This window comes from Pinus tabuliformis, chromosome 9 (assembly GCF_031772625.1).
Source record: "Pinus tabuliformis cultivar Carrire ecotype Pingquan chromosome 9, CPIR1, whole genome shotgun sequence".
NCBI classification, from domain to species: Eukaryota; Viridiplantae; Streptophyta; class Pinopsida; order Pinales; family Pinaceae; genus Pinus; species Pinus tabuliformis.
The window spans coordinates 1,724,198,359-1,724,270,447 of NC_142307.1; the positions used below are offsets into that span (position 1 = coordinate 1,724,198,359).

The following is a 72,089-nucleotide window of genomic DNA, read 5'->3' on the forward strand; positions in this document are numbered from 1 at the left end:
ATAGTTGTGAGGGGTACGCTTCCTGGTTTCCATAATTTTGCTTTGCACTATGTCACAAAGCCCTTTTACTCTTTTCAATTGTTGTGGTGTTGCTCTAAAGAAGGTGTTGCTCTTTGTATCCTCATAATGTGCTATCATTTCCTCTGTGAAAATTGACCACATAACAAGTTGTTTACGAGAACAAAGCCCTTCATACCATAAAAATTGATCTGGTTCTAAATATGAAGATGCAATACATACCTTTTGTAATAGTTGTACACCATGTAGATCAAAATATTGCTCCATCTAAAGTATCCAATTTACCGGATCCTTGCCATCAAACTTCCTCATCTTGTTTTTTCTTGATTTTAGGAGCTTGACCTTGAAACGACTGTAATTCTGTACTTTTGGATCTTTAAGTTCTGAAATTGTGAGCTATAGTATCCCTCTGTGTCCTCTTTCCAATGCCACTAGTCTGATCCAATTTGGATTCTCTAAGAAAAAGTTATGCACAATCTCCCAAGATGACCTGATTATAGACCTTTCCAAAAGAGTGAACTTGTATGAAGTGTCACGTGTCACTATTTCGACCTTTGGATCTAAAAGAGATATAAAAAAAACTACAGTCCGTCCTCTTTCTATACCTTCTTACGAAATTTCAATCTGATCCCCAGAGAGAAAGTTATGACGATTTTCCCCAGGTCACCTGTTTTAAATGTAATTCAGGAGTCTGCAAAAAGATCAACTTCCTCAGATCATATCTCCGCAAATATCGCGTGAAAAGATCTGAAATTCGGACCCAAGGTTTAGCGCGATTTCTTCTCAAATTGGTTTTTTTTGCGACTTCTGGAACGTCACAGAAAAAACGTTATAGCGAAAATACCACGATGACCTGTTTGGAGCAGCGGAACCCTAGAATCCAAAGCTCTGATATCAAATGTTATGAAACCAGCTCAAGAAGAGATAGAAAAGATAGATCAACGCCTTAGAATTCAGCCTCTTCGAGGGGGCAACCTCCTTTACATTACATAAATGAACAATTCTTGGATGATTCAAATGACAAAACCTCCTTTCTATATATAGGAGTGTAAGGAGTCACAATATAATCTAGCCGACCTAACAATAATAATATAAAGCCACAATAATAACAATAGTGGGCTTCTATGGGGCACAATAGTAACAATATGGGCACTACATGGGTACATCAATATAATAAGTGGGTTATACTAATAACAATAATGGGTTACACTAGTAGTATAGGGACCTAACAGGTTATTTGAGTACTAAAGGATGGGACCTATTTTATGAAGTATGGATGCTCAAGATCATTGTCACTAATATGCAGAAAGCACATCTTGATGGAGCAAGTTCACTTTTAACATGAAAAAATTACAGCAAAGAAGAAGTTGAGTATCCTTCAAGTTTGGATACCAAAATCCTCTCAAGAAAGATGAGTCATGTATATAACTTGACGTGCCTTTATTACTACTATGATGAAGTATAGGCTACTTGGGTTGAAAGGGTCAAAATAAATGTCTAGGTGAGAATACATGGTTGCTAGAATATCACTGCTAGTAATGCTAAATAAATATCCAAGTATGCTATGGGTCTGTCATATTTGTCTCTTGATAAAGACATCTCATTGGAAGATCCATAATCATGACATATTTACTTAGTCTGATGTCAAGATGAAATATCCTTAAGTGTTTACTAAGGCATTGGGACTCTATGGTTTTTGGAAATTTGGATATGGAAAGGAGAATTGGCACATTACAAAGTCTTTTGGACTTGTAAGAGGTGTAAAATGAAACTAGGGTTTATCTTAGAAGAATAAAAGCCTTGGATGTAAAAACCCTAGCATTTGTAGATAAAATCCTAGATCTAGATTAATGTTCCGCTAAAAGAAGAAACCCTAGCTCATGCTGTAGGAATTTACAGGGTAAGTTCCACAGAAAGAATACCAAAAGGACACCGCTCACAACCAGATCTCAAATCAATACACCAGTATTTTTGACGTGGTTAAAACCCTCAGAGTGCAAGGAGGGAAACAGTCCACGGCCTGTCCCAACGTGGGTACTACAGGCAATTTATTAATCAAAGAATGAAAATTTACATAAGCTTCTCTCATGCACGGATTACTCGAACAATGACCCTCCATGCGCTTTAAATAGAACTCATGGACCAATCGGGTGTCAAGCCACGGATCAAGTGTCGGTAATACCGAGGTGAGAGTGAACCGTCGGATCACTACATATCGTGACCGTCGGATTGTAAGTTACAAAATGTACAACGGTAAAGAAACACACTTTACCTAACTCTATACTAGACCAAGTTGAACTTAACTATATCCTATGTGTCGGAATATCCTAACATCCCCCCTTAAGAACAACTTGGGATAGGATTGAAGGATTTACAAATATGACACAATAGGAGAAGGAAGGAGGCACTAGAGCCTATCCCCCCTTAGTGACAACTTCCTGAACTCCAAGCATATATCGAAGTTTAGTGAACTTCGCCTCTGTGAGAGCCTTTGTGAAGATGTCTGCAACCTGATCATCTGTTGGACAATATTGCACTTCAAGAACATGGTCATGAATGAGCTTTCTGATGAAGTGCATGTGTAGTTCAATGTGTTTGCTGCGCTGATGCTGGACTGGATCTTTGCATAGCTGAATGGCACTTTGATTATCACACCAAAGTGTGGTTGGATGCTGCTGCTCAAAGCCAAACTCTGATAGGATCTGACGAAGCCACAAGGCTTCCTTACTAGCTTCCACGGCACCACGATACTCTGCTTCTGCTGACGAAAGAGAAATGGCAGCCTGTTTCTTACAAGCCCATGTAATAGGTCCTGAACCAAGAGTGAAGACATAACCGGCAGTAGACTTCCGATCATCAGGGTCACCAGCCCAATCAGAATCAGTGAAACCAACTAACAGAGGAGCTGCTTTGGCACTGTAATGAATCCCAAACTGTACTGTACCTCGAACATAACGAAGTATTCTTTTAGCTGCTTTCCAATGACTTTCACGGGGGTTTTGCATAAAACGAGCAACAAGGCCAACAGCAAAGGAAAGATCAGGACGAGTATGGGTTAAATACAAGAGTTTTCCGACAAGTTGACGGTATAAGGTAGCATCAACTTCAGGAGAAGTACAAGAGACTGAAAGTTTGACTCCAGACTGAAAGGGAGAAGGGGCTGGCTTACAGTCTTCCATGTGAAAATGACGAAGAATATCACAAGCATACTTGGACTGGGAAAGGAAAATACCCTCTTGGGATTGCAAGACTTGAAGACCGAGAAAATAGTGTAAGTGTCCTAAGTCTGTCATTTCAAATTTCTTTTTAAGGCTGGACTTCACATGGTTTATAAGGTTGGGATCACTACCAGTAAGAATAAGATCATCAACATAAAGAACAAGGATGATAAGAGAGTTGCCCACTTTCTTGGTGTAGACAGTATTGTCAGAATGACACCTAGAAAAGCCAGATTCTAAAAGAAAGCTATCCATTTTGGCATACCAAGCCCGAGGAGCTTGCTTGAGGCCATAAAGGGATTTCTTAAGTCGACAAACAAGGCTGGAGTCTGTTTGTATGAAGCCAATGGGTTGTTCCATATAGATTTCTTCCTGCAAGTCCCCATGCAAGAAGGCAGATTTAACATCCATCTGATGGACTTCCCATTTTAAAGAGGCAGCAAGGGAAAGAACAAGGCGGATAGAGTTCATTTTGGCAACAGGGGAGAAGGTTTCAGTGTAGTCAATGCCTTCAACCTGTGAAAAGCCCTTAGCAACGAGACGAGCTTTATGTTTATCAACTTTCCCATCTGGTCCATACTTGGTTCTGTAAACCCATTTACATCTAACAAGTTTGCGTCCCTTTGGTAGAGGAACAAGATCCCATGTATCATTTGTCATCAATGAATGATATTCTTCATTCATAGCTGCTTCCCAATGTGGATGGCCTGAAGCTTCTGCAAAAGTGTCAGGATCATGATTTACTGGAGCTTGAGCCAGTAAAGAAGAGGCTCTTTCAAACTGAGAACGTGTACGTCGCTGATCTGTAGGATCACCGGCAAGATCACCTGCTGCATCCCGAGTAGCACGGACCCATCTTGGAAGTTGAGGATCCTGAGAAGGTGGGGGAGGATTATCATCCTCGCTTTCATCATCTGAAGAAGAAATGTTTTCAAAAGTAGAAGAGATAGGAAGAGGTGGCACATCCGCCGGACTAGGCTCGCAGGCCGATTTATTTTCATCAAATTTTACATCTCTTCTAATGATAACATTTTTGGACTTAAATGGAATAAGTCTATAACCTTTTACATCTTCAGAATATCCAACAAAAGTACATTTCTCACTCTTAGGTTCTAAAGCTTTATGCTTTTCATCTGGAATATGGGCCCATGCTTCACTTCCAAACACACGAAAGTGACTTACATCTGGTTTAATGGAACTCCAAGCTTCTTCTGGAGTGATATTCTCTAGAACCTTAGTAGGAGTGCGATTGATTATATAATTTGCACAATTAATTGCTTCGGCCCAAAAACTAAGACTGAGTCCTTTAGATTGCAGCATACAATTAGCCATTTCCTTTAAGGTGCGATTTTTCCTTTCAGCTACACCATTTTGTTGTGGAGTGTATGGAACAGTATGTTGCATTTGAATTCCATTTTCGGTGCAAAAGTTGATGAATGTTTTTTTAACATATTCTCCACCATTATCAGTTCTTAGCTTAAGAATTTGATGTCCAGATTGTTTTTCAACAAAGGCTTTGAAGGCCAAAAAGGTGTTAAATACTTCGCTCTTGAGTTTTAAGAAGTATACCCAAGTGCGTCTGGAGAAATCATCAATGAAAGTTAAGAAGTACTTGCAGCCAGAGAATGAAGCAACAGGAAGAGGACCACATAAATCACTGTGCACAAGCTGTAAAGGGGCTGAGGCGTGCCAAGAGGCACGTTTGTCAAAACTGTCCCGATGATGTTTTCCGAGTACACATCCGGAACAAACACCATCTCTGCAAGATACCATAGGAAGACCTGTCACCATATTTTCTTTACATAGATGCTGAAGGGAGCGATAGTTTAAGTGACCAAATCGCTCATGCCAAAGTTTGCTCACTTCATCATTATGAGCAACAAATACTGAGGGAAGATTGGATGACCCAAAGTTGTGAAACTTATACAACCTTTTGGAATCATCAGCAAGACCAGTAGCTAGAATCTGTTTAGGATCTTTTAGATCCTTGATTACAACATCATGAGGTGAAAATTCAACAATTTTACCTTCACCTGAATGAGTTATCTGATAGACAGATAGAAGGTTGCAGGATAAGGTTGGAACACATAATACATCATTAAACTGACCATTGTCTAGATGAACAGTTCCAGTCCCTACAACATTAAGAGATCTATCATCACCAATATATATATTTTTGGTGTTACAATCATTTAAAGAAGAAAACATGGCTTGGTTTTTGGCCATGTGACAAGAGGCTCCAGAATCAATGAGCCACTCATGAGAATGAGAAGAAGAAGAAGATACATTTAATGCATAACCAGACTGAGATGATTGACAATGAGATGCAGAAAGTGCCATTCCGGAAGTTAAAGTAGGCTCCACATGGATGTTATGTTTCTTCATTGCGGCTTCTAAGGCTTCCATCTTCTTAAAGCATTTAGATTCTAAGTGGCCATCTCGATTACAAAAGTTACAATGTCTATCAGTCTTCTTCCATTTGTTTTTATTGGTCTTATCATTTTGCTGAAATGATCTTTCATTTTGAGGCTGAGATGGTTTAGGACCATTCTTTTGAGGATATGACTTCTTAGGATTCTTTGAATTTGGTTGCTGCTGGGCGGCTAACGCTTTCATGGAAGAGTTTCCAAGATTAAGAAGACCAAGGTGTAAGAGTTTTTCTTGTTCTCTTATTAAGGAATCACAAAAGGAGTCAAAGGAAGGGGCCTTGTAGTCTTGTCCTTGACAAATGAAAGCTTCCCTTGTAGAATGGAAAGTGGAAACAAATACAGAGTAGGCTGGTCCCAACTTAGTAAGGATGGAATAAATAAGGTTACCATCTTCTTTCTTAACTTTAACACCTTCCAAGAGATATCTAAGGGTCTTGAATTTGGACAAGAAATCTTCAATGCAAGAAAAATTATTAGGATCCAAAGTAAGCAGCTCATTTTCAAGTTGATGGGCTCTAATTTCATTTTTAATCCCAAAAACTTTAGCAAGTTTTTCTAATGCTTCATGAGGAGTCTCAAGTCCTGCAATGTGGAATCTAAGATCAGGAGAAATAGACATCCCTATCAAACCACGTGCTTGATCTTGTCTATTTTCCCATTTTGCCGCCTTGTCTTCATCTTTTGGTTTCTTCTCTTGGTTTGTGGCTATTCTGAAGAGACCTTTACTTCTAAGTAAATCTTCCATGTAGTCTACCCATTGGAAGTAGTTAGTGCTGTCAAGAATGACTTGGCATGGACTTTCCATTAAAAAAAAAACTGAAGCTGAAGATGATGAAAGTAAGTGTTCCAACGGATAGATCTCGAAAAAATAGGCGGTTTTAAAAAAAACGGCTCTGAAAAAGGCTTCCGGATGAAGAAGTTATGGCTTTTTGAAAAACAATTGTTGACGTTGCCGGCAAAGTGCGCGAATGTGCGGGAATGAAAAAATCCGCCCCCACAAAATGGAGACTTGAACCCAAGACCTCTACTCTCTTAAAATAGCTTTGAACCAATTGATTTATACAAAAAATTTGAGAGAGAGAGAGAGAGAGAGAGAGAGAGAGAGAGAGAGAGAGAGAGAGAGAGAGAGAGAGAGAGAGAGGGGGGGGGGCCTTGGTTTGCGTGCTTGCCTTGAGAAAGCTCTTTTTCCCTACAAAACACAAAACACAAAACCCAACACGAATATGCAAAGAAAAACGAACCTTGCGGCTCGAAGTTAGCTTTAGCCAAAAAACTAATTTTTTTTTTTTTTTTAAATCTCAAAGTTAGCTTTAGCCGAAAAACTAAATATTTTTCTCAATGTTTCTGATTTTCCGAGATCACACTAAGGTGCAGGGAAAAGAGCATACGCATGAGAAAAATCCTTCCTTTCTGTTTCTGATTTGCCCAGATCGCACAGAGTCGCAGGGCAAAAAGCATACGCAGAAATGAAAGGTATAGATCCGGTTAAAAAAAAGGCTAAATAAACTGAGACCGAAATAAGCAGAGAGAAAATAACAGTAAACTGCAAAAGAAACACTGTATACCTCCCGATCTGAAAAATGACGCAGCTAGGGCTACCGGAAACCTTTTCGCGTGAAACGAAAGGGGTTCCTCACTGGAACAGATGCTCCGAACGCAACAGAGCAGTCCTCTCGGCCCGAAAGCAGTCAGAAACAGCAGATCTAGGAAACGAAAGCTGCATGCAGTTCTACCGGCTTCAGATTTGGATCACCAACGGACGCGGCCCTCAAATAGCTCTGATACCATGTAGGAATTTACAGGGTAAGTTCCACAAAAAGAATACCAAAAGGACACCGCTCACAACCAGATCTCAAATCAATACACCAGTATTTTTGACGTGGTTAAAACCCTCAGAGTGCAAGGAGGGAAACAGTCCACGGCCTGTCCCAACGTGGGTACTACAGGCAATTTATTAATCAAAGAATGAAAATTTACATAAGCTTCTCTCATGCACGGATTACTCGAACAATGACCCTCCATGCGCTTTAAATAGAACTCATGGGCCAATCGGGTGTCAAGCCATGGATAAAGTGTCGGTAATACCGAGGTGAGAGTGAACCGTCGGATCACTACATATCGTGACCGTCGGATTGTAAGTTACAAAATGTACAACGGTAAAGAAACACACTTTACCTAACTCTATACTAGACCAAGTTGAACTTAACTATATCCTATGTGTCGGAATATCCTAACACATGCAAGGAAGGAATGTGATGAAAATGAGAATTTGGGGGTTGCCCAAAATCCCAATTCCATTAAAATCTCGATCCTGGACTGTGGGTTATGGCCCACTAAGTCCTGACAGAAGCATTCTAAATAACTTAAACTCTTCAATTTTTTTTAAACCGTGGGATTTATTTACTATCGAGCCATCCCTCTAATCTCTTGAAACAACATTGGCGCTTTTGAAACAACCGCATGCATATAGGATATGTGCACGCAATAAAACTCTGTTGCAAATTATAATACAACACACAGAAACATCGGTCTCCGATTCTATCAATGCATGCAGTTTCAAACACCACGGAGGGACGAATTCTGAACCGGATGTCAACCATAGCCATCGAATGAACCTGCGCCTTTGTCATACAGTAAAAGCATTTGAATGGAAATTCGATTAAGCGATATCGATTCTGCACTTAGTTCTTTTTGAGCGTCCTTTTTAACTCATATATGAATTAATATTCCAGCAACCTCAGACGCATGACAAAACAAGAATATGTATGTCAAGTTCCATCGATTTTACAAGCTGAAACTCAGGTTCATATTCCTACTCTCCATGTAGACTTATACAAACACTGTCAATTAATACTACTGGCACAATCAACAACTTTTAATACAAAACCGATGCAATTACGCAAGTTTCTCAATACAAAATTTAACTTCTTACAAAAGACACACACACGCACTAAATCAATTATAAAACGCACATAAACGTAAACACTAAACCCAAGTTTTATATATCACACAAAACTGTTACATACTAAGGTGTTTCAGCCTTAGAAACGAGCTCACGCTCAGCTACATCTTCATCACTCACAATTACTTCCCAGAAAAGATATCTCTCACCCCTATCACACTACACATATATATACAAGAGTGTTAGATTGTAAGCATCGATCCTATCCTTGTTTTTCTGCATGCATGACAAATAAGTATCCTTTATCCGCTTTAAAGCCGCTTTAAATCTGCTTTATCTGCTTTAAATCTAATTTTCTGCTTTAAGGCAGACTTTCCTCTGTTCTGATCCTTTGGTCCACGTTTGCTGCTGAGTGCTCCCGCATCAGACTCCCGAGGCACAAAAATTTATGACCTCCTGGTCATATGCTTCTCCTGGTCTTAGTAATATCTTTAACTTGTGAGCTGCAATCTACCTCTGCAACAGCAAGCCCTCCTTGCTGCCTCTTACCTCACCAAGCTCTCCTCTAGACTTGGTCTTTTGGTAAACGCTTTAGGCTATTGCAATCTTCTCACCTTCCTCTGCTGCTACCTACACAAAATATAAAGAACATATATGCTTTATCAAGAACTGTACCTCCTTTCACAGAATCTTTTTCTCGCTCTGATACCAACTGATGAAAATGAGAATTTGGGGGTTGCCCAAAATCCCAATTCCATTAAAATCTCGATCCTGGACCGTGGGTTATGGCCCACTAAGTCCTAACGGAAGCATTCTAAATAACTTAAACTCTTCAATTTTTTTTTAAACCGTGGGATTTCATTACTATCGAGCCATCCCTCTAATCTCTTGAAACAACATTGGCGCTTTTGAAACAACCGCATGCATATAGGATATGTGCACGCAATAAAACTCTGTTGCAAATTATAATACAACACACAGAAACATCGGTCTCCGATTCTGTCAACACATGCAGTTTCAAACACCACGGAGGGACGAATTCTGAACTGGATGTCAACCATAGCCATCGAATGAACCTGTGCCTTTGTCATACAGTAAAAGCATTTGAATGGAAATTCGATTAAGCGATATCGATTCTGCACTTAGTTCTTTTTTAGCGTCCTTTTTAACTCATATATGAATTAATATTCCAGCAACCTCAGACGCATGACAAAACAAGAATATGTATGTCAAGTTCCATCGATTTTACAAGCTGAAACACAGGTTCATATTCCTACTCTCCATGTAGACTTATACAAACACTGTCACTTAATACTACTGGCGCAGTCAACAACTTTTAATACAGAACCGATGCAATTACACAAGTTTCTCAATACAGAATTTAACTTCTTACAAAAGACACACACACGCACTAAATCAATTATAAAATGCACATAAACGTAAACACTAAACCCAGGTTTTATATATCACACAAAACGGTTACATACTAAGGCATTTCAGCCTTAGAAACGAGCTCACGCTCAGCTACATCTTCATCACTCACAATTACTTCCCAGAACAGATATATCACCCCTATCACACTACACATATATATACAAGAGTGTTATATTGTAAGCATCGATCCTATCCTTGTTTTTCTGCATGCATGACAAATAAGTATCCTTTATCCGCTTTAAATCCACTTTAAATCTGCTTTATCTGCTTTAAATCTAATTTTCTGCTTTAAGGCAGACTTTCCTCTGTTCTAATCCTCTGGTCCACGTTTGCTGCTGAGTGCTCCCGCATCAGAATGTCATGATGAGGACGAGGTTGATAAACTTGCAAGATGGATGCAAGAAGGCTAAGATAAAGAGGAAGCTAATAAATTCCCTCTATCCTAAAAAGATAAGCATCCTATATCTCTCTTCCTTTATTATTATTAATATTTTACTATTAGTTAGTCTCTTATCTTTTTACCCTTTGCTTGGCTATAATTGTTTGCCATGACCTCTTAGTGAGGATTGCAAGTACATAATGAAGGTTGCCAAAGATCTGGCAGTAGATGGAAGTGGTGGAAGAATAAAGCAAAGCTTGTGATAAGAGGACTTTCCTAGAATCAATGATGCGTGTTGAGAGATATTGTACTAGATGAGATTTCAACTTAGAGGGAGCAGGCATATCAACAAGTTTGGAGTATCCCTTGATTGTGTCGAAGAGAAATTAGTGGTGATTTCCAAATTGATCTACAAGATCTAGCGTGCAATAGATGGCAACATAGATAAGTATAGAACAATATTTGAAGGTTCTCCTAGAAAGAGGGAGAGGATCATGAAAAGACATTTGCTCCAGTTGACATGTACACTTCTATTAGAATTATTATTGCTTATATTATGAAATTACATCAGATGGATGTAAAGACGGTTCTTCTCAATAAAGAATTTGAGGAAAAAGTGTACATGAACCACCTCAAAGCTTTAAGGGACATGAAGGATTCTCTTGCTTAAAAAGTGTTGTACCTTAAACTTGGACCGATGGATCAAGGTTGATCCTATATGATTTGTTTTTGACAAAAGTAGAAGGACTCATGTGACAGAGGGAGCAATCAGGGAGCCTTGCTTTAGCTTAAAAGGGAGTTGACCTATGTGTTCAATATGATGGACTTTCATTGAGATTATTAGGCTAGATAGCGGATATGATAGAAAAAAACAGTGGTAGAGGGAGCAACCATATTGCCACAACAAAAATTGTTTCAGAAAGAACACCTAGTTAGGGTAATCAGAGAGTAATTGATCAACTTATGATTGAGCCAATACATATTTCTCAATATGTCTTGAAGTATCAACATGATACAATTGGTTATGAAGCAACCAGTTATGGTTTGAGATATGTCTCAAACAGTGAAGTACACCTACAAAGATTCACAAATTCAGGTTGGGCAAAGAGTGCAAAATATAGAAAGGCCTTATCAAAATATTGCTTCACTTTGGGCTTTGTTATGATTTTTAGATGAATAGGAAGCAAATATCTATTGCACTTAGTACTGTAGAAGACAAGTATATTGCAACTTTATGGGAAATTTGTGAAGCAACATGGCTTCATAAAGTACTTGCAGGATTGTTTGATCAAATGCAGGTGATGACTGTGATGAAAGGTCAAAGAACAATGAGATCTAGTACCAAGACATGGTACATAAGGAAGCACTATGGCTTTGGTACTATTATACATTCAAGTAGATTAATGACAAAACCTCTGTCCCAATATGAAGTTTGTATACTTCAAGGACAAGCTTGGAGTGACTGAGCATGTCTCTCTCAACAAGAGGGAGTGATGAAATTGCAATATCAAGGACAATGATTCTCCCTAGGTCAAGTTGACCAGGATTAGGTAGAATGGTCCATAGTATTAATGTGATTGCATCAAGGACAAACATTCTTCTTTTTTCAAGTGCGTTAATCAAAATTAGGGAGAATGGTCCAACAAAGGACAATCATTCTTTTTATGTCAAGTATGTCGACAAGAATTCAGAAGAATGGTCCTAGAGGCCCATAATCACTCAGTGGAGTGGGTGCCTTTCAACATCAAGCTCAAATTACTCTCCAGATAGGTTGAGTGAGTCCATTTAGCATTAGGCTTGGAATTACTCATAGATTGTGGGCTTTAGAGATTCACCATGTGTCAAAGATATCGATTGGAATGATGGTGAACTAAGACTAGTCTATATAACATGTGTCAGAAGGATCATAATTATGGTGACTAGTTGATGCTAATGATGTACCATGTACCAGGAGTACCGACCATGATTATTATGCACCATAGGTTAGAGGCATCAACCAAAATCATGGTAACTAGTTGATTTACCATGAGTCAAAGTTATTGACTAGGTAGTTAAATGATGTTGATGTTGATGATGAATTTTTATAACCTTTTCTTAGAGAAAATTTTCAACAAGAGAACACCTAGATAGTCATTATGAATACCTCCCTAACTAAGAGGGAGTGTTGAATTTCGTAGCTATGGTCGATCTTCATAATTCATATTTTGGTCCTTGATGTATATGTTATAATGTATATTGTACATGTTATTCTTGTCGATTTTTCAAGAGAAAAAATTAGAATTTAGAATTTCAACCCTAAAAAAGTTGATTTGACCCTCCAAGTCGACCTCCTCTTGGGCAATTTGGATCACCACATAACAAAATATCCTCTACGATGGAGACAAGGAATAGAAGGTTGAATTTAACTAGAAGAAGATCCAATTCTTTCTCTCTCTCTTTTGACCTCGCAAGTGTGGCATTATTTTCTGCAGCTGACTTTGCACGTGTGACAAAAAAGGTGGATTTTTAGGCATCTTTAAGGAACATATCCGAGTTTCTCTGGTGCAGAAGTAGGTTGAAATTCAACCCTAGTAGATCATAATAGACTTATTTTATTTGGTAGAAGTTTGACTTGACAAGTGGGAAGGTTGACCAATACTTTCTTGCTGGTTCATTTGATATTCATTTTGATTAGAAGGATTAGATGTATCTTTTTTGAATCAAATGATTTCTCTATGCAAAAGGTTGTTGGGTTTCCCCCCATGTGGCTTTTCCCAGGGTAAAATACTTATTTTCTTATTTGGTTGTCTCTTTATAATCCTACTGGCATTTTGTTTCTACTGTTGAGATCTTTTGTGTAATTGCTTTATGATGAATATGAATGCAAGAAAAGATTAACTCGGGAAATCATAATAAGTAATTATTAATTTAGAGGATCCTATGAAAAATCAACAATTTCTAGTGAAAATACTTTGTTTACTCAATCAATTTCAATTTAATCTTCTTCAGAGGGGCTAAACAATCTTCAATTCTTTCGAAAAAAAGAGAATTTAAAGAGATAAACTCTTTCTGAACTTGCATTAAGCAAAGTCTTCAACTTCTATAAAACATTTGGGCAGATCCCACATATATGAATTTGAATCTCCCAAGAGACATAGGTTGTTATGACTCCTATAGACTCATCCTTCTATCCATCGATGAAAATTTTTTGTTAGTCATCATTTAGATTTGGAATTGCAGTCATGGTCAACTACCACATTGCTTTACTCTTCAACATAATTTCCATTTCTTATGCCCAAATTTCATAATTGGGGCCATTTAAAACCACATACTTTGGCTTGGAACTCATAATGTTGACCTACTCATCTAAACCCATATTCAGGTTGAGTCGATATACTAGGAAAATACAACTCATCAGTGTTGGAAATACTAAGAGGGGGCGAGGGTGAATCAATATTTGACTTTAAGGGAAGCTACATTTTCCTTCCCTAACACTACCTTGTCACCCTTAATAATAAAAGATATAACAATAAGTTTGGGCTCTCGTACCAAGGGCAATGGCCCACTTACAACAATACTCAATCCTCTTCAACAAATCACTATCACGACACTTTCATTGGAACTATGTCATTGAAGATTCACTGCTTGCATTCATTCACAATTATCTTGTCACTGCAACTCTTATTCTTAAACTACTTCCACAAACACAAATCAATGTGCCATTGGTTTTACCTATGACCTGTTCCTACTAGTCTCAAATTTTCTCTTACAAAACATAGACTCATCACACTGTCACCCTAATATGCCCTTTTATTTTTCTCAAGGAATGTACTTTAACCACCCTTAGACATTCTTCCAATCTCCTCTTCAATGTCTACTTAAACAAGATGAAATTGGCTGGAAGAAGAAGACCGAATATGTGGTTAAGTATGAAGCTAACACATTGTCAAAAACTATTTGAGATAGAGCGCGAATTTTAGTCCAATCGTTAGAGAAATTTTGAGATCTAAAATGGGCCTCCAAAGGAATATTATAAAATAATAATGGAAATAATAAAATAAGATTAGATTACATCATCAAATTTTAGAGGGAAAAAAGAAAAAACTGTTTTTTCAACTCGTATTTTCAACTTATATCTCTATGATTTTACTCAAATTTCGCGTGAGAGCACTCATTGGATGCATAATTTAATTCCTCATCAAAGGAGTACATGTTGCATACTTTTGATGGACTTTGCTACACGAAAAATGAGAAATACATGAAAAACATGATTGCAATCACATTTTTCATTTATTTCTCATTTTTCGTGTAGTAGGGTCCATTGAAAGTATGCAACATGTATACTCCTTGGATGATGAATTAAATTACACATCCAATGCGTGCTCCCACTCGAAATTTGAGTAAAACTGTAGGGAGATAAGTTGAAAATACAAGCTGAAAAAAATTAGTTTTTTTTTTTAATCTTTTTTCTTTTGTACTCCAAAAATGGTGAATCATCCCCCATGATTGGCGTCATCATCTTGAATCCTATTGGTTCTCATAAAGTTGATTTTGGTTGTACATTTTTGTTTTGAGACCCATTTTAGACCTCAAAAATTTCTCTAATGATAGGGCTGAATTCGTCCTCAGACAGAGGTCAAGCCTATAGTCATAATATGTCTGAGTCTATAGTCATTACATGTACGAATTTCATGCTTCAAATGGTCATGCAACAACCTTCAATTTGTGTCAGATAAGGTTTCAGGACAAGCTTACATATATGCCATAGAAAATTAGTGAAAGCGGATTCATATTTGCCTTGAAACCCATAGGAATAGCCTTGAAGTAGACTTCGAATTTGCCCCAATTCACCCACAAATCAACCTTTTAAAATAGAGAATGAATGCCTCAAATTTAGCCAAATTTTGCTAAATAAAGTCCATAGAACATGCCTAAATCTTGCCTTAGTTATCACAAGACTTGTTGCCATACATGTGCGACCTCCATAGGGCTACTGTAGCCCTATCTTGGGTTCAAATTTGTCCTAAGACAAGCCTCAAACTCGGTTTTGTGCCTCATAAAAGACTTAAATTCCCCAACAATAGCCACATTAGATAGACCAAAAACATAGATAAATTTGACCCTAATCACTACTCTTCATATCACCTTTGCTCCTCCTTTTGAGCCTTGCCCTCCTTCTATCAATTTAGAGCTAATTGATGCTTGTATGGATGACTCTTTAGCTCCCATGACTAGGCTATATTTATAGTTTGGAAGAGGGTCAAATATAGGGTCAACTTTCCCTTTAAACATGGAGTTGATCTATCTTATGAGAAACAAAATAATTTCACAAATTCATTTTTATGGCCTACCATTAATTCCCTTTTTGACATCATTTTCAAAAATGAATTTTCCCCTTTTTGAAGGTTTATTAAGTCAATTATTTGTAACAACCACGACCCATATACTTCCATCAATCTTCAATATATTTTTCATTTAATTTTATGCCAAAAGAATTGGACCAAAGACATTGCTCATTCGGGGTATTTTGACCACAACTTTGGGGCTTCAAATTTGAAGGAGGATATCTCCTAAATCACAAGGAATCACATGATGCACCACCTCTCAAACGAAATGGTGTGATGAGGGCTACCACTATAAGGTGGTATTGCATCAAAATTTATTGATTTGTGCATACATTTCATCATACAAGTGTTGGTTCATTCACCCTTTGACATCAATGAAAATTTCTTCCAACACTTAGAAGCACCAACAACCTCCACGAGACTTAGACCACATGCTAGGTCTCAAACCACTAGATATAATGCCTTATTAAAGAATTAGAGGATTATGTAATCCAAAAAGATATTAGTCAAAGAGAGAGGTGATGTCTAAAGGGACTATTACAACATTTGATCATAATTGAGCATTAATCAACATACGAAGCAGTGTAACAAACCAAAAGCATTTCCATACATAATACATGATTCATTCCATACTTAGATCAACCCGTAGGGCCATCTTGTGTAGCACCAAGATGTAATAAACTTCTTTAAAGTGAGGAATTTGAGGCCCAAATAGGTTGGTTAGAGCACATAGTGACCCCCTTAATTTATGCCTTATTCTGCACCCCAATTGATTGCTCTATTTTACATTCAAAGGTTGAATTACTCTCATAGTCTACTCAGTTGACTTCCTAGTTGACCACTAATTCCAATGTTGACTATTGACTAAATGTCGCTAAAAAATCTAGATGTGTGATGGATTAGTAGGGCTTGTTGTTCCAACATAATGATGTGCTTATGTATAATAGATCAAGTAATCATAATGTTTTGTGACCCTATCAATCACATAAGTGAATACAAATTATAGTCTTGCATGTCCTCACATTTACTCATGATTGGTTATAACACATTGCTTGGTGATATCTCTATTGAAAGTAAATCAATCTAAACAAGCCTTTTCAAGTTTATATAAAGGACTAGTTGATCCTTATATCAAACTATACCCTCTCTATGTGAACAAGTTGCAAATATTTGATAGGATGTGGATCACTTATTTCTTTTGTGATGCTACCAAGCATCACAAAAATTGTAATTGACCATTACATAATATGAAACTTGCATTTGTTCATATGGTTTCTACATGATATAGAGCATTATGAATAACTAGCACACATATTTTATATATGATATCTTATTGTTTCAATAATCATAAAAGTTATTTTAGCAAGGAAGGATCAAACTGTTTGTGCCATCACATCATATGGATAATTTTTTTCTAGGTTATATGTTCTAGGGAAACCTCCTAAGAAGTCCCCCTCATTCAGAAGATGGTATCCAAGGTAAACCATAGATTCTTTATAGCACAATGCTAGGACAACAACTTATGAATATGTAATCCAAATCTCATTAGTAATTGTCTCATTAAGAGCAAACATGTCAAAAAGTGAGATTTGAACTCAAGTGAGGAGGGTAACAAATTTCCTCACAACCACTCAAGCTACACCCAATAGATACCATTATATGGATATGTTGTAGCGATGATATTGTTCATTTAATATTTAGGGGAAGGAATATTACATACTCAAATAAATTTTGCATTCAACTAACTAAATATTTGCAACTATTTATATTAATTACACTTGGTTGGCTTTTATTAGAACATGACACTACATTTGTAGGATTTCTTCGTACAAGGTTTCAAACTAATTTTTTAAAACATAACCACACATGCCTTTAACACTTTCATTTGTAGATATATGTGTATTATAAGACACAATTTGAAATGATTTTAGCCCACTTTACCATCCACTGTGTCTTCAATGAGATTTTCCTTCTTTATGAACAACAAAATAATTCATTCCTTGTATAAATCAACAAGGTCTCCAACCATCAACATCATAAATAAGAACTCAAGAAAAGTAGGTAGGAATAAAATAAATATTGTCATGGGCAATAACTTGGTGATTCATTATAACATCTGTGAGATTAGCATCAAATTCTAATTAAGATATTGTTAACAACAATGACAAATCTACTTGGAACAATCTCACATGTTGTTCCTTCTCCTTCTAACTGTAATAATTCAAATAAAAATTGATGCTTAGTAATCATTATACTTATGCACAAATCATTGATTGTATTGATTGTCATATCTTGACTGAATACATAATGTATCAACTATAACTTATTACCTTTTTCTTTGTGTGATGCATTAGAAATATAATACTTTACCTTCAAACCCATGTTGCATGTGACAAAGGTCTCTCATCATTGTATTCCTCACACAAAAGTTTGATTGCACTAAAAATCGATTAAGACATAATGTAACCAAGTTAAAAAGCCCAAAAATTCCATCTTCTAACCACTTCCACACATTAATTAAACTCTAAACCATTATTAACTCAAATAATTTCCAACAATTTCATATCACGTATTGCACTCTACCACACATCTTATTTTTCCTTGAAGTACTTCATAAATATAGAATGCAATAACATATCAAATTATAAGCTTTGAGGACCTTGCTTTTATACTTGATCATTTTATGGTATACTCCTTATTGTATTCGATCATGAAATAAACTATCAAGTATTTGACAACAACCTAGCCAATTGATATAACTAGAGGTAAGGGTATGTTTCAATTCACCTATAAAATTTATTATAAGATATATACGCACACATTAACACATACATGTATGTATGAATTTGTTTTTATATATGTTTTTCCATACACTTTATTCAATTATATTTATAACGATAATTCATAAGTAAGTTTTTAGGTCCATGAGGCTTCAACATCCCATAATATATAACAATTACAAGTTCCCAAGGGAATGCCACTTAAACTTACAATTTAACCATTCTATTCATACTATAAAGAAATTGGGCATGCATATCATAGCACTTACAACGTTGCATGATACGAGTGTTTACCTCTTTTGGCCAAATGAGTTTAAATGACATAATCGCTATTGACGTGTGAGGGGCAAGGAGCATTTCAAAATTTTGTAGACCCTACGAGATATATACAAAATATATAGAGATATACATGATATGTCTATTTTTTTTTTTTGAAGGAAAGGGTGGGGGATTTAGAGGAGTTAAAGAGTTTAATGGACATAATCACCACTACTAGAATGTTAGCCGTAAAAGAGTGTTCCAATGATTTTACCCCAAAGAGCATTTTAATGATTTTGTATATCCAATATAGGAGGAGATTATATAGGCTAAAATAAATTTCACATTTAAGAAGATACAAATCTCTTACAATTAAAGATCGACTTCTTTGGGCTTCTACTATTTATTTTCTTTTTGAGGAAGATGATTTTTGTTAGACTAAACAATGCGCAGTGGAAATAAAATAAACAAAACATACACAACACATTAACAAATCACAAAACCATAACACACTGATTTAACGTGGTTCACCCAACCAATCTGGGCTACGTCCACCAGAACAGAGGCATCGACAATTTTATTATTCAAAGGAGATTACAACACTTCTAATTCTTCACACATACTCTCAGCTCTCCCTATTTTCTCTACACACACACTCACAATCCTCTACGGGATTACATTGTTATATAGCTGGAGCATAAAACTGAATCATAAATTCCCTCACAACAAATATAGGATGCATTAACTCCTCCTCAAAAAATACTGGAGCTAATATAGCAACTAATCCCATTGTTGTCACATACATGAGATTTTCCCCAAATTTAATAAAACAGAAAATCTCAACAATCTCCACCTTGACAACAATTAGACTGATGCCCTGTTCATTTATTATATTTATCTTTTATGCAAGCCAAGAGAAGCGAGACACCAACGTAGCTTCTCTAACAAAAATGGTTTCGTGAACATGTTTGCACAGTTTTCCTTCGTATGCACCTTTTCAAGAGAAACACACCTTTCAGTGATAATCTGTCTTACAAAATGGTACTTGATAGGTATATGCTTTGATTTACTATGATAGGCTGGATTCTTCGCCAAATGAATTGCACTTTGACTATCACAAAATAACTTGATGTTGTCCTGTAACCTACCAAACTCACCAATCAAACCTTTCAACCAAACCTCTTCTTTGCAAGCATGCGAAGCAGCTATGTATTCTGCTTCAGTAGTGGATAAAGCAACAATATTTTGTAGCTTTGACATCCAGCTAATAGCTCCACCTGCAAGAGTAAAGACATACCCTGAAGTTGACCTTCTCTTATCCAAATCACCTGCAAAATCAGAATCAACATATCTGCAAACAAATTCACTACTTCTGTTATAAGTGATACAATAATGACTTGTGCCTCTCAAATACCGAAGCACCCATTTCACTGCTGACCACTGTTCTTTTCCTGGATTTGCCATATACCTGTTGACAACCCCAACGGCATGTGAAATATCTGGTCGAGTACAAACCATCGCATACATTAAACAACCTACTACATTGGCATATGGAATTCGAGAGATATATTCCTTTTCTTCATTTGTCCTAGGACATAAACTTGAAGAAAGCTTAAAATGGGAAGCTAAAGGGATTGAAATAGGCTTAACATTGTTCATACCAAACCTCAAGAGCATTTTCTCAATATACTTCTTATGTGATAGCCACAACTTACCATTGCTCCTGTCTCTGAAAATCTCCATGCCCAAAATTTGTCTTGCTGCTCCTAGATCTTTCATATCAAATGTCCTAACCATCTGAGCCTTTAACCTGTTGATCTCTGTTATGCTTTTGCTTGCTAAAAGCATATCGTCAACATACAACACTAAGATAATGAACATGCCATTACTTAATTTCTTAAAGTAAACACAATGATCATATTCACTTCTTATATAATTTTGACTCAGCATGAAAGAATCAAACTTCTTGTACCATTGTCGAGGCGACTGCTTCAGACCATACAATGATTTCTTGAGCCTGCAGACAAATTTCTTGTTGCGATCTTGAACAAACCCTTCAGGTTGTTCCATGTAAATTTTCTCATCTAAATCTCCATGTAAAAATGCAGTTTTAACATCTAATTGCTGTAATTTTAAATCAAGCAAAGCAACTAATGCTAATACAATTCGAATGGAAACAATTTTTACAACTGGTGAAAATATCTCATGAAAATCAATGCCTGCTTTCTGAGAAAACCCTTTCGCGACCAGCCTTGCCTTGTACCTGTCCTTTGAACCATCAACACTCCTTTTCAATTTGTACACCCATTTACATCCCACATTTTTTCTGTCTTTAGGAAGTTCTACCAGATCCCATGTGTCATTCTTGTGTAATGCCATCATCTCGTCCTTCATAGCTTCTTTCCACTTTTCACTTTTAGAACCTTCTACAGCTTCCTGATAGCACAAAGGTTCATCATCGTTAGCGGTTAAAGAAAATGAAGTAACATAATCATCATACCTTCTAGGAGGACGTTTAATTCTTATGGACCTCCTTAAAGATGTTTTTGGTACTTCCACAATTTGTTGATTATTGTTTGTAGGAACTTCTTCATGATCTGCATCTGAATCATGTTCATGATCTACATCTGAAACTTGTTCATGACATGCATCTGAAACCTGTTTATGACTTACATCTGAACCATGTTCATCTTGATCATCATCAATATTTGGACTGGTTTCAAATTGAATGTGTTGAAGTTTAGATACATTATCCTGTTTCACTTTATCATCTACATCTGAACTTTCAAGTGAGGATTCATTAAATTTAACATCTCTGTTAATGATGATCTTGTGAGTAGTAGGATCCCACAATCTGTATCCCTTAGTCCCATCACCATATCCAACAAAGATATATCTTTTTGATTTAGGATCTAATTTAGAACGCTGATGTTTTGGAACTAGAGAATATGCATCACAACCAAAAACTTTCAGTTTAGAATAATCACAAGGATGACCTTTCCGTACCTCTTGAGGAATTTTGCATCCTATTGCAGTTGATGGTGATCGATTTATCAAATAGCACGCTATAGCAACCGCTTCTGTCCACAATTCCTTCTGCAAATTGGCGTTACTCAGCATACTTCTTGCTCTCTCTAAAAGAGTCATGTTCATGCGTTCAACAACTCCATTTTGCTGAGGCGTATACACAGTGGTTTTATGTCTTTCCATCCCCGCCTTCTTGCAATAATTATCAAATTCCTTTGAAGTAAACTCACCACCATTGTCAACTAATGCTCTAAACTGTTTGAAAACTGTAAACACATCAGACTTCTTCTTTAACATGTAGACCCACACTTTTATAGAGAAATCGTCAATAAAAGATACAAAATATGACTAACCTCCATATGAGGTTATAGGAGATGGACCCCAAACATCAGAATGGATATAATCAAGGATTCCCTTACTAGTATGTTTTCCAATTTGAAACTTCTGCTTGCTTTGTTTCCCAAACAGACAATGTTTGCAGAAATCTAACTTAACAGACTTTAGACTAGGAAGTAACTTACGATCAGATAAAATCTTTAAACCTCTTTCGCTCATATGGCCCAACCTTTGATGCCACAAACGAATAGAATTACTGTCGTTTTCAGATACTATAGAAATATGATCTGACTCTATTCTTCCTTCTAACTGAAAAAGATTTCCAACCTTCTTTGCTTTCATTACTAGTAAAATTCCTTTATAAATTTTCATTACTCCACCTTGAATAAAGGTTTTATATCCATTTGTGTCTAGTACTCCTAATGAAATGAGATTTTTCCTTAGTTCAGGTACATGTCGTACATCAGTTAAAATTTTATTTGTCCCATCAAACATTTTAAGCTGAATGCTTCCAATTCCCACAATGTTACATGTGATATCATTTCCCATGTAAACTACTCCATCATCGATTGGTTTATAAGTTTTAAACCATTTCCTATGAATACACATGTGATTTGATGCACCAGAATCTAACAACCAATGTTGATCATGACTAGACAAATCAACTGATAACACTTCATCACTCGTACCTGTCTTGGATGCCGAAACTGTATTTGTCGTGTTTGCTTCTTGCTTCGCTATTGAAGAGTCTTCTTTGGATGATTGCTGTCTCTTCCAACAGTCCTTCTTCAAATGTCTCGATTTGCCACAAAACCAGAACTTTACCTTACTCTTCTTTCCTTTCGATTTTGAACGCGAGTCGCTGTGCTTACTGGAGCGTCTTTCTCTAGAATGACCTATAGCCATCATCACTTCTGATGTAGAGGTTTCTGAATTTGACCTCTTCCTTGTCTCTTTGGACAACAAAGCTCCAACAACATCATCAAATTCAAGGGTTTCTGATATACTTCGACTTATAGAAGTAACAAAATGATCCCATGACTTGGGAAACGAGCACAATAAAGTTATAGCTTTATCTTCTGATTCAAATTTTACTTCTATACTTTCTAATTGCACCATGAGAGTATTAAAGACATTCAAATGATCAGTAATAGCTGTACCTTCCTTCATGCGCAGACTGTACAATTGTCGCTTCAGAAGAATCCTGTTGGTCAAGGATTTTGTCATGTACAGCTTCTCAAGCTTTGTCCACAAACCAGCAACAGTTTTCTCTGACACGATGTTAAACAAAACATCATCCATCAAACACAGTCGAATACTGCTCAAAGCTCTTCCATCCAATTCATTCCATTCATCATCTGTCATGGGGTAAGGCTGTTTGGATTTTCGCAACAGCGCCTTCGCCACGCTTTGTTGCACAAGCAGATCATGCATCTTTACTTTCCAGATTTCGAAGTTATTTTTGCCATTGAACTTCTTGATCTCAAAACAAGCACTTCGAGTTTTTGCCATGTTGTATCAAACAAACAATCTCCAATTTCAATTTAAAAAATGCCTCTATCGTACCGTGTAACCACAATTTGAAAAGAAAAACAAAAAATTGCAGGTTTACCAGAGGGAAAATCTGTCGGGCGCTCCTTGACAATGAAAAAACCGCGCCTAAAACACAATCCACTATCTGGTGCTCCTTTGACAGCAGATGCTCCGCGCCAGAACAAAATCCGTGTAAGTGACGAAAAATTGGCGCGCTTAAACCCGTCGATTTCACGTCAATCGGGATAATGAGCTTTGGCGCGAGTATTAAACTCGGGTCCACGCCAATTGGCACGTCTGTTCCAAAATAAACCGCGCTAACCGCCGGAACTCCACCTTTAGAAGCTCTGTCACATGCACCAGCTCCACAACCAGAGTCCTGTAGGTTATGGGCCCTCCACGCTTCCGCTGCACCGCTCTGATACCACTTGTTAGACTAAACAATGCACAACAGAAATAAAATAAACAAAACATACACAACACATTAACAAATCACAAAACCATAACGCACTGATTTAACGTGGTTCACCCAACCAATCTGGGCTACGTCCACCAGAATAGAGGCATCGGCAATCTTATTATTCTAAGGAGATTACAACACTTCTAATTCTCACACATACTCTTAGCTCTCCCTATTTTCTCTACACACACACTCACAATCCTCTACGGGATTACATTTCTATATAGCTGAAGCATAAAACTGAATCATAAATTCCCTCAAAACAAATATAGGATGCATTAACTCCTCCTCAAAAAATACTGGAGCTAATATAGCAACTAATCCTATTGTTGTCACATACATGATATTTTCCCCAAATTTAATAAAACATAAAATCTCAACAATTTTGAGAGTACCCCTTGTCATTAAGATTTCTTTTTAACAAAAATCATGAGCCAATGGATTATAATATAGAATTTGTAGATAACCAATATAAAAGCTTAAGTTATACAAAATGCGTAGTACTATGAAAGTTGGTTAAACATACAAGAAACATTAATTTGTAACGGAATCTCAATAATGGACATTCAACTTTGGTTGTATGAGTTGTAATTGATATGGATATTAATATCATAACACATGAAGATGTTATCACATCAACTTAAATACTTGTTCACAAATAACTTTGAAATTGACAAGCCTTTTTGTGCAGGAAGTGCTTTATAAGAAACCTTTGTGTCACAATTATTATGCATATGAGATTATCACAACTCACTCAATTAGAAAAAGAATATTATATTGGAATACAATTCCAATCACGAAATATGCAATTGTAATAGTAAAACTAATAAGTAATAACAATTAGTATGAGCACCACATGGATAACAAAAACAATATGAAGATGACTAATAAAACAACATTAAAATAAGAAAGGATGTTATTGAAATAATATGCAACGATCTATTATGCCACTTAGCATTGTTTCAAAGACGTTTGCCTCTTTATAACTGGTGGGCTCCAGTATTGTAGCAATAATGCTACAACTCCTAGAGCTTCCTGTCTCTTAATTTTATCAACCCGGTAGTTCGTACAAACTTGGAAGCGACGGTGCTGTATGCACAAGTACTAGCTCTTGTCGCAGCTGTCACTTGGTCAGCTGGCACAAGTCCGCTAGCGCTCAAGCCAACTTCTATAGGCTCACAGAAGAAGCTTTATGAATGATGGACGAAAGCTAACTCAAAGGAGACTAGTCTATTTGCAAAAAGAAACTGAAAGCCAACAAAGCATGAAAACCCTAGTAAACCCTAATTTGACTAGCTAGACCCTAACTATGCAAAACTGTGAATGAAACAACTACCAATAATGCCACTACTTGCAGTGAACTAAAATACATGCATCTAAGCTACTTGCATCTGAAAAGACATGTTTTTGTATTTTTTCATTAAGTGGTTGGATTTATTGTGATGATGCTTTTGATTAGGGTTTGGTTGTGCAGGAGCGGTTGGAATGGAAGGAAAGCATGGGCAAGGTCAGGATGGCTAGGGGAGGTCCCAGAGGGTCTCTAGCATCAGTCCTCAGAAGTCTACCACGTTCGGATGCTCAGCAACCGAGTTTGCAGGCTTCTATAGGAAGTCTGCAGGGGATCCTACAGGAAACTCAGGGGTTTCTACAGGAAGTCTGTGCAATTCTACAGGATGTTTGGCCGTGGAAGTTTTGGGAGATGGCGAGGTGTTGGAGTGGTGTGGGAGGATAGGTGAGATGGAGATGGAGCTGGTGATGGCTCTGAAGCAGAGAAATCAAATGGAGGAAGAGTGCATATAGTGGTTGGTGGATAGAAGGATGGGATCAACGAAAGGTCAAGACAATGAAGCTACGTGGGCAATGAAAGAGTTGGAAAGTGAACGAACTGAACAGAGGTCGAGTAGATGGCTTTAGGAGAGGTTAAGAAGAAGAAAAAGGAAGTAGAAGGATATGGAGCAGTGTAAATGAAACAAATTGCTTATGAATGTCACCAAAAACGAGAACTCATTAACCTATGCTACCTATGATATAAAATCAATGAACAACAATGTAAATTGTGAAGGAAACTCGTGCATGGAAGTGAAATGAAGAAGTAATGCTTAAGATCAGAGTGCATGGATGGATCTATGATTAAGGTAACTATGTTGCAGCTTGCATGGAAGTAAGAAGACTGCGGTTTTTTTGTGTGGTTGGGACAAACTACACCCCAATCTCCAAACAGAGATGGCAGTGAGGTCCTTTCAACCTTTTCTTGTAATTCTGATGAATGCCAAACTTCCTATTCTAATCTAGACTACTGAAAGCACTTGATCCAATAAACTATCCTACTAAAACACAACGAGAAATTCGAATCAACAAACTGTATTTTTCAGTGCATGTAAAGAAAACGAAATGAAATGCTGAAAGGAAAGACAAGTAACAATACAAGGAAGAGGAGGTCTATTGCTCTCAGGTTGGGCCCTAACCTGAGAGCTATAGCTCCCTTAAAAGCTCAGAATTAGATCCAAATCTGCTTGCCTTTATTCATGATCAAAAAGTCTAACATCATGCCAAAACTGGCTTACAAAAAGACTAATTGGCTAACCGAATTGACTAACTAGCTACTATCTACTGGCTAACCCAAATGAGGCCCCAAGCCTTCTTATTTATACAATTTGAGGACCCAACAGTCCTCCTAAAAGTTAGGGACTTGGCTGCCCAAGACTTGGAGTTAACAGCAGTCCTACTTGACTTGCTTGGCTGCCCTTGTGCTGATTGATTCGGTGGCCATTAAACTCCGAGCTGATGGTGGAGAATTCGAGGTAAGGGCCCATAAATGAGGGGGACACCTTCCTACAAATCCTCTAGCTTGTTCTCCCACGAATTTGGCTGCCAAGTGCTCATTAAGACCTTCAAATTTGTCTCCAAGTTGACCAAAAAGGCTACACAAAGCACCCATTAGACTTGTTGGCATAATGACTAACCAAATTCACTCTATTAACATAAAAATAATCAAAAACATGCAATAAACAAATGAGAATGGTGGACTAAGCCAAATTAGGAGGTTGAATGAGCCCAAATAATTGTCCATTTTGGGGGCTCATCAATACCATACACACCAATTATTTCAGAGACATTTGCCTCTTTATAACATACACACCAATCATCAAAAAATAAGATAAAAATTATTCAAAACCAACCATTTTCTAATGAATAATTCATAAAATTTCAATAAGCTAATTATAATTTCTTCTGACCAGAAGTAAATATTCATAATTCTTCGATGCTTAAATGATTGTTAAAAACCTTAAGTTCAACCCAAAACCCAAAAAAATGTTAAACACACAAATTAAACAAATTTAAATTATTATGATATTTTAAAATCTGAATTATAATAAAGATTTTTCAAAAATGCATAATTCAAAAAAAATCTCTGAAATGAAAAACCCGCCTATTATCATAAGATATTAAAAAATTAAACAAAAATATTCTTTCAAAATAGTAAATTAAAAATAGAATTCAACCTAACATTATTAACAATAAGAGCTTTCGTCCTTAATACTTGAATATAAATAAAAAATAGAAATTACAAAAACATATTAAAAAATTCTTATAAAATGGCAAACCCACATTGTCAGGTTTAAAGAATGTGATCAAAACACAAAGTGAATCTATTTTGGATACATAACCATGAACACAATAGGCCTTTGGCTCACTTTCATTCCTCTACTAGTACATACTCTCCAAAACACACGTACAATAGCAATTTCGAAACCACAAATTTGCTCTGAGGACGATAAAACTTTGAACGAATTTGCAGCTCTGAGGGCATCGAACAATATCATGGCGGCCAAATGGGCACAGAAAACAATCGTTCTTCCTCCACACAAGCGAGGATGCCATCTTGTCACCTCCAAAGTAAGTGATTATATTTTGATCAAACCATCGTATTCTTCATTAGATAGACGTACCATAGCAGCATACCCTAATTTCAATGCTTCGACTGCTCAAAATTTATGGTCATCAAATTTATCTCTGATGCACATATTCTATAAGATGGTACAAAATTATGTTCTTCGGGCTGTGGGTGTTCCACTGGCAAACCGTGTGACCCGGGTTCAAATCCGTCGGCAAACTCCGGTAAAAATTGCATCCAAGAACGAGTGAAAGTCCCGTAGACCATAACGGCCACAGGGAGGGTTGGGAAAAATTAATTCATGAGCTTCTTTGGTGGGCTAAGCCCAAATGTTCCTGTTTAAACTAGCCTTGCCTGTGCCTACCGAAAATCTAGCTGTTAAACCTAAATTGGATTACGTGAATCCCTAGTTGCCAACGTAATTTTAATTCTAAATCCTAAGACGTGATCAAATGCTAATTTTATATTGTTATCCAAGTCAAGTGCCGATGATACAAATTCACTCTCATTTCAAACCTTAATTACGATTTCTACTTTCAAGTTTTCCTATAGAATGGTTTTTCATTCCTTTAACTAAGGTAAATGTATTTTTGGTTTATTTTATTACATATCTTTATAATTGGTATGGTCGGTTTTTGTTTTTTATTATTATTTTGGTTGAGTAGAATTTCAATTTGTATGAGTGTCAATTTTAATGTTATACCTGGGCTGTAGGTGCACTTCACTAGTTTATGTATGGTTTACTATTACATTTTATTGATTTCAATTATTTTTATCAATATTATAGACGCGGCACATCTACCTGGTTTGTACATGCACCTGGCCACTATTGATGCATTTAATACATAAAATTATGCAAATGAACATTTTATTATAAGAAAGTCCCGGAGAACAGGGATACACACTAGCTTTGAGGGCGGAATTTGAAAAAAATACTTGGGGTCGGAATTATAATAATAGGTTGCTTTGTCTTTAAATATGAAGGAGGCAGGTACTTTGGTTTTTGGGATTTCATCTTTCCAAGGAATCATGTCCTAGATGAATTGAGAAATATTCGTAGCTATTAACTTTTGTAGTTGTCTTTGAGTTGTGATTGCTTACTTTAGGTAACTGTCACAAACTCTAAAATCTCATGTTTGTAGAGTGGTAAACGAAGTTACAAACTATGTTAGAAGGTTTTCTAATCTTCAACCTTGAGGCCCAAAATTTGATGAATTTAAAAAATTACTGACATTTGGTGAACCTCATTGAACGTTAGGGTCATTGATCGAGTCCATGGCTCAGGCTCGTAACCTCATGTCACAGCTCAAGTTTGAAATCTGTCTTTGAAGTTTCCAAGTCCATGTTAACTATTCTTTATGTTTATTGATGTTGATTTCTTAGTACTTACTACTTTATATTATATTTTATTTGAAAGTTTCTCTCTCTTTCTCTCTCTCTATATATATATTCACATACACATACACTTTAAAATGTAATATAACACATAAAATAGTAAAAAATCAATATCAGTTTCTATATATATATATATATATATACCTAATGGCGAATCTCATTCAAACCTAATAAAAAAATGAATTCAAATTGAACCTAATCATTACCAGACCTGAACTTGAACCTGAACCATGTGACTTAGAAACTTACAAATACTGTTGAAAGGCAGCTCATGAGTCATGAGTGACAAGAAACATAGAGGGTTTCAAGTTGTATGGATTCCTTGAAGAGTGTTATGAATGAACTTTTGATGGAGCAGGCGAAATGAAACCTAATGAAAAGTAATTGATTTAATGATAATTTGAAAATCCAATTTCTCTTATAGGAAAGGAAGGACTTGACTTCAAATTTTGTAACAATTGAATTTGGTAATGTCAAAAGACTAAATAATAGGTTCATATTTGATGGCAAACTGAGGAGTCCTCATGGAAATCAAGTGAAGCCAAAACAAAGTTTTGAAGATGAAATTGAGGAAGATTTGGTAAAGGGAGATGCTGCTGCTCATGTTGGTTGAAGGTGTGAAAATTCCTAAATCTAACACATCAGAAACCCCTACTACAATTTCTGGTTTACTATCTCCTACTTGTTCTTTACATTAACAAGTTATTTAATTGCATAAACATCGAAGTAAACACAAATGCAGCCTTCACAAATTAAACTGAGACAATCACACAAGGGACATCATTATTTTTGGACAATTGTCCCCGGAAAAACCCAATGCGGGAAAACTGGTGCAACATATAGAGGGTTTGTATTATTAAGCAGATTCGTGAATACAACTAGGGTGGCAGAAATGGCTCACCCTTTAGAGAATATCCTTGGCAGTAATACCTCTCTCCGAAGACAGATATTCCGACAAATCAACAACAGGATGATCAACCCCACAGTGACTCTGACTGTTCCTTGTGTTGGACAACGAAAGTTGCTCCAAGCACTGCTCTGGAACTGCGTCACCCTCTTCCGGCTCAAGATATGTTGATCAGCTCCCAGTTTGCCCCACAAAATCTCCCAGCGTTGCCTCTGAAGCCCTCTGCGTCAGCCTCTACGACCCTCTGCGTCCTTTGCGCTGGCTCCTGAGGCGTCTTTGTTAGCCCTTCTTGGCCATGCGTTGTCCCTCCCGACACTTCACTGCCTCTTTGCTATGTATTCTTCAGCGTTGGATGGAAATCCCTCATTGAATTGCCCCTCGCTGCAACTCTGATCACTAACTCGATTTCCTCACCAAACCTCGCCCCAGAAAATCGAATTCTTGATCTCTCTTGGTGTATCTCCAACTGGCCCTCAAGCCTCCTCTTATACTTTCCCTGTTGACGATTCAACGACCAAGATTAAGTCCCTAATCAATGGCTAAGATTAGATCTGGCTTGATCCCAGTCTCTTAGAAATTTCTCACCCATTTTATATTAATACATGTTAATATTTTAATTTTCCTAATTTTAGACTTAGGGACTCATTAAAAATATTAATTATTTTAAGGTCTCTTCATCTGGGTGGAATTTCTCCAAACGATTTCTGGGTCTTGCAGATCTCATGTGCCTTAGCCTTTCCACCAAATTTCATGGCTAGAGCACATCCGATGCTACCCAAAATCAACACTCCCTCTTAGCGAGGAATGTGTTCTAGCAACACTTCACCATGGAAGCGTTACACTGACCATCTGCATCGGTCCTCTGTGCTGATGCTAGGCCTGCTGCCCTACATCCACTACACTGCTGCTTCCTGTACTGTTGCCTATGACCACTGCTAACTGCTGCACTGCAACTTAGTTACCGAGAATTAAGTAACTAACTTCACCCAAACACTAACATCTCGGTCAACCTGGAAGCCTTATGATGCTGAAGCTACCTCTGCTGTTATCCTGTGCTCCCTCTACTGCTACTGCGCTGTTGCAAACACCTCTGTGCCTCTCGCATTGTTGTAACCTCCACTGCGCTACTACAGACTTCTGCACTCTAGCACTGCCTTGTCACTCCATCACACCTTGCTCCACTCGACACCTGTCATCATGCTACTGTCGTTAAGGGCTCCTGTAGCCGGATGTGATCCAAGAGTTTGGGTACCTCAAGGATCCTGCCCCTCTTCTGTAGTCCTCTGTACTACACCTCTATGTACCTTTATGTATCCCCACCTCTTTCTCTAGAGGCGCATGAGCACTCATGGCACAATTGTCATCAGTGTCGACATCCTTCTCCGCCTTTGCTGGAGCAACCTTTGAGTCAGAAGCTTCTCCCTTGCCTTTCTTCCTGGGCCACTGAGATGCATAATGTCCCAACTCCCCACAGTTGAAGCACTTGACCTTGGAGATGTCTTTCTTCTTCCTCTTCTGAATCCCTTGTTGTCCTGCAGATGCTAGAGTTGCATCCTCCTCCTCCTCCTTCTTGATTCAAACTCCTTTCCCGCTACTCCCCGCCTTGGTCATTCTCCTGAGCTCTTCTTGTCGAAGAGTTGCCCACATCTCCTCCCAACTGGGGAGAGTCGCGCTGCCCAAGATGCTTTGGAAAAATGTCTCCCACTTCTCGGAGATTGCATTCAGGGCAATCTTGACCTTGAACTCGGGATTCGGTGTAGACCCCACGAAAGTAAGCTGGTCGCGAATCCTTTGCAACATGAGAAGGAAGGGATCTATCTCCTCTCCTTTCTGCATCTGATATGACCTCAACTGATTTTCCAATAACATCTTCCACTGTACGGAAGAGACCTGGTATAAGGTGGTCAGGGTCTGCCACATCTCCCTTGCTGTATTCTTCTCAGCAATATGTGGTATTACATGATCCTTGACCCTGTCTAGGATCATGCATTTCGCCTTCGCCTTCACTTGGGCCTCCCCATACTTCTCATTAGCATCAGGGTCAACTGGGACAGCTATGGTTCTCAAGGCATAGCCCTTGATGCGATGTTTATTAGGATTGCCAGGATCTTGGCCTTCCAGATGACAAAATTGGGAGCCCCGTCCAATCTGGCCTGATCCCTCAATCCGTTCACTGCCATCTCTGCTCCTCTTCTCTAGAATCCCTTTGAGTCTTGATTTCCCTCTCTTTAATCCTCCGGGAAACTGTCGAATCACTCCTCTCCAATCCTCCTTTTCCGCTGTAACCTGGATCTAGATTTCTTGGCTAGAAATCTGTCGAGGTAGTGCTTCCCTCTACCTTGGTTCAGTCTCTTTAGACACTGTTATGCACTGACAGAAACATTATCCCACCAGCTCCTCAAATCGAAATCTGCTTATCTCCCTTAGCCCCGGCAACTGAAGAATCTGAGCCCTTCTGGCTCTGCGCAATCACAGTGAGAATTGGATCAACTCCTCCTGGCCACTACGTCAATCCTTCCTGGCTGAGAAAGAGGACTTGGCACTGTGTAGGCTTGATCTACCCTTTTGCCTTTGCGCTAGCCTGGACAGTTGACGCAGCTACTGCGTGGGCTCCTCCCAGCTACTGCGTCTTCCTCTTCTGGCTCAAAATGTTGATGCAGGCACTGTGTGAGCCTCTGCGTCACCTTCTCTGCACTGCGTCACTCCTCCTTCTGCGTCTCTGGCTCTGGAACAACGCTGTCTTTTGGGACAACGACTTCTCTGCTGCAAACCCTCAGATTTCTCGGCTGGTGCCTTCAGTCGCCTATGATCTGCAATCCCTCTGATACCATGTGAAAATTCCTGAATCTAACACATCAGAAACCCCTACTGCAATTTCTGGTTTACTATCTCCTACTTGTTCTTTACATTAACAAGTTATATTGCATAAACATCGAAGTAAACACAAATGCAACCTTCACAAATATGCCACCGAAACCTTCATTTGGATCCTTCCTTCCTGGGCCACTGAATGTCTCCTCCTCCAACAAAAGCTCTATAATTGTGAGATAAGAGAGCTCAGCACTACAACATGGAAACTAGGGTTTCCTGAAGCAAGGGAAGTGCTTAAAAGCACAGGAATAACATATTTGATTGGGGACAATTTTGCCAGAGTTTGGATGCAAAGGCAAATCATGGATAGGTGCACAACCCAAGGCGTGTATAAATTTCATCAGAAATTAGTATGGGTGGTTATGCCATGGACTAGTTTCCTATCTAACCAATGTTCCACCAAGACTCCAGGACGGGGAGATGCGGATGCGGGGAGACGCACAAAGGGGATGTGTGGGAGTACCCTCAAATTTTAGGGAAATTTAGGGGGGACGGGGGGACATCGGGGTATATAAATTTTTTCCTTTTTAATATATATATATCAAATTCATATTCTATAATGAAAGCATAAATACAATAATACATACATATTTGAATTAAACAATGAAATACGTTGATCCATACTCATCATCCTTACTAATACATACATGATTCATCTATAGACCACAAGATTCAATAATGAAATAATCTGATCCATATTCATTATTCATTATTCACCATTCTAGAATCTACATTGATTTAAAAATTAAATTCATCATTCTAGATTCTAAATTGATTTAAAATTTAAATTCATCATTCATCATTCTAGAATCTAATTAGTACTAAGAAAAATAGACTATAATAGATATTGAAATCTAAAGTCTGGAATAGTAAATTGATATAGCTAAAACTCAAAAACAGTGGAGTGATGAGTCTAAAAGTCACTCTAAAATACACAGAGGGCTTGGTGCTCTTGATTAAATACTAATTCCATACCCTTGTACATGACAAAATGCAATGGAAACATTGCAATTCATCGAATCCTGAATTTTTAAAAAACTGTTAAGTTTGCTGGATTTTGAGTGAGATCTAAAATTCTACTTTCTCCATATGAAACCCAATGAGGTCGGAACCACTCTCAAACATCCCGAGTCATTTCATGGTAATGTTAAAAATTTAAGTAAAATGATGAAAATGAAAGATAAAGGAGAATGTCACTTTTACTTTAAGAATTTAACATTACCATGAATTGCATAGGATTAGTGGGGAAATATGGTCAAATACTAGGTTTTACCTCTCATAAATCATTGTTTACAAGCAAATTTAAGGGGTGACGCATAGCCCATTTTGAGGGGGAACGCCCAGGTGTCCCCCTTTTGTGGAGATGTATCCCCCACACCGGGGAAACGTCCCCCCTACGTCTCCCCAAAAGGGGGGCGTGGGGAAACGTTTCCCTAAACGTCCCCCCGTCCTAGGTGCGTGGGGTGCGCACACCCGACCCTGGGGGACGCGTCCCTTTGGAACACTGAATCTAACCCATAAGCCCTGCTCGAAAAAGCACATTTTATATACGCATTTTACATTTGGGCAGCTATCATATAGAATTTGAAAAAGCCTTTTTAAAGATATAGTTAGGTCTGCATAGGGAAAAGGGGATGTTGCCTTGGACAACAAGTGCATCTAGAGAAAAGTGTGGCAGAAGATGCCATAACACTAGGATTCCCCTTGGTCAATGAAGATTGTGTTCCCACCAATTATGAATCAAGTTGAATCATTAGATTTTGTGGGAGGACATGATTGGCAAAATTTTTGCTTTGTCATTTTGGTGGAAATGGAGGAGCACTTTATTTTCAAGTGCCTATCCATTAAGAGATCCAAAGGAGATTTCACTACTTAAAACAGAGATTGAGATATTTCCCATGCTACTTTTTTCTATTACCGAGACCATTGATTCTTGCCTATATACAATCATGGGGCCACTACTTTAGATGGCAAGCCTTCTGTGACCTTCAAGACTCTATTTAATAAATTACTTCCTTTCAACCCCTCTTTTCCATTGTAGATGTTAAGCGCTTGATGGATATTGGTTTTATTGGCACAGAGATTAATAGATCAATGAGAAGATGCCGTTAACGCGAGAGATCATAAGGCCACCTCGTCTTGTTACTCCTGTTAAATTTTGAACCCAACAACTTGACAATTAATAATAATTCCTAGCAGATTTATCACATATCTACTGTATGAAAGCACAACTTGGTTCTTAACATAAACAAAAATTTACTCAATGGAAGGATAGCCAATCTCAATCACACGTTAAACCAATCAAACCAATTCTTCATTAATTATAATCAGAACCTACTTGGGCTCCTGTCCCGTGATAATGGCCCAACAAGAAATTTACATACAACAAATCTGGATTTGATCCAACTGATCAAGTCTTAGCCTTGGCTGATTTAGATCCCCTTGTTGCACCCTTGCACCTTCCTCAGATCCAGCACACTTGCGTGGAAGTCCTCCACTCATTCATTGAGATCTCCTCTCAAGTCTTGTGCTCATTGTGTGGTGTGTCTTTCTTCTCTCCTTAGCCTTTCTTTACAACTTCCCATTGAACTAAATCCATAAGCCTAATCTCCAAAGTGATTGACGATTGAGACTTATTTCAAGTGCTTTTCCCAAGTTAGACATAGGCCAAAGTACAAAAACAACTTACTCAATACTTGAACACCTATCCTAAAGAGACTTTGGGTGACTACTGTGTGTCTAGACACTTGGGCCTATGTTGAACTACCTGCCTAAGCTACAAACATCAACAACTCCCTATATTGTGTGGAGAGGCGTTGCTACCCTTTCTCGTTCTTTGCACATCATCTTGTAGACATATGCTCATCACGAGGTTTTTCCTTTCGTCAAGGAATTCACTATCCTTGGATGTTAGGAGAGATACAACAAAGGCATCCCTCCTGGATAGCACAACAAGATCCTTTTAGCCTTGAGCAGTGTTTTGAGGACATTACCAAATTGATTATTTGTGGTGGTGGGTGGTGCTAGTTCCTGTTTCGATCCTTGATGTCGATCAGGTTGTTGGGCTTCCTCAACATCCTTAGTCTTTGCCACTTTCTAGAGGACCTTTCTTGATTTAACTTTGTTGTTGGGGTGCTTTCTTTTGATGTACGATCTATTTCACGAAGGGTTTACCTTTTTGAGATTACCCCCCTTTATCTCATTGTTTATTCTTTCATTCTGTTTTGCTTTAACCTAGCTTTTAGACCACTTTGGAGATGCTCTAGACACTTCTTGCCAAATGTTGTTCTTCTTATTCCCATTAACCTACTTTTGTTACTCCTGGACATTTATATAACTCCTTCCTTTCTTTTTTTCCTCTTCCTCACCAAAAGTTCTAAGCATTTGTTCCAATATCTTGTAACTTGAAGCAGTTGGAGAGAAACAATAAGGAAAGTAATATGCAGCGAGCTACAAGAATAATGTCCACTATAGTGACTTTCCCTGCAAAAGGAATATTATGGTCAAACCTTTTTTTATGTTTGCCTTCCAATTTAGTTAAAAGCCATTTCCACATATTTTTTGCCAGAACAGATTCCCAAATATTTTATTATCTGTCCCGGCTGTATTAGTTTTCATCTTTAATCAAGCCACTCAGGAGGATCCTCTTGTCCGATTAGAAATGCTTCTATCTTCTCTTCACGGCCACAGCTCCAGCTGCTCTAGCCAGCCTATTTTGATCAGTTTGAACTTTGCACTCAGTATTGTAAGAACTTAAATCCGGTGCTTTATGATGCCTTTTCATGATTATTCTAAATCCAATACCATTTGTCAGTTTGTTTTGAGATTTTTATAGATCGAGGATGACCTTTACAAATCAAGAAGCAAAAGAGGGGTGATATCAGACTAATAGTAATGCCATTTGGTCTATTTTCATGCCATTTTGGCATTTTGGTTTTTGGTGTTGATCTGGGGTTAAACTTCTATAATTGATGTCATATTATGAGCTACATGTTCAGCAAAGATAAGCTGGAAGGGTCCAAATTTTCGACCACTGGCTTGGTTGAACTATGTCAAGAAATTTGAATGATAACAAAATTCCAATTCTCATTGCAAGCATTTCCAAGTAATTTTTGTTAAAATTGGCAACCAGGGCCAAACTCCGTGTGGGTCATCTTATTAATGGCAGCTGATATTTTTCTTGAATCCCTCTCATCGAGAGGTGTAGGATTGATCTAAAGATCATCCGGTTCCGATAAGTATTCATGGAGATATGAATTTATTTGTGTTATGGGACAATTCGTCAAGGTCGGCCAGCAACCAAATAAACCCCACATGTGCTCAACGTTCTAGTATAACTAGAGGTGCCTTGAAAGTCATTTGAGAACACACAACTCTCATGATCTCCCTCTCTCCACTTGTTTGGGTTTGTCTTCTCTCAAGAAAGACGCAGTGGAAAGGGTCATCTAAGAGCGCCCTAGATGCAGTCATCAAAGGTGCCCTAGCCGCAGTTGAAGGGAGAGCCCTAGCTGCAGTCTTGAAGGAGATCATCAAAAGAAGCCCTAGCCGCAGTCAACAGGAGTTCTAATGCGCAGCAAGAAAAGACCCTAATCCGCAGCAAAGAGGGAGCCCTATACGCAGCTAAGAAGAGACCCTAAGCTGCAGTAAAAGAAGACCTAGCTGCAGATCAAAGGAGCCCTAACACAGCAAGTAGAAGCATATTGACAGGATGAAAGAATTCGGGTTGATGTAGGTGACAGCGCAGTAATAGAAGCTGTTCTAGGCATGTTTTGAGGACTGTTTGCAAGACAGGGAGCCACAGTCATAAGGTGAGGCTGTGTGTTAAAGAAGTCTGCACTCAAGTCTAAGAACAGATCAACGTAGGGCTGAATTGTGTATGCGTTTGGGTGCTGCCAAGAGCAGTCAGCTAAGCCGAGATCTTCAGGGAGGAAACTGTGCTGTTTGAGTGTCATTTGGGCAGACCAAAATCTACAGCTAGCTGTTGTGCTAGGCCGCAGGCCATAGCACACAGCTAGAGGTTGTGATAAAAGCAGTCTAGGGTGGACAAGACCTTTGGAAGGCATCTTGGCATGAGAGAAGGGTCTCCAAGGTAAACCGCTGTCCTAAAAGGACTTATCTCCTGACTGTGTGGTAGACTACAAGTCATGCCCTAACCTGAACACAGTCATAACAGCAATGGTAATTGGTGTAGCAGTTGTACATTGGTGCAGCAATGGCACATAGGAGCAGCAATACATAGCACAATGTACAGTGCAGCATAGTGCACATAATAATAGTGATGGTGCAGCATGGTGTAGAACAGTATTGCTAGACATTGGTACTGCAATGGGACATCATGGTAATGATGAGGTATTACAGAAAGCAATGGTAAAGCATGATGCAACATGGGACAGCTGCAAGCATGAAGAATCATGGACAGCAACAGCATGGTAAAGCATGGAGAGCAGCAAGTACAGTGCTGCAAGTACATTGGGACAGAAGTAAGCATGGTGCAGCAGTGCTAAACACTGGGACAGCAGCAGCATGAGGTCCAGCATTGTGATGATGGGTGCAGCATGATGACGAGATGCAACACTATAATTGGTGAAGGAGTCACCTTGGAGAATCAGTGGAAGCAACATGTCTTCAACTGATCTCATGTATCATCATCCTAGGAGATGATCTATGCTCTTATCTAGATAAGTCAAAGTGTTGACTTTTGTTGTAAATGTACTATCTCTCTTTCTCTCTCTCTCTCTGCTGAACTATTGAAGAACATATAAGAAGAATTGAAGAAGGGTTTCCCCACATTGGGGTTTGTCCCTGGCTAGCGCCATATCTTGTGTCCTCTTGTCTTGGCTTGTCTTCTACGATTTATATTCGTGTTCTATCTGCAGTTTACTTTAATGCTGATGTGATTGCTAATCTGGAAAAGGTATTGAGCTAACTGTAAAAATTGAAATAAATTGCTCTAGCATAGAACATACCTAAAATTAACATTTTTCGACGGTACTACAATAATAAAGACAATTTTATCAATGTCCAACAAATGACCACAAGGATAACCTTCTCTTATTTCATGCAATGTTTGTGCTTTTGGAACTTTCTGTTCTCACAGTATTCATTTCGTGCTTATTTTCCTGATTGCTTTGTTTTGACTGGTCATTTTACTGCCTTGTATTTGACAGACTTGTTTTGTCTTTTGCAGATATTGAAGGAGATTGAATCAGATTTATCAGGATTTAAATGTGGGCTTGCACACTTTTTCTGTAAGAACTAATTTTACCCAATTTATCTAATTGAGAATGATACCAGCAATTTTTAAATTACTGATATGCAAAATATATGAATTAAATGCTATTTTTGAAGTATTTTTCCCTTTAATAATTCTTCTAAATGTGCAGTACAACACACTAGTGCATCGTTGACTGTAAATGAGAACTACGATTCTGATGTTCAGCATGATACTGAAACCTTTCTCAACCGGATTGTTCCTGAGGTTAGTCTATCTAGAATTTTTTGCTTATGGCAATCTTTATATATGTTGGGAGGGATTTCATGCCTGCCTTTCTGGAGTTATTTATAGTAGGAAGAAGAAAGTAATGATAAACTTTGTGCATTGGAAATGCAGGGAAGGTCAGCTCCCTGGAAGCACACAATGGAAGGTAGATATTATCTTTGGTTCTTAACTGCATTTGCAGGCTCTTTACAATTCAGGTGTTTTTTTTGTTGTTGCGTCCTTGTGACGTGAATGCTTCATTGATTTCATCTTCTGATACCCTCAAGTGTTTTTCACTCAAAAACAATGAACATAAGTATTAGTGTTGCAAACATCTCTGATTTCTCCTGATATTTCCAGTTTTTAAAGTGTTTTTGGAGTTGCTGATTTTCCAATTTTTTTTTTGAGTTTTTGAAGTCCAAGTTTTTTCCCAGGAAAAATCGTAATCTTTCATTATATGGTGAAAAGTTACATGTAGTAAATGCTGTTCAGCATATGCAGATTTCCTTCATGACTTAAGAGTCTATGGTCCTTCCTGTACATGTCTGTATCATAATCAAAAAATCATCACGCAGGATGATGCTGTATCAAGCTATCAAAAATAAACATCACGCAGGATGTTTGTATAATAAGCAAAATATATAATTGCACCTCGCAGGATGCTGTTCATGAGTAAAAACTAGATTTCTGCATCATCATATATACATGGCAAAATCAGTGGTCATCCACTCGAGGGTAGATTTGATCTATGTAAGGCCTGTGGTAGTATTGATACTATGAGTTGCCCCTCTGTTCATGGATTATCCACTGTCCTCCTGGAATGTGCGTGGCTTCCTTGGATAATCCGTCGGCACTGTGATTATGCTCCCTCTGCCTAAGCCCATCTTGACTTTTTAGTAATGATGTGCTGATAAATATAGAATGAAGCTCCCCTGAATCCATGCTTCTGCGCAGCACCATCGAAAAAAGCCCATGGTATGGAGTGGTCTATGGGGTCTGGGGCAATTGGTCTGTGAATGCGTGGAGGGGTATATTCTGGCAGTTCATGATATGCTGCAATGATTTTGGCAGTAACAGATTGCCATCGAATCGAGCCATTTTCGAAGATCAGTTTGTTCCTAGCCAACCAAATTGCCCAGCTAATGATGAGGGGAAGGCACGTGTGATTTGTACCGGAGTGAGCTCGATACCATGCCTCCCATGCTACTGAGATGTTTTCACCCTCCCAATTACTCATGAAGCCGAGCTCCTCAGTCACTTCCTGCCATATCTGTTTAGTTATTCCACATGTAAGAAAAAGATGAGTGGTCGATTCGGACTGCTGTTTGCAGAGTATGCACCAGGTGGGACCATGCACAGATCTGCGCATGAGCGCTTCCCCAGTGGGGACCTTGTTCCGGAGTAAGCACCAGAAGAAGAGTTTTGTCCGGGGCGGGGTCTTTAATTGCCAGATGATCTTCCACCAGCTCTGCAATATTTCCGGCTTTTTGTAATTAATCAGACACAGGTGCCCTTCCTTGGGGGAGTAATATCCAGACTCAACCTTGTCCCACATGAGTTCATCTGGTCCGTCTTTAATGTGAATATGAGATTCACTCAGAGCATTCGTGTAATCCTCCCAGATTTGGTGCTAGTCAGGAGGCAGATTTAAATGCGCAGCTATCTTCCATGCTTGAGTGAATATGGAAGAGTTCTCCTGATCCGCAATGTGAGCTATTACTCTAGTATTCTGTTGTTCGAGAAACCGAATAAGCTCTTGTGGGAGATAACACCTCCCTCCACCTCCTGTCCATGGATCCAGTCCGATGCGTGCCTTGGATCCATCATTTATTCTCCATGTTAGATGGCTGCGGATGAGGGGGAGCGAGTACAACAGAGCTTTCCATACTGTTGATATACCTGTTCTGTTCCAGCCAGGTAATCGGATCCAATCCATGAGTTGTAAGGGCCATATGTATTTGTGGTATGAGATAGATGTCCAGAGATTTTGCTTTGTAAGCAAAGTCCATCCCATTTTCGCAGCCAAAGCGTGTGCAAAGTGTGTAAGATCCTTAAGGCCCCAACCTCCCCACTTCTTAGGCAGAGTAATGTTATCCCAGCTGATCCAAGCAAAAACTCGTTTATCCTGTCTTCCATTCCAGAGGTATCTACAACATGATTGCTTTAGGCGAGCAAGAATACCTCTAGGTATCCAGGCTAAAGCCATCCAGAATACAGGTGTGGCCTCCAAAACTGATTTAATGAGAACTAGCCTCCCTGCTCTGGATAGAAAGCGATGGCTCCAGTGCGAGATCCGTTTCTCTAATTTTGTGATCAGCCAGGTCCAATCCGCGATCTTGTGTCCCGTCGGCTTGATCCAATAACCCAAATATTTGAACCCCTGATCCAACGGTCGAGGGTTATAAGGGAAATGATGCGTGGCTAGATCAGATTCTTGAGCTGAAGTGTAAGCCTGGGAAATAGTTGATTTTGAGTGGTTAGCCATCATGCCGGTCGCCCTGTAGAATGAGGCGAGAATCTTATCAAGGGTGGTCGTGTCCCGACACTCCCATCCAAAAATATGATGACATCATCTACAAATAGGAGGTGTGTTAAATAACACTGATCAGTGATCTTCAAGCCTGATAATCTGCCATTCTGCTTTTCATGATAGATGAGTCTGCTCAGTCCTTCCATAACAAGTAGGAAAAGGAGCGGGGAGAGAGGGCATCCCTGCCTGAGACCCCTTTCAGCATGGAAAAAAGGGGAGGCGGATCCATTAATGAGCAGACTGTATGAGGGGGTTGATATGCAGGCCATTATCCAATTTGTAAAAGGAAGAGGAAAGCCCAGATGGATAAGCAGCATTTTGATATAAGTCCAGTCCACCCGATCAAAGGCCTTGGCTAAGTCAATTTTGAGGATGATACCTTTAAGACGGCGAGCTCGGATAGAATGAATGGCCTCTTGAGCAGCGCCAATCGCTTCATGAATCTGGCGATCTTCAAGAAAAGCAAATTGTTCAGGGAGAATGTGCTGAGAAAGAATAGGTCTGATACGATTGGCAATGATTTTCGAAATAATCTTATAGAGGCAATTGCAGAGGGAGATGGGACGGAAGTCATCAAAAGAGACAGGGGAATCAGTCTTAGGAATGAGGGCTATGAAGGTGGAATTGATAGCATTGAACATCCTCCCAGATGAACGACATTCCTCCACAACCTGAAGGAGATCCGAGGCCAATAAATCATAGAAAGCCAAATAGAATTCAATAGTCCACCCATCGGGTCCCGGGCTTTTATCCTTCTTGAACCACTTCAGAACCCCCTCTAGTTCCTCCAGTGTAACCGGCGAGGTTAATTCATTTGCTTCTTCTTCACCTACAAAACGGGGGAAAAGTCCAGCCACATGAATGATATCTGCTAAGTTGGCTTCATGGGGTACTTTGAACAGACTCCGAAAATGAGATGTGCCCAGTCTGGAGAGTTTTTGGAAATTGTCTGCCAGATCTCCATTAGGAAGGGGCAGTTTCCAGATCGTATTAGTGACCTTTCTTCCTTTGGCATAATTCTGGAAAAATCTGGTATTGTCATCTCCTGCCTTCAACCATATGGCCCTGCTCTTCAATCTCCATGCTTCCTCCCTTTCCTTAAGAATCTTGTCTTTCTGCTGCTCAAGCTCGATCAGTTTGCTCTTTTCTTCAGCTGAGGTAAAGCCAAGATTCCTATCATCCATCAGTGTTTCCAGCTCAGCTTCTATGTCCAGAATCTTCCGATCATCCTTGGCCTTCTTCTCCTTAGCCCAAGCCATGGTTAATTGTTTAAGCTGAGAGAGATTATGGCAGAAACCCTCTGCTGCCGATCTGTGATTAGATATAGGGTGGGACACCCAATAGTCCTTGATCAGTTTAGAATACTCTTCGTCTTGAAGCCAGACATGATTGAATTTAAAGGGAGCCCTTGGCTTGGCTTCAGGTCCCAAAATTTCCAAATAGATAGGGGAATGGTCGGATTTACCCCCTGCCCCGACCCATTGTCTGTATCTGGACAGTCTCTGGAGAAGGGGAATTTTGATCATGAATCTGTCAAGTCTCCTAGCCAGGGCTGCATCCCCTATCCTCCGGTTCCTCCAAGTAGGCATCGGCTTATTCATGGGGATATCAGCAAGTTGATGTTGCTCCAGAATGTCTTTAAAGAAATCGGACAAGGGGTCAACCTGTGCATGTGATCCCCAGGATTCCCCAAATCCCATAGAGAAATTAAGATCACCTCCAATGATAATCTGATCTATAGATGTCATGCTTGATCCAAGAAAATTCTGCCAGAATTCCTCTCTCCTCTGGCAGGGGCCATATACATTGATAATCCTCAAGGTCTCCCCTAGCTCGGCCGAGAAGAAATCCATGCCTATGAATCCCACTCCCCCCCAAGTGGCAGATACATTTATTGTCCGAGGATTGTAACCGATGGCTAGACCTCCAGCCCTACCTATGGCATCCAGCGCATGGTGATGCCATCCAGGTCGCAGGGCGGCGAGGGTATGCTCAATGGAATCAACATTGCCCAAAGTTTCTTGCAGCATAAGGATATCAATTGGTTCATTCTCAATCAACCTCCGCATGGCTAGTTTCTTGGAGGTACTAGCCAGACCTCTGCAGTTAAAGGATAGGCATTTCATGGTGGAACCCCCTCTGGGGTTTTCAGTGCTCTAAGGACCCCTTCCATGGTGGATTGCTTGCCCGATACTACCTCAGCTCCAGCTTTCTGAATAGCTTTGGATAGGTTAGATTTGCGCCCCCGGGATGAAAGAGCAGGGGGTCCAGGGTAGACCATTCCCAAACCAGAATGTGAGTCGGTACCAGATGAGGGCCTTGACCGCAGGTTGTAAGAGTGTGACAATATCAGGCAGGACGAGGCCACGACCTCTGTAGGAAGTGGAGAGGAATGGACAGTGGGAGAGGATGGAGCATTGATGGGCAGAGGGGGGGAGATTGCACATGTAATCAGTGATGCAAAAACATCTGAAGGTGCATCAACAGAAAGTGATAATGAAGGAGAAATCAGAGGGGAGGAAGTAGATGTACCCGATCTCCGTGCCACCTCCGCAGCTGCTGCGGCCCTAGCCCGGGTCAATGGGGGCGAGGGCACCCTGATTGCTTCTTCTGCCTCCTTCGACGATCCACCCAAGTTGAGATTCTTTGGTGCCGGTGTACTCATACGCGATGCCGAACCCGGGGCTTGGGATGCCGACACTGGAGCATTTCCTTTTAGAGACGCAGGCGAGCCTAGGGAGTCCGATGTTTTCGTGAGCAGAGGGCATTCTTTGAATACATGCCCAACCTTGTGACACCTTCTACAACGAAACGGTACCCCCTCATAATCCAAGATCTGAATCCTGGTGTAATGCCTCCACTTCAGGGTGATCTTCTCTTCTAAGCCCTCCCTTGTGTCCAAGTGAACCAGTATTCTTGCCAGTGCCCGATTTTTTGTCTGTACATAAGTCTTATCATATTCCAAATATGTTCCAAGGGCATTGCCAATCCTGATAAACACTGCTTCAGACCAGAATTGTAGAGGTAGACTAGGTAATCGTACCCATATAGGTCCCGCCCCAATTTGTTCCCGCTCCGGGTCGAATAACGGTGACCAGCGTTTGAGAAGGACCGGTGCCATCTCTATGTGCCAATATTTGGCCAGGATCAGATCGGTGTATTCAGCTTTCGAAAAATGCAGGGCAAACCAGCCCCGAGCCAGGCTCTGTACCTCCGGTAGCTCCTGAAGAATGCCACCCCATATCTCCTGTACCCAATTTGTGAGCCTGGTTGCTGAGTAAGCCCTCCCTCGCACATGTCCAACAAGTACTCTGTTGGCCTTATCCACGACCTCGCCCATAGGGATATCTTCACCAAAGGTGATGGTAAGATCCTTTGTGGACTTCTTCACGCACTTAACCTTTCGCTTTCCTGTTCTCGGCGCCGATGGGTGCTCCGTTAATGGATCTGATCCCGCATCCTTCAGGGGAGTCGCCGATTTAGGGTTTATGACCGGGGAGTCAAAGCATCCCGAAGGGAGGGAGTTAGGGTTTGCCAAAACCAGGTGGGGCGATCTCTGGGGGGGCACCGGGTTAAAGGAGGGGAGCGGATCGAAATTAGGGGAGGGTGGCGTAATAGTAGAGAGAAGATTGAGCGTACCAGGGGAAAGCGGGGGAATGTCTAAACCCGGGGTCTCCAAGGAGAGTGATCCAAAACGCAGCAGTGATGCAGAAGATCCAGGGAGCGCAACAGTCGGCGAGAAAGCCGGGTGAGAAGGTGCAGATCCGATTATGCTAGGGTTAGCGCCACGACCGCAAAAAATGGACTGTCCTTCATAGGGATCCTGGGAATAATCTATCGCCTCTTCTTCATAATCCATTGCTTCCATAAACAAAAACCGCCTTCGAAACCGCCAGGAAAGGAGTTAGTTGACCGAGGACGGTGAGACGGATGTCGACCGGTCGAGGAAACAGGGAAACAGTAATCGCGATTACCCAAATTAACTGCGAATTAATTCAGTGCTGTCTCTGTGCAGGTGCAGGGAGACGCGCTCGCCACCTGCTCGCCCGTGGCCACGTCAGAGCCCAAAACCCCCTTTGAAGTCCAAGTTAATGCTTAATGATGTTCCAATAATTTTCGATATTTTTCTGATATTTTTGATAATTTATTTCTGTACCCTCTATGATATATTATCCCAAAATGATATTTTCAACTTTAAGGATTGTACAAACCCTAATCTTGTTCTTAGAGACAGTGTTTATACTTTATGCCTTACGTATGTATAGAAATTCATTGCTAGATGTACTACTTAGTGGTCGTAGGTGAAGATGCCAATCCACAAGAAGGTTTTGTCTTATACTTATGATCTATGTTTTGCTTAGATACGAGAATAATTAATTATGGTTCATTCTTAATTATGATTTTGAATTATTGGGAGCAAAGAAATAAAGTCTTAGAAGAGACAAAAATAGGAAAGGAAGATTCCCTTCAGACATGAAGTATGAGCTCCATTCAAGGCATAAGTTAAATGGCTCCATGACAACTGGGCGCTATAGGAGTTGACACTACAACTACTTGTTTGCTCGACTTGGAGGTTGTTGAAGGGAGGGATGGAGAAGTATATATTCTCATCTCTTATTTTATTTTTAATTATTGATTTCTTATTTCTTTTGTATAAAAGCCTTTACTATGCACATATGGCTTCATTGTTCATTAATTATGAGGGTATCCTTCACGTTAATCATGGATTTACATATATGAGGATATACTTGTGTGGCTTATGAACATCTCTAAGGGCACATTGTTTATTCTGGGCATGCTATTGGGATTTCACACATTAAATGACTTAAGGCATGCAATTGATGCACAATATAGACTAAGATCAACATAGTGGTGCATTATAAGCCTCATTTTGGGCCTATATGGATTTGTAGTACAAAATTTATGGACTAGGACTTGCATTAATGTTGCAATATGTATGTACAAGCCTTCATTTAGGCCATGTATTGTTTTGTGGTTATGTATGGAACTGTAACTCCTCAATTGGGGCATGTTGGGTCTCAGAGCACCTCCAACCTGTAAAACAACAAGCACTACTAATATCCAACCAACAGAGTCGGCTTATCATTGAAAGGTAAACATAGACATGCAACAATCAACATAACTCACAACAATAACCATCTTCATTTTTGTAACCATATACCACAATAAATGAACCACTTAGCATATTGATTTAAAAGAACACAGTAAAAAAACTATTTAGCCAAACACCTATAACAAAAGCAAATTGATAACATAAAATGATCATAGCACAATTGGCTACACCATGAGACAATGGTGTTTGTAGAAAAACGACTCGATGAATTAGGTGAAAGGCCTACTATTGGAGTAGAGTAATGTTTTTTCAAAATAGTGATAGAGCAACAAGATACATTACTAGTTGCAAGAATAATAGACCCCAGGCTATTTGCTAGAGTTTTGGAGGGTTTTCCAGTACCTTTTTTGGTCAAAATTGCCAAGAATTTGGTAGGGTTTTGCTGGAATCACAAGTTTGAGTTGCGAACTCTCCACAATCTGAGTCCCCCAGGGGTTTTTGGGCCCTTGGGGTGCTGAATGTTGGAAAATGTAAAGTGGCAGCTTAGTAATTCCGGTTTTCCTTAACTTTAATACTTGCTTGTGGACTTAGTTAATCTTATTGTGTTCTTTATTTAGATCTTTTATCAGACACATATCAAGAACAAAAATAACAACAACAAAGGACATAGATATTTGGCTCTCAGCCAAGGCAAAACCCCTCCAAGGGGAAAACCCGGAAAACTCTTCTCTTCTTTATAGAATTTGCTTCAAATGAGATACAAAGACCCAATCCCTACACCAATTTCTTCTCCACGTACCAACTTATCCCTTCCAACAAGTCCTTCCTTGATCATGCACCAATCAATTTCAAACTGCAACTTCGACTTGCCAACTTCAATACTACAACTTGTCCTACTGCTTCGACCCTGTAATTTCAACCTTGCAGCTACTACAAAAACCCTAATCTAGATTCTCCCTGAGACCTTCCTAGAGCAAGACAACTCTTCCTAAGGTCAACAAGGTCAAGATAGAGTATTCTTCCTTCTAGCTACAAGATACTGCACTTCATCCTATTGCAACTCGAACTTGCAATTTTGGCCTCTTTCTGTAGCACCATAAACCCTAGAACTTCGCATGTGTGAGAGAAATAGAGCCCAAAACATATATTTTTCTTTCTTCTTGGATTCATTTTCCTAATAGACCTTCGCTCTCCTTTTCTGCTTCTCCTAGCTACGGATCAAACTTCTTCTTGTGAGATCGAACTTGATGAGTGAGTGAGTGCCAAATGAGGTTGAACTACTCCTTTATATAGCCTTCTCAAGGGGTCGAATTCCCTCCTTAAGGCTGACTTGCAGTTGCCAGGGCCGACTTGTACTTTTGGAGTTTCCAGACTTTATAGACTCAAAAATATTCTTTTTCCAATTGCATTTTGCTTGGAAGGGTCTTATAAACATGATCTTGACTCCTTTGACTCATGACAATAAATACTAAGACCTAACAAACCCTAGAAGCATGAAGAACATGCTTTTACCTAGAAAACCATCAATAATGCGCAGGAAACCCATGCTTCAAAATAATAACTTTTCTTTTCTTCTTTTGTTTGTTACATAGGATACATATTGAAATGAGTACAACAACAGTTATAAATACAGAAACTAGTTACTTTTCCAACACTCCCTCCTAACTAGGGAGGTATTCATAATTGTACAGCTTGTACAACATCATTCTCAAACTGAAGAGTTCTCATAAGAAGAGTTAGATTGATAAGCCAATTGTAAGCATTATCATTATGACCAACACTGTCTCTGAGGCCTAACTAGACAAGCTCCACTTCGTTCAGGAGCATTATTCTGGGAGGCTTTATGTGTGATACCGCACTACCTCTACAATGCACATACCCCATCCAGATGTTCACAAGGTATGTCCTTTTAGGACTATCATTATCTTGGATTCCCAATCCTAGATCCTCAAAGAATATCGGTTCTCTTCGATCACTCTTATCTTGGATAACTGTCCTATCCTCAAAGAGTGTCGGTAGCTTTCCTTTCATGGATGCTTTATTCTCAAGGAAATCACAAATGCTTATCCAATCCTTGACCATTCTTTCTTCATCACCTGAAGAAGAGAATGCAAATGTGATGTCCAACATCACTCCCTCTCAACCACAGTGGACATCCCTCTTTTCGTTTTGATTAGAGAATAGATGCCTACTCCTATTCAAGGAGACTTCTTTGCTCCCTCTCAAAACCAAGGGAGATTCCCGACTTTCTTTCAATCTGGGAAGTCACCACCACAAGCCTTATAGTCTTCATTATAGTGTCAGCTACTTGATCTTCACAACTACATGGCTCCCTCTTTCTTTTGCGTTTCTTGCATCAAGCTTGCCTCCTTCCTAGGTATGATGGAGCCAACTTTACTCTTTCTTGCTCATCACTTTCATCTTTATCATGAATGCATTATATTGAGCCCTTCCGAACTTCAAGATGATCATAGCTTCTGCATGAAAGTGACCTCCCTCACTGACCTTTAGTTTATCTTCTTGCATTACTGCTTCTCAATCCCAAGATGAGCATGTCTTGACTTCATAGTTGCCAGGTATGAGATATGGAGCTTCCCTCAACATTCTCCATACATTCCTACATTCCTTCCATACAATTGAACTTGCCTCAACTGTCATCATTTATTCTTGAAACATCCTTCTAGGTAGCAAAATAAACCAGTAATTAAAATCAGACTTACTTTACAATGATGACCTTCTCATCCAAGCATCAACATCCTCATGGTGTTAGGATATTCCGACACATAGGAAATAGTTAAGTATAACTTGGTCGAGTATAGAGTTAGGTAAAGTGTGTTTCTTTACTATGTACATTTTGTAACTTACAATTCGACGGTCACGATATGTAGTGATCCGACGGTTCATTCTCTCCTCGGTATTACCGACACTTGATCCGTGGCTTAACACCCGATTGGTCCATGATCTCTATTTAAAGAGCATGGAGGGTCATTTGTAGGTTAACCCGTTCATGAGAGAAGCTTATGTAAATTTTCATTCTTTTATTAATAAATTGCCTGAAGTGGCCGCATTGGCTCAGGCCGTGGACTGTTTCCCTCTTTGAGGGTTTTAACCACGTCAAAATACTGGTGTATTGATCTGTGATCTGTGTGTGAGCGGTGTCCTTTGGTGTTCTGTTTGAGGAACTTACCCTGTAAATTCCTACATGGTATCAGAGCTATTTGAGGGCCGCGTCTGTTGGTGATCCAAATCTGAAGCCGGTAGAATTGCATCCGACTGTCGTTTCCTAGATCTACTGTTTCTGACTACTTTCGGGCCGAGAGGACTGCTCTATTGTGTTGGGAGCAGCTGTTCCAGTGAGGAACCCCTTTCGTTTCATACGAAAAGGTTTATGGTAGCCCTAGCTACGTCATTTTTAAGATCTGGAGGTATACAATGTTTATTTGCAGTTTACAGTTATTTTCTCTCTGTTTATTTCGGTTTCGGTTTATTTAGCTTTTTTTATTACCGGATCTATACCTTTCATTTCTGCGTATGCTCTTTGCCCCGCGACTCTGTGCGATCTGGGCAAATCAGAAACAGAAAGGAAGGATTTTTCTCATGCGTATGCTCTTTTCCGTTGCGCCTTAGTTTGATCTCGGAAAATCAGAAACATTGAGGGAAATATTTAGTTTCCGGCTAAAGCTAACTTTGAGCCGCAAGGTTCGTTTTTTTTTGTATGTTCGTGTTGGGTTTTGTGTTTTTTGTTTTGTAGGGAAAAAGAGCTTTCTCAAAGCAAGCACGCAACCCAAAGCTTCAACCCCCCCCCTCTCTCTCTCAAACTTTTTGTATAGCTCACTTGGTCCAAAGCTAATTTATGAGAGTAGAGGTCTTGAGTTCAAGTCTCCTTTTTGTGGGGGCGGATTTTTCATTTCCGCACATTCCCGCACTTCGTCGGCATCTTCATCAATTTTTTTTCAAAAAGCCATAACTTCTTCATCCGGAAGCCGTTTTCATAACCGTTTTTTTTGAAACAGCCTAATTTTTCGAGATCTTTCCATTGGAACACTTAGTTTCAGCATCTATAGCTTCAGTTTCTGTTAAAATGGAAAGTCCATGCCAAGTTATTCTTGACAACACCAACTACTTCCAATGGTGGTCCTACATTGTGGATTTACTTAGAAGTAAAGGTCTTTACAGAATAGCCTCAGGCCAAGAGACCAAACCGAAAGATGAAGATAAGGCAGCTAAATGGGAAAATAGGCAAGACCAAGCAGGTGGGTTGATAGGGATGTTTATTTTCCCAGATCTTAGATTCCATATTGCAGAACTTGATGCTCCTGATGAAGCAATGAAACAGATTACTAAAGTCTTTGGAATTAAAAATGAACTTAGAGCCCATCAACTTGAAAATGAGTTGCTTACATTGGACCCCAATAATTTTTCTTGCATTGAAGATTTTTTGTCCAAGTTCAAGATCCTTAGACTTCTCTTGGAAGGTGTTAAGGTTAAGAAATAAGATAGTAACCTTATCTATTTCATTCTTACTAAGTTGGGACCAGCCTACTCTGTGTTTGTTTCCACCTTCCATTCTACAAGAGAAGCCTTCATTTCTCAAGGACAAGACTACAAGTCCCCTTCCTTTGATTCTTTTTGTGATTCTTTAATAAGGGAACAAGAAAAACTCTTACACCTTGGTCTTCTTAATCTTGGAAACTCTTCTAAGAAAGCGTTAGCTGCCCAGCAGCAACCAAATCCAAAAAATCCTAAGAAGTTGTATCCTAAAAAGATGGTTCTAAACCAAACAAGGGTCCTAAGCAATTTCAGCCTCAAAATGAAAAATCATTTCAACAAAATGATAAGACAAATAAAAACAAAGGGAAGAAGACTGATAGACATTGCAACTTTTGTAATCGAGATGGCCACTTAGAATCCAAATGCTTTAAGAAGATGGAAGCAGCAATGAAGAAGCATAACATCCATTTGGAGCACTCTTCAACTTCAACTACATCTTCAGGAATGACACTTTCTGCATGTGGTTGTCAAGCATCTCGGTCTTGCTATGCACTAAATGTATCTTCTTCTTCTCATTCTCATGAGTGGCTCATTGATTCTGGAGCTTCTTATCACATGGCCAAAAACAAAGCCATGTTTTCTTCTTTAAATGATTGTAACACCAAAAATATATATGTTGGTGATGATAGATCTCTTAGTGTTGTAGGGACTAGAACTGTTCATATAGACAATGGTCAATTTAATGATGTATTATGTGTTCCAACCTTATCCTGCAACCTTCTATCTGTATATCAGATAACTCATTCAGGTGAAGGTAAAATCATTGAATTTTCACCTCACGATGTTGTAATTAAGGACCGAAGAGATCCTAGACAGATTTTAGCTACTGGCATTGCTGATGATTCTACAAGGTTGTATAAGTTTCACAACTTTGGATCATCAAATCTTCCCTCGGTATTTGTTGCTCATAATGATGAAGTGAGCAAACTTTGGCATGAGCGATTTGGTCACTTAAACTATCGCTCTCTTCATAATCTATGTAAAGAAAATGTGGTGACAGGTCTTCCAATGGTATCTTGCAGAGATGGTGTTTGTTTTGGATGTGTACTCAGAAAACATCATCAGGACAGTTTTGAAAAACGTGCCTCTTGGCATGCCTCAACCCCTTTACAACTCGTGCATAGTGATTTATGTGGTCCAGTTCCAGTTGTTTCCTTCTCTGGCTACAAGTATTTCTTAACTTTCATTGATGATTTCTCTAGACGCACTTGGGTATACTTCTTAAAACTCAAGAGTGAAGTATTTAACATGTTTTTGGCCTTTAAGGCCTTTGTTGAAAAACAATCTGGACATCAAATTCTTAAGCTAAGATCTGATAATGGCGGAGAATATGTTAACAACAAATTCATCAACTTTTGCACTGAGAATGGAATTCAAATGCAACATACTGTTCCATATACTCCACAACAAAATGGTGTAGCTGAAAGGAAGAATCGCACCTTAAAGGAAATGGCTAATTGTATGCTTCAATCTAAAGGAATTAGTCTTAATTATTGGGCAGAATCAATTAACTGTGCAAATTACATAATAAATCGCACTCCTACTAAGGTTTTAAAGAATATCACTCCAGAAGAAGCATGGAGCTCAATTAAACCAGATGTAAGTCACTTTCGTGTTTTTAGAAGTGAAGCATGGGCCCATATTCCAGATGAGAAACATAAAGCTTTAGAACCTAAGAGTGAAAAATGTATTTTTGTTGGATATTCTGAAGATGTCAAAGGATATAGACTTATTCCACTTAAGTCCAAAAATGTTATCATTAGAAGAGATGTAAAGTTTGCTGAAAATATATCGGCCTACGAGCCTAGTTCGGTGGATGTGCCACCTCTCCCTATCTCTTCTACTTTTGAAAATATTTCTTCTTCAGATGATGAAAGCGAGGATGAAAATCCTCCACCTTCTCAGGATCCTCCTTCAGCTCCTCAACTTCCAAAATGGGTCTGTGCTACTCGGGATGCAGCAGGTGATCTTGCCGGTGATCCTACAGATCAACGACGTACACGTTCTCAGTTTGATAGAGCCTCTTCTTTACTGGCTCAAGCTTCAGTGAATTATGATCCTGACACCTTTGCAGAAGCTTCAGGCCATCCAGATTGGGAAGCAGCTATGAATGAAGAATATCATTCATTATTGGCAAATGATACATGGGATCTTGTTCCTCTACCAAAGGGACGAAAACTTGTTAGATGCAAATGGGTTTACAGAACCAAGTATGGACCAGATGGGAAAGCTGATAAACATAAAGCTCGTCTTGTTGCTAAGGGTTTTTCACAAGTTGAAGGCATTGACTACGCTGAAACCTTATCCCCTGTTGCCAAAATGAACTCTATCCGCCTTGTTCTTTCCCTTGCTGCCTCTTTCAAATGGGAAGTCCATCAGATGGATGTTAAATCTGCCTTGTAGGAAAACTTTTGTATCTAACCCATACTCGTCCTGACCTTTCCTTCGCTGTTGACCTTGTTGCTCGGTTTATGCAAAACCCACATGAAAGTCATTGGAAAGCAGCTAAAAGAATACTTTGTTATGTTCGAGGTACAGTTCAGTTTGGGATTCATTACAGTGCTGAAGCAGCTCCTCTATTGGTTGGTTTCATTGATTCCGATTGGGCTGGTGACCCTGATGATCAGAAGTCTATTGCAGGTTATGTGTTCACTCTTGGTTCAGGACCTATTACATGGGCTTGCAAGAAACAAGGTGCCATTTCTCTTTCTTCAGCAGAAGCAGAGTATCGTGGTGCCATAGAAGCTAGTAAGGAAGCCTTGTGGCTTCGTCAGATCCTGTCAGAGTTTGGCTTTCAGCAACAACATCTGACTACACTTTGGTGTGAAAATCAAAGTGCCATTCAACTATGCAAAGATCCAGTCCAACATCAGCGCAGCAAACACATTGAACTGCACATGCACTTCATCAGAAAGCTCATTCACGACCATGTTCTTGAAGTGCAATATTGTTCAACAGATGATCAAGTTGCAGACATCTTTACAAAGGCTCTCACAGAGGCGAAGTTCACTAAACTTCGATTTATGGTTGGAGTTCAGGAAGTTGTCACTAAGGGGGGATAGGCTCTAGTGTCTCCTTCCTTCTCCTATTGTGTCATATTTGTAAATCCTTCAATCCTATCCCAAGTTGTTTTTAAGGGGGGATGTTAGGATATTCCGACACATAGGAAATAGTTAAGTATAACTTGGTCTAGTATAGAGTTAGGTAAAGTGTGTTTCTTTACTATGTACATTTTGTAACTTACAATCTGACGGTCACGATATGTAGTGATCCAATGGTTCATTCTCTCCTCGGTATTACCGACACTTGATCCGTGGCTTAACACCTGATTGGTCCATGATCTCTATTTAAAGAGCATGGAGCGTCATTTGTAGGTTAACCCGTTCATGAGAGAAGCTTATGTAAATTTTCATTCTTTTATTAATAAATTGCCTGAAGTGGCTGTGTTGGCTCAGGCCGTGGACTGTTTTCCTCTTTGAGGGTTTTAACCACGTCAAAATATTGTTGTATTGATCTGTGATCTGTGTGTGAGCGGTGTCCTTTGGTGTTCTGTTTGAGGAACTTACCCTGTAAATTCCTACACATGGTCTATCTCCGTACAAATCTTCCTTCATGCATCAGAGTGCCGAAGGACCGAACTTGATTACCAAGTTAAAACCTTTTTAGAGATTATATTAGATATTAATTGTTGTCGCACAGAATTTCTAGGCACCATGACAACGACTCAGATCGGGGGCTGTCACCTTGATCCGCAATCTCTTCGTTTAAGCAGTCTCCCTACAACAGGCTAAGGGGGTAGACCCTATGGAAAAATGGAATGAAGAAGAACTAGTTGGGAACCAACCAGTTCGGGAGACACAGTGAAGCGATCAAGTACTTGATTAGCAAGACTTATAGAATTTGATTAGATTTTAAAAAATTGATACCAGTGTCTTATGGAGTCAACAATCTTGCTAAGGAAATTAAGACCAAGTAATCGATTAGCACTTGTTGTGTTATGAAACCAACTCACAAAAAGATAGAAAAGATAGTTGAACGCCTTACAATTCAGTCTCTTCGAGGGGGCGACCTCCTTTACATTACGCAAATGAATAATTCTTGGATGATACAAATGACAAGACTTCCTTTCTATATATAGGAGTCTAAGGAGTCATAATATAATCAGAGCCGACATAACAATAATAATGTAAGGGCACAATAATAACAATAGTGGGCTTCTGTGGAGCACAATAGTAACAACATGGGGACTACATGGGTACAACAATATAATAAGGGGGCTATACTAATAACAATAAGGGGTTACACTAGTAGTATAGGGGCCTAACATGCCCCTCCTTCAAAAAGTGTTGTCCTCAACGCTTGAGTAGTTCTTGATGCTTCTGTAGAATATTCTTGTCCTCCCATGTGGAATCTTCAGTGGGTAAGTTCTTCCACTTGATGAGATACTTTGAAATTGATTGATTTCGTAGCCGTCGGGTTCTTGTTTCTGTGACTGCTCCAGGTTCCAATATGATTTTTCCTTCCTCTTCAAGTTCTGGCAATATTGTTTGAATTGGAATATTATGCAACTTTTGAATGAGTGGCCACACTTCTTTGTCCTTCTTCCATTTATCCCTTGCTTCGTTTATCCAATCTGGTTGGATAATAGAAATAACACAAAACAATGCTTCCACATCCTCATTCTTTCTTGAGAGTGCATCTGCAACAAAAAATTTTCTTCCCTTTTCTGTATATGATGTCAAAGTCGTAACCCAACATATTTGTGACCCATTTTTTCTGTTCTTCTACAGATAATATTTGTTCTAAAAAGTATTTAAGACTATCATGATCCATTTTTACTTTGAAGTGTCTTCCCATTGGGTAAGGTCGCCATTTTTTAAGTGCATGTAGTATTGCCAACATTTCCTTCTCATAAATAGCTTGCTTGAGATGTAGCCGTAAAAATACCCAATAACCTACATAAAAACATTTTTCATTGCGATGTTGATCTACAAGTTGTTTCGTTCGATTCTGCACCAAAGTGGCATTATCTTTTAAAAGTTGGAGAACTTGTTGTTGATGTTCGATGTGATCTTTCACTGCTTGAACCTTTTTCTTCTTGATATTTCCTTCTAGCTTTAAGGTTTGGGAGTGGTAATTTCTTCCAATGCTTTACAAGATATGGTCGGATTCATTTCTTGATGCTCGATGTGATCTTTCACTTCTTGAACATTTTTCTTCTTGATATGTCCTTCTATCTTGATAATTTGAGGAGTGATAATTTCGGCCAATGCATTACAAGATATGGTTGGATTCATTTCTTCTTTCTCAATGTGATCTTTCACTTCTTGAACCTTTTTCTTTTTGATATGTCCTTCTATCTTGAGAGTATGAGGAGTGGTAATTCTTGCCAATGCTTTACAAGATATGGTTGGATTCATTTCTTCTTTCTTTAGGGTTGGTTCCTCGTGTATATACTCTTCTTTTGATGTTTCTTGATCCTTTTCTTCCTCCTCTTCATAATCTATGTAAAATTATTTCTTCTCAGCACACTTATGACCTTTAGTGCATTTGCTATCACAATTGTAACAAAGCCCTTTTTCTCTTTTTTCTTCCAATTGTTGTGGTGTCACCCTTGTAGGTTGTGGAAGGCTAGGAGAAGAAAAACATCCATAATTATAGTCGTGAATGGTTGGATTCCTTGTTTCCATAATTTCGCTTTCAATTTTTCTTGCCCACTTGAATGCCTTCTCCAATGAATCAGGTTCCCAAAGACGAAGCTCATGTTGAATGTTATCCTTTAAAGTACCTATGAAGACATCAATCCTTTGCTTCTGTGGAATATCATTTACTCTTACATTCAATTTTTGAAAGTCCTCAATGTGCTCTTCCATTGAACCCTTTTGTTTGAGATTTATCAATTGGCTAAAAAGGAGTTTCTCTTTGTATCCTCATAATGTGCTATCGTTTCCTCCGTGAAAATTGACCACGTGACAAGTGGTTTACGAGAACAAAGCCCTTTATACCATAAAAATAATTAGGTGCAATACATACCTTTTATAACAGTGGTACACCATGTAGATCAAAATATTTCTCCATCTGTAATCTCCAATTTACCGGATCCTTGCCATCAAACTTCCTCATCTCGCTTTTTTTTGATTTTAGGAGCTCGATCTTGAAACAACTGCAACTTTGTAATTTCAGATCTTCTAGTTTTGAAATAGTGACTTGTAGTAGCCCTCTATGTCCTCTTTCCAATGCCATCAGTCTGATCCAAATTGGATTCTCCAAGGAGGAGTTATGCCAAATCTCCTACAGTGACCTGATTATAGACTAGTTTAGTAGAGCGAACCTGTATGACGTGCCGTGTGTCACTGTTTCAACCTTTGGCTCTGAAAAATATACACAAGAAACTACAGTCCGTCCTCTTTCTGTACCTTCTTACAAAATTTCAATCCGATGCTCAAAGAGAAAGTTATGACGATTTTCCCCGGGGTCACCTGTTTGGAATGTTATTCAGGAGTCTGCAAAAAGACCAACTTCCTCAGATCATATCTCCGTAAATATAGCGTGAAAAGCTCTAAAATTCGGACCCAAGGTTCAGTGCGATTTCGTCTCAAATGGTTTTTTTTTCTCGCTTTTGAAATGTCGTAGAAAAAAAGTTATAGCGAAAATGCCACGATGACCTATTTGCAGCAGCAAAACCCTAGAATCCAAAGCTCTGATACCAAATGTTATGAAACCAACTCACAAAAAGATAGAAAAGATAGTTGAACGCCTTAGAATTCAGCCTCTTCGAGGGGCAACCTCCTTTACATTACACAAATGAATAATTCTTGGATGATACAAATGACAAGACCTCTTTTCTATATATAGGAGTCTAAGGAGTCATAATATAATTAGAGCTGACATAACAATAATAATCTAAGGGCACAATAATAACAATAGTGGGCTTCTATGGGGCACAATAGTAACAACATGGGGACTACATGGGTACAACAATATAATAAGGGGGTTGTATTAATAACAATAAGGGTTTACACTAGTAATATAGGGGCCTAACATGCTGCTTAGATGAATGACTATCTTATATGAAATGCAGATCCTAAAACTAATGTGAGATGTAAGAATCTTGGTTAATTTTAGTTAAGTTCCTATTTAAATGTGAATCCTTCAATCCTTTCTGTGTTGAGCCTGATTTCGTGGTAATTGGCAAAGAGAAGATAAAGCGAAGCACACTAAGCTGTGATTGACGATACCTCTCCTGAAAATCTAACATACGACGCTGCAGAGAGCTGTGGCTCTGACGACTGCAAGGTCACTGTTTTAAGTACTATTAAAAACATGCTTCTCAAGCAAGGATTGATGGGTACCTATATGTAGAATTAACTTAATATGCAAAAGCACGAGATGATTAGAAAATGAGATTAAGTTAGTTTCAAGGATGAAAAGTGCTTATTCTATGATCTGATTTAGAGTTATATATGAAAGCCCTTAATTGTCAAAATGAATGTTCACTTCCATAGACAAAGATTGTAAGATAAATTTCTTAGCAATATCACAATTAGATCACAAGCTTATTTCAAATCCTCTAGATTCTTTCAAATGCAATTATAGCTCAAAGAGAACAAAAGTGTCTTCACAAATTAGTATCAGATGTTCGAAAAATACTCAGTTTATGAAACAAAAGATATGCATTTTATCACAATTCCATGATAGAGTACTTAATTTTCAGAAATTAGTTTTTAGGACAGCATTAAGGAAAACTTTATGATAACAACAATATGACAATGAAAACAGTAAGCTATCAATGATATCTTTATGCCAAAATTTTACCGAAATTTTTCCAAACTTGCCCACATGAATTATCAAAAAATTTTCAGCCTATTATGATGTGATTTTTAGAATTATATCAGATCTGATATACTTATTATAGCCAACAATTAAAACATGAAATAAGCCTAATGATGAATGCTCAACTCAAGAAATTAATTCCTTAATGTATTAGGCAACTTAAGAACTGATTCTAAGCTAATCCACATGAAATTTTGCCACTGTTATATTTCAGACTTCAGATACAGAATTATTCAGAGATAACAGTCACCCAAAATGTAGATCTAGGCCAAATTTTTGATACACATAAAACATAAATGACTTATTATTGTATTTAGCAATATTTTTAGTTAATTTCAAACCACTTAGATGTGTTTTTCACCACTATTAGAAAGGTATTTGACTGCTGTAGCAAACAGTGAGGAAAAAATGGTTTAGAGATCAAACCCTTAGGCCCTAGGCCTTAAAGATCACTTGCCCTAGTTGCCAAAGAAAAATTTAACACCTGAAACACAAACTTTGACCAAATTTTCTGCAAAACCCACCAATGATTAGCTTCAGAGAATTAAATATTCAAATCAGAAATGGAGCAAGAGGAATCTAGGGCTAATGAGAGCTAACACATGGCCAATAGAACTAGCGTTGGGCTAGGAGAAGGCAGATATGGGCTTAGGAGCCCCAAAACTTGAAACCCTTGTTCTGAAAAAATTATTTTGCTTCAGATCTTCAAATTTATTGCAAAATCTTTAATGGCTGGCCCTGCAAACAAATTTCTGAGTCCAGATCTTGCCCTCCAGGGTCTAGATCTGGCCCAGATCTGAAGATCTCTTTGGATAAAATTTCAGATCTATGCCTGCAAACAATCTTTGAGCCCAGATCTTGCCCTCCAGGGTCTAGATCTAGCTCAGATATGAAGATTTTCTTGGCTGATTTCTCAGATCTATTCCTGCAAACAATCTTTGAGCCCAGGTCTTACTCTCCAGAGTCTAGATCTAGCTCATATTTGAAGATTTTCTTTGTTGATTTCTCAGATCTATTCCTGTACAAGTGAAAAGAGAAAAACCCAATACCCAATATGTACAAAAATAGAGAAAATCCCAAAAACCCAAGTGTTAAAATTCAAAATTATGTTACAAAATTTCAGATTTACACAAGTAAATAACAAATCTATACAAATAATTTACAAATCTATACGAGTAAATAACAAATCTATACAAATAATTTACAGATCTATCAGATCTGAGGAGTATGAGTCCAACTCTGTTCCCAGATCTGATAATCTAAAGCTCTTAATAGCCAGATCTATCAAAATTTCCACAAAATATTTAAAAGATTTTGAAATTTTAGAGAGGTACTAGCCCAAAAACACCCCGTAGAAAAAAGATTACTGTTAGATAAATCCTAAGGCTTATAAGAAGTAGGCTCTTTAGAAAATATGTGTTGAGAGTTGGCTAGTCCAATCGAGGACTATCCCCAAACGCTCAATGAGAACCTAAGAGATCTTCTGCAAACACTAGATCAACCATCAAATCAAGTAGAGAAATAGAACAACAATAAAATTATGAAGAAATAGAGATACCTGCTACTTCAATCAAAATAAAAAATGTTACCCTAGATCCAACAAATTGAATAAGGTATCTGTATTCAGATTATTCTAAGAGAGCTATTGACTGATAGTTTTCACATAATATTAAGCAGAAATTAAAACATTGTTACCATAAATTCATGAAGAGGAACACTACAACACGTTGAAACCCAAAGACTTTTGCATTAATTCAAAAAAGTATACAAGAGAGCTTGAGAGCTTAGTACACGATTCAAAGATCAGATGATTTGACTGACAAATGACCTCCTATTTAAAGATAAATCCTCCAACGGCTAGTTCGAGTGATCCTCGTTAAAGCAATCTCGACTGTTGATGAGGATCAAAATTTTTTTAATCTCATCCGTCGAAATTTTAAATTTTTGAGGAAATTCGAATCTTTCAATTAAATGTATTTTAATTAACTCAAAAATAAAAATTTTGAGTTAATTTCCTCAAAAATTTGACTTTGACTTAAACCCCAAGGGTCAAAGACTTAAAATTTAGCAAAATAGTTAATTTACCTTAGTCCCGGGACCTTTTAAAATTTGAATTTTAAGGACCAATGAATTTTGCCTTTAGAAAATTTAAATTTACCTAGGACCTAGAATTAATTAAATATCTGGCTTAGGATTTTAATTAATTTTTGGCGAAAAAATTTAATTAATTAACTTATGAGGGGATAAATTATTTTTTCAATCCTCAAGACACTTTACACCATAAGGGGGAAAGCCCATATGAAACAGACCCTCACAAACTACCCATTTCTGCTACACAAATATAATCCAGTAGCCAAGCAATTTGCAATAAATAACCTAACCAAATAGCTAGGAGTATTCCCAAATTACAGTTACATAGACTCGATCTATAATACTAGGACTCGCTTAAGATCCCAGTGAGAAAATACATTCCGGCTTTGGGGTAAGACTAAAGGAAAACTCTGCCGACCATTCGAGAATGGATCAGTGAGACAAAAAACCTCCCAAAATGTAGGTCATTATCAAAAGAATAGGTTTACCTAGGCAATTACATACATGACACAGATCTGCTGAGATTATTTACATCATATACATGCAGAATGGGTTTACATTATAACAAGAAGATTAGACTGATGATGATAATTGGACGGCACAGGACACATCGATCAGGCGCTATCCCTTAAAAAAAGGGGGTGTACTGCTATGGGTTGTTGACATGTAGTGGTCAACATTAATCATTATTTTACATATTCTAGAGAAAGTCTCAATCCTTTATTCATTCTTAAGTCAATTTCTTCTTTTAAACATCATATATACTAAGCATGTCACAATATTGTGTATATATGAACCTTATCCAAGAGGCACTTTCAATATACGTTCCTATGCTTCTTATTCCATCATCTAGCTATGTATCTCATAATGAGATGGCAACCTGGTCCATTGCATTCCGTCATCTCTTTAACAATATTGTTTCCATACTATATGGAAAGTATACTAAACTTGTCATTTTGCTTCTTCCAAGAACCTTCTAGAAAGATGGTTTTTCTAGGATCATGATGATCCACCTAAGCAAAATCATTGCCTCTAACATAATGTTAGATACTGCTTGGATGAACAATATGCAAAATGGTCTATCTTTTTATTCTTAAAGACTAGATGATTTCTACAAAGCAACTTAACCAAGCAAACTCTACATATGCTACTATCACATGCTTTCTATGATGTTATGCAAGAAGAATGACTCTTATGCATGTTGTCCCAAAGGAAAGACCATTCTTTGTAAGGAATTTGACAAACAAAGTACCTTCTTTAATAGTAAAGATCCTTCACATATTCTTTCTTCGGTTTCTTCTCAGGTTCTCCCACTGCCTCAATTACATGAGCTTCACTTCTTACCTTTATTTTGTTGTTTGTTGGCTTGGACAATCCCTATTAAAGTGCCCAAACTCATTGCACTTAAAGCATTGAACCTTGGACATATCTTTCTTCTTGGAATTTCCAAACTTTCCCTTCTTCAACTTCTTGACTCTTGCTAGAAATGCTTGAGACTGCTCATTTGATCCAATGTCATCTTTTACCTTGATCCTTGATTCTTCCAGAATGCATTGAGCCCACAACTCATCAAAAGGAGTTGAATCTTTCTTAGAGTAGATGCTTGTTGCAAAGTTACTCCATTTTGGTGGTAATGCATTCAATACACAGATGGTCATTTCTGAATTAGAAATTGATTCTCCAAGCCCTGTAGATGGTCTCTTAATTGAGAGATTTTCATGAGAAAGGATGCCATGTCCTCATCCTTTGATTTATTCATTCTATATAGCTTATTCCGCAAAGGCATTTTTTGTCTTGATGTACTTACTCAGTACAAGTTCACTAGCTTGCCATACATGGTGTTGGAAGTTTTCAAGTCTGCAACAAATGGAACAAGAGGATCCTTAATGGATTCAATTATGATCCTTTGAGCCCTTACTTCTCCTTTCTTGTACATTGCTAGTTCTTGAGTCTTGTCTTTGCTAGGTTCAGTGATCTCACCAATAGCATACTCCATTACTTCATGTTCTATGAGTGCTAGGTCAATCCTTTTCTTCCATGCTAGGTATTTTGATGCTCCAATGAGCTTATTGCTCTTTTCGCAGAAAGAACCCATATGACCTATAGATTTAGACATTGAGTAATAATATAATACTTACTTGATAACCAAGATTCTCTTCCTCTTTGATGATGTCTTCAACCTTTCTTGATGCCCTCAAGACACTTGAAGAAACGTCAATAATGTCCTCGAAAGATGTTCCTAGGATTCCTCTACCAACAACTTCCAAGAGTGATGAATGATACCAAGATCCTTTGATGCTTTCTTCAAATATACCTTCCTAGTGTATCTCTTTGTAACCTTTCTCTCAGGCCTCCCTTTAATGAGAGCTTGCTGTAGACTTGATCGTATTCGATGTAGAAACCCTTCTAAATTAGTAGGTCTTCTACCTCTTTGTTTGAGTCCTTCCACAAATGATTTCCCTTGACAAGCAAACCCTTCCTTGTGTCCACAAGATAATCCTTCTAGCTGCCTTCTTGTTCACCTTAGCTCTGATACCATGTTGGAAAATGCAAAGTGGCAGCTTTTTAATTCCGATTTTGTTAACCTTAATACTTGCTTATAACTTAGTTAATCTTCGTGTGTTCTTTATTTAGATCTTTTCATCAAACAAATATCAAGAACAAAGGACACAAATATTGGGCTCTCAGCCAGGGCAAAACCCCTCTAAGGGGAAAACCCAGAAAACTCTTCTCTTCTTTATAGAATTTGCTTCAGATGAGATACAAAAACCCAATCCCTAGACAAAATCCTTCTCCAAGTACCAAGTCAGCCCTTCCAACGAGTCCTTCCTTAATCCTGCACCAATCAACTTCAAACTACAACTTCGACCGGCTAGCTTCAATATTGCAACTCTTCCTGCTACTTTGACCTTGTAATTTTGGCCTTGTGGCTGCTATAGAAACCCTAATCCAACTTCCTCCTAAGACCTTCCTAGAGAAAGACAACTCTTCCCAAGGTCAACGAGGTCAAGATAGAGTATTCTTCCTTCTAGCTACAAGATATTGCACTTCGTCCTACTGCAACTCGAACCTGCAATTTCAGCTTCTCTCTGTAGCACCAGAAACCCTAGAACTTCACACATATGAGAGAAATAGAGCCCAGAATCATAGATTTTTCTTCCCTGGATTCTTCTTGCCTACTAGACCTTTGCTTCCCTTTTCTGCTTCTCCGAGCTACAAATTGAACTTCTTCTTGTGAGATCAAACTTGATGAGTGAGTTAGTGCCAAATGAGGTCAAACTGCTCCTTTATATAGCCTTCTCAAGGGGTTGAATTCCCTCCTTAAGGCTGACTCGTAGCTGCCAGGGCCGACTTGTACTTTTGGAGTTTCCAGGACTTTCTAGACTCAAAAATAATCCTTTTTACAATTAAATTTTGCTCAGAAGAGTCTTATAAACATGATGTTGACTCCTTTGACTCATGACAATAAATCCTAAGACCTAACAAACCTAGAAGCATGAAGAACATGCTTTTACCTTGAAAACCATCAATAATGAGCATGAAACCCATGCTTTAAAATAATAACTTTTTCTTTTCTTCTTTGTTTGTTACATAGGATACATATTGAAATGAGTACAACAACAATTATGAATATTGAAACTAGTTACTTTTCCAACACTGAATTCATATATGCAATCACAAACCCAATTTAAACAATAAAAAATGAAGAATTGACAAAAAAATATCACTGGATTTCAGCGAAAATATCCAAAAAGTCTAATAGTTAGACAACACTGAATAATAGATGTTTAGCCTACTACTTTCATTACCATCTATACTTATAGCATAGGAGACTTTTGGCAATACCAACTTTGATCAAATGCTCCTATAGGTTTGTTGATAAGGTCAAAATTGGTTCTTGCTTTTACACTAATGGTTAGCCTGATGTTTATGGGCATTAATTACATGGTTGTGCATGTGTTCACAAATAGGGCATGTGTGAGCTTGTGATATGGATTCATGTAAGGTTCCTTGTATAAAATCTTCTACAATCAACATGGAATCTTCTGTAGCTTGTGAAATGCTTTTTATTCTCTATATGGAAAGTAGACATGCCTTAAATGAATTTAAGGGCGATAAATATTTATAGAATACCTGCATTCATTAGCATTAATTTCCATTCACGATGGTAATTTGTTGACCATTGCACCTACAACTAAGAATGTGGCCCTACATTCATTGTCATGCCTATTTATTGAGTTGCTTTTATGGTACCAATTAAAGATGGCCAATTCACTTATGTGGATTGGTACAACTGAAGATAAATGTGGGACTTATTATCAATCCGATTAGCAAGGTTGCAAATGTCCATGCAACCTGCTAGGATTGACAATTTGACACACATAGGGTAAGGGCCCATTGTCACCTCGGCTCAAGGCCTTGCTCTTTAGGCCCAACTTCCTCCCTAAAGGCCAAGGGAGGATTCCCACTTGACATCTCATCCAACTCCAAGTAAGACTAGTGCCTTTAATGGGGTCAAGAAAAGGTGGAGTTAATTCTGAAAGCTGTCCTGCTGATTTCTATGTAGATGTCTACAGTAGAAAACTAAAACAGCAAGACAACTACACCAATTGATGTTAAATATAGCGTATAAGTACTCAAAAATGACGCAGAGAAAATATCCTAACCAGTAATAATGGAATTTTTCAATTTATGTCACTGGTTAGGGGCTTACAAAGCAAATGAGCTTGCTGTCTTGTTAAATCAGACTGCAAAAACTGCAACAAACAATAGGTACAACAACATATTTCACTCAATTTGACCATCCAATGAGTGCCAAAGCATTCCTAGATTATAGATCTAGGAGTGGGAAGGTTGGTGGATGAGAAATGAGTCTTATGAGACCAATTTCCAACCTATAACAACAAAAAATAGCAATTTCCAACAAGCTGAAATTTTGTTTCTATAGATATGGGATCAAATCCCACTAGGCAAAGTGCCCAAAATTTTTTCAGATCTAAAATAAACTTGAATTACACTCTCAGTATGGCTGGAAAATGTACATTTTAGACTCTTGAGAAATAATTCAACAAACTACAATCAATATATAGAGTCAAAAGCAAGGTTCTAAGAGATATGCTTACTTGTTAGGAACTAAAAACCTTGCTATTTGTTACAGATTTATTGAGTTACAGCCAATAAAATGCCCAGACCCACATTAGAATCACTAAATATAAGGTGTAACATATGTCCAATAATAGGAACAACTCATTCTATCTAACCTTGGCTTAGATTCTACTTTATTTTCAAGTATCCCTAGGTATAAAGCTTGTTGTTTATGATATGACAGTTAAAGATCATCAAGTAAAATTCTAAACTAAAACAGAAATAAAAAGGTTTTGAGTTTTTTAAAACAAAATGGTTGTCGTGAATTATGCCATGTACCAAAATAAATGTGCCTCTCTTGCCATATTGTGAGATGTCCTTAGTTGACATTGCACATTGTCTAGGAAGTGGGCTTGGTCTACAAGAGAAATCATCCCCACTTATGATTTATTACTTATTCCAATTTTTGGACCCACCTAAGAGTGGCTCCTAGTGTGGTGTTCTCCAGCCTTCAGTTTGAGTGTGAGATGGAGTACAAGCTCCTTTCCCGGTTGAAGCTTCCTGTTGGAATAGCCCAACTCTTCTTGGGATGACCCGTTTGTGAACAAAAAGGCCAAGCGGATTTCTCCTTAGTTTGCCTCCTCCATGTGACTATGAATCCCTTCAATGACTCATTCAATTAGCCTAAGTGTGATCCTACTTGTTAGAAAAAAATATTAGATTTCAATGGATACAACAATAATCGAGAAATGAAATGATAGGAAAATCTAACCCATACAATGTACAAAAAAATGAACATAGGTTTGCAAATGAAAGTTCTTTATTGATGGCACCAATCTCATAAAACATCAACCTTTGCTGGAGGGGGGGCTAGCCTTTTATAAAAAATTTCTAACGACTATTTAATGGCTAGTTGGATGACTCCCATGGAAATTATTTTTTACTAGTCATCCACATGTTGGAGACTTAATAAATTCATAAAATAGTACATTACAAGAATTTATTTTCCCAATAAGGGGTTGAATTGGTTCACAATGTTTTAAATTTCCTTGAAAACTGCACAACTACTTAGATGAATAACTAATAACTGAAACTAGTTAAATTTCACTAAGATACAAAGCCTCTTAATGAGTTATCAGCAACGGAATAAAAACATAGAGATAAAAACACATCACACAAACTGACACACTTTTTTTAGGAAACCCAACAGGGAAAACTGCGTGCTTGATGTAGCTATTTTGTTGATTGTCATTGGGCACTTGGATCTATTACAAAGCATTTTTGTCTCTTTGAGAAAGCGTTCTGCTTCCCTCTCAAATCTCAACTAATACAATTGATCTTGGCTTCCCTTGATCATTGCTTGATCTCGACCCTCTAGCATGCAAATGTTTCTCTGTTTCCTCCTTGACTTGCTTTGCAAACCCTGCTCGTCTTCTCCTTGATCTTTGCGCACTAGGAGCCTCCTAAATCCTTGCGCACTAGGTCCCTATTTCGTAGCGCACATGAGGCCCCTAAATCCTAGCGCAAATCTGCCTACTTCCTTGCGCACTTCCTGCCTCCTATTTCATAGGACACCAACTCCTTAAGACTTCGCACTACCAATCTCCTAAATTCTAGCGCACTTGTGATCTCCTATTTCTTACGACACAATCTCTGCGCTCTCCACAATCAAAGATACTCTCACAAACTCGTGAACTGTCTTCTCCACAAACCTTGTTCACAAAACTTATTGAATTTACTTGTGCCTTCGTCCTTCCTTTATAGATTTGATCCATGATAAATCAGGCTAGTTCAAATTTAGAACAAGAGTTGTGATAGCGAGTTAACTGAGAGTGTTACCTGCTCTCCTTCCAATTATCATTGGAGTTGTTAACTTGTGCTCTCTCCATTCGACACTGGAGATCTAACTCACTCTTCCTTTAATCAGACTGAAGACTAAATCGCTCTAACTGAACTATTAACTACCAACCAACCGTGTTGTCAAACTGATGAAGACTTCCACTTAATTGGACCTCCAACACTACACATGAACTCTTGATGATTATGTTGAGAAATCTAAAGGGTAGTAGTTAGGGTGATTTCTCTTTTCTTGATAACTGCTTGTGATGTCTTTTTACTTTTTTTTTACTTATTAGCTTCTTATCTTATTATTATGTTTGTTCTTATCATCAGACAATTGCCAAAACAAGAAGAACAATAGTACACAAGAACACAAGATATAGGCTGCAAACCAGGGCCAAAACCTCTCCACTTGAGAGGAAAACCCGTAAATCTTTTCTCTTCTTATAGATTCTTCAATTGACGAATTCCAAGACCTCTAGACCAAGACCAATACCCTTCCAAGGCCAAGTCCAACCTTCTTGATGATGTGCTTCGTTTGTCCAAGTCAAACCTAGTCAAATCTCTTCGAGCAACACAACTTTGACTCCTAGCTACAAAATTTCAGCCTGTACTGCAGGTCTGAAATTTTCGGCCCCTGCAACTGCTATTGCATCCACACGTGTGAGCGAAAATTAGCCTTCCAAGGCCTCCCAGCAGCTTCGCTTGACTTGCTTCCTTGTCTAGGGCTAGAGAGTGACCTATGTTGAAAAGTGTAACTATGTTCGGTCTTCATAATGACACGTAATTGTGATTTTATGTAAAGAGATGTAAAGAAGAAAAAATAAAATATTGTAATGCTTGCATCATGGGTTTCATGAGCAAGAGATTTTATTTTTGAGTCAAGGCTCCCATTGAGAGCCTTTAGGAATTTTGTCATCTAGTCATAAAAGAATAAAAGAGTCATTTTCATGTAATGAAGTCATGTTACACATTGTATAGAGTCATACTTGTCTATGAAAAGTATTTCTCCAAGACCTTGTCACTTATCCTCTTCAAGTCGGCCTACAACGAATGGAGAACTTGCTAGAAGATGTCGACCTTCCTCCTAATGACCATGTCACCCTAAGGGACATGAGACAGTGTGTATAAATAGCCACACTCGGCCTTACTTAGGAGCAAGCAATTCAGTGAAGAGAAGTGCAAAGAAGAGACTACAAGCAGAAGTGCAAAGAAGGGATAACGAAAGAAATATTCTTCAGGGGTTCTTGTCTTGTGTCATATACTCTCCCATGTGCGAACGAAGAAGGACCGAAGGCATCAAGAGAAGATCAAAGAAGAGCTTGTTGTTGTGACCTGTTTGGGCATAGATCTCGCAATAGGGAAGCCAAGGAGAAACACTACTCTAGGGTTTCTGATGTAGGAGACCGAGTTTCTTTGGGTAAGCCGAGAAGAGCAATAGAGACTGAGATTCTCTAGAGGAAGCCGAGAAGAGCAGTGTGGTAGGATAGAGACCGAGATTCTCTAGAAGAAGCTGAGAGGAGCAATTCAAGAGTAGAAGGAAGCGAGAAAGGGAAGAAGCAAACATCAAGGGTTAGTGACAAGGGTCTTGGAGGATTCTAGAGTCAAGGGTCTTTGTCATGGTCTTGGTATTCGTCAATTGAAGATCTATAAGGAGAATTTCTGATTGGGTTTTCCTCTTAGAGTGAGAGGTTTTGGCCCTGGTTAACAAGCCTACATACTGTGTCTCTTGTCTTCTATTGTTTATCTGGTAATTGTCTTGATGAAAAGAACACATTGATAATATAACTAAGAGAAGATCATAATACAAGAAGTAAAAGTATATCACAAGCAATTATCAAGAAGAGAAATCTCCTAATTGTTATTGCCCTAGATTTCTCAAAAACCTAATAGGCTCCTCTTCCAACAAATTTGATCTTCTTCTAGCAACTTGAGATTTTCGACCTTGAAGCAACAGACCCTAGCTCTTCTTCTTCGCACATGTGAGAGAGAATTAGCCTAAAATTTCTTCCTTCGTCCTCCTCCTCCTTCGCTAGCCTTCTTGCACTTCTTCTTTGCTTGGATAATCAGAAGTGAATGTTTGTCCAAAGGAGATTGAGTTCCCTTCTTTATATAGGCTTCTAAGGTGGACAAGGCTCCTCAAAATATGCTGACTTCTTAGCTGCTAGGCCGACTTGGCCTTGGACGGTATTTTGACACTCTTAAATACAAAAATAAATTTCTTTACAATTTACAATGTGCTGATGGGGTCTTCAACATATGACATTGACTCTTTTCACTTCTTGATCTAGGACAAACCCTAGAAGCATTCAATGGGTGCTTGACTTCTTAAATAAAAGACCTTGAGCATGAAACCCATGCTCCAAAATAACAATAATATTTTTTTTTTTCATTTTACAATATACAAGAATCAAAGTACACCTCATATTTATGAAGATCAAACCTAGTTGCACATTTTTCAACAAATTATTCTCATAAAATGGAAATAAACTCACCATTATTGAAGTCCAACCCATGAGGACACTTCGAGGTCTTCACTAGCTAAGGCACAAGCCAAAAGACCTTGCTCGCTATATTTTCAACACAATGTACAAGTTGGTCCAAGGTTCCATTTGCTAATGACCTGGAATGGTCAAAGATGAAGAATCGTAACAAATAGTAGCCCAACGTTCCTCTCCATTATCCATGTGGTTGCTCGATTTGGTCCATAAGAATTTGACTTTCCTTGGGGAGAACTCGACTTGGTCTTTGAGATGCTTGTTTGATTTCATAATGACTAGTATTGGTCATTTTCTGAACTTCTTGATCCAAGGTATCTGCAATGGCTAGTTAAACCTCTCTAATGGCTAGTTGACTTCCATAACGGCTAGTTCACTTTAGTTCACTTTGACTTATCCCTTTAGTAAACTAAACTTAGCCACTTGTGCTTTGAATCTCCAACGCCCTTGTGAATTTGGCGAATTTTGACACCTGGGTTTGCTAAAATTGGCTTTGATCTGAATTGGGCATGTCTTCAAATTTTCAACTCTTGCTTAGCATTGCCACATCATCATTTCCTTACCATGTCAATAGTCCACTTGATGGATCTCTAATGCCTTGGAGAATTTGAGGATTCTAAGACTTAATTTTTGTTCCTCTCATTCTGTAGATCACTTTTGACATAATGCATGTATCGAACTACCCAATGTTGACTTTGTTTTGCCACTTGGAAACTTGTATGACTTGTTTGACCACCTTTGATTAGTTGTAACTTGCCACTTCCTTCATTGTTTGGAATGTTTTCGTGGCATGCAACTCTCTCATCAAGCTGAACAAATTGAGACCAAGTTGACTTTTTTGACCTTGAGTACCACCTTGCATAGGGAAACATGAACTTCCTCAGGGATTGTGAAGGTTGTCAATATGAGACTGCCATGCATGAGAATTTTCTGAGAGATATTGC

General features: G+C 38.6%; 2 protein-coding genes across 2 annotated transcripts; one reads left to right on the forward strand and one right to left on the reverse strand.

Annotated features, from left to right (window-relative positions):
• The first annotated feature begins 27,747 nt into the window (after positions 1-27,747).
• Positions 27,748-39,911, forward strand: LOC149155589 (uncharacterized). The gene is made up of 4 exons (XM_089440766.1): positions 27,748-27,995; positions 39,354-39,414; positions 39,550-39,644; positions 39,777-39,911. Exons 1-4 carry the CDS (start codon positions 27,768-27,770, stop codon positions 39,894-39,896), a joined length of 504 nt encoding a protein of 167 aa, XP_089296892.1. The 5' UTR covers positions 27,748-27,767; the 3' UTR covers positions 39,897-39,911.
• Positions 39,912-40,518: 607 nt separating this feature from the next.
• On the reverse strand, positions 40,519-41,199 carry LOC149155590 (uncharacterized). The gene has a single exon (XM_089444463.1). The coding sequence runs from the start codon at positions 41,197-41,199 to the stop codon at positions 40,519-40,521; it is 681 nt and encodes a 226-aa protein (XP_089300589.1).
• Positions 41,200-72,089: the final 30,890 nt, after the last annotated feature.

Excerpts from the sequence above, each read along its gene's own strand:
- LOC149155589 (XM_089440766.1), top strand. The coding sequence starts at position 27,768 with ATGAACACAATAGGCCTTTGGCTCACTTTCATTCCTCTACTAGTACAT. Across the intron at positions 39,415-39,549 it reads TGGGCTTGCACACTTTTTCT|TACAACACACTAGTGCATCG; the intron begins GTAAGAACTAAT and ends CTAAATGTGCAG. Across the intron at positions 39,645-39,776 it reads TCAACCGGATTGTTCCTGAG|GGAAGGTCAGCTCCCTGGAA; the intron begins GTTAGTCTATCT and ends TTGGAAATGCAG.
- LOC149155590 (XM_089444463.1), bottom strand. The coding sequence starts at position 41,199 with ATGTGGGACAAGGTTGAGTCTGGATATTACTCCCCCAAGGAAGGGCAC.